The sequence below is a fragment of the Hippocampus bargibanti genome, linkage group LG13 (assembly GCF_051943395.1).
Source record: "Hippocampus bargibanti isolate YZ-2025 linkage group LG13, ASM5194339v1, whole genome shotgun sequence".
NCBI lineage: Eukaryota > Metazoa > Chordata > Actinopteri > Syngnathiformes > Syngnathidae > Hippocampus > Hippocampus bargibanti.
Window position 1 is genome coordinate 19,261,588 of NC_142746.1, and position 72,089 is coordinate 19,333,676.

Here is a 72,089-nt window from a genome sequence, read left to right on the forward strand (position 1 = left end):
GGCATTTCCCCTCTCAGACTTCCGTACATACATTTAGAATATTGTGTAAGGCTGCCAGGAAAACTCGCCAGGCTTGATGGCAGAGAGCATCAAAATGGTGGTCGTTTGCTCCCGTTAACTCATTCACTGCCATTCGCGAATTTATTCGGGAATTGAAAAGCATGACGTGGAGCGCCATTCCCGAATTTTCTTCTGGTTTAGTTTTTTTCTTGCCGATAAAGCACTGGTCAGACCTCTGGCAATGTTTTCCCTCCAACGAAGGGGCATAATTGGCCTTTTGTACAGGCGCCCCTATTTCAAGCTCAGATAACTCCAGACCCATAGGAATTAACTCTATTTTTCTCATGAAACGTTTCTTACGCTGCATTGAATGTTGATGTAGACCTAAAACTCAATCATCTGTGGGTTGTGCAATTTGAGTGAAAATGACCAGAACCCTGGCACTGGAGTGGATGCATTTTTTGCACAAGGTCTGGCAGTGAATGAGTTAAAAAAAATCACTTCCTTCATTGGCAATCAATGAGCCATTTCCTGCCTTGATCATATTTAAGCTTTTGGAGCCAGGCGGATATTAGAAGGCCTGTGTGCAGTTTCTGTTCTTTTTTTTGACTGCGATAAACAGCATTCTGAACCCTCCCTTATTCAAACTGTGCTGCTTTCAACACTATGAGAAGTTGAATTCACAGTATTCTTACAGCATGTTATTTAATTCTTCCCAAAGTCAATCATAAAGCTTTAAAGGACAACCGACAAAATTTTTTTGTTTCCTAACTGACATCAGAAAAACATTTTATAGGATTTAAAATACCCAAAACACGCAGGCTGATATTTTTAGTCAAATGCAAAACACCAATAAAAATGACTTAAAGTGTCCCGAAACTACGTCAAAATAACGCCGGAAATGGCGAGTTTCAGAAGGTCCCGCCCCCTTGTTCGTGACGTCACGCCAGGACGTCTTGCCTTGCTCAAGAACCAAAACAATGGCTTCGGATTCGGAGAAGATGCTTTCTTGCTACTCATCCAGTTATGAATATGATTCAAATAGTTCTGAAGAGGAAAGCATACATGTTTGCAATCGATTAAAGAATTTATTCCGTGCCATTTTGAGGTATCTGGGGGCGGGAAATGTTTCCACAAGCTGATTAATTCCTTACACGGAGCTTTGTCGCCCTCTTCCGCCTCTTTTTGGTGCAACACAGAGTTTTCACACCAAACAAGTACAGCAAAATGCATTGACGTGATGGAAGGACTGCTACAATGTGTCCTTTTTTCGGTCAGGGGCGTTCCTTCAGTGTCGTCACGTACGGATTCGTCACCAACTCAAAGAAAGACTTCCTGAATATTCAGCACGAGTCTTAAAACGTAAAATATAGCTATATGCGGTGGAATCTTTGTAGAATACGCTCAGTAGAAGTCATTTGAAGCCATTTTACAAATTATGGACACAACTTGTACGAAGGCGTCGGTTGTCCTTTAATTCTTCACAAAGTCAATCATAAAGCTTTAAGTGATACTGCATAGGGAGTGTTGACACATATCTGACCCATGTCTGTCCAGTGGAAATGTCATGCGGGATTTTTTTTTTTTTTGTAGTGTGTGTGGTCGATGAGCGGACAATACAGTGTACACAACCATCCAAATCAAGGGGGGGGGGGGGCAGACAAAACTAAAAATTCAAAGTTTGTTTTTCTTCCCTATCTCCAAGGCCATGGATAGTCAACCACAAATATTTAATAAACGCCCCTGCTGCCTTTATCAGGGCTGTTTCTCACAATAGTGTTTCAGACAGTGAGCTTACAGCAGGCCACCAAGGTACAGATAAAGTGCTTTTTTTTTCATAATGCTTTAAATAATTACAAGTGATGGAAACCGCCGTCACGTAAAAGGAAAGGGGTTGACGCATCTAAAGTTGAAAATGAAATGTAAAGGGTGACGTACAATGGATGGCGATCAGTATAAACATGCACTAATCCAAGTAATGTCGGATGGAACGCAAGATGGTTACTCAAGAGTCGGAACAGTTATTACTGTCACTGGATGGAGCTGTTCACATTTTGGAGATGTAAGGTTATTAAAAATAATAATAAACAAGTATAAGACTTTTTTTCCGTTTAAATGTCCTTATACCAAGGGCGGGCGGCGCCGCTCGCAGTGAGTCGTGTCAGCAGCACACTGGGATGTTTTTTTTTTTTTCAGATAGAAAGATGGATTCTGAAAATATAGCAATAAATACATTCTGGTTCTTGTTTTGTCGCTCGCTGTTGGGTTCTATCGAAATATGATTGGAGGTACACAATCATCGCCCCCGGACAGAAAAAAAAAAAGTCCTAGCAGACCATGAGGCGCACGGCCATTTTTTGTTTGCTCCCATATCCTAAACTATCGTCCACCTTGGTTGCCGTTTTACAACAGCATTGTGAAAAAGAAAACGAAAGAATTGGAGTGTGGGGGAGGGGGGCATAGGGCATATAAATAGTCGCCGAGGCAACCGCACATACTCCCTCCTGGGTCTTGATGACAGGTTCTGAAAAATCACGAGATCTCCATTCAGCGCCAAGCTTCCTGCACAAGAAATAGAACAAAGTAAAAACAATGAGAAACGAACTAGTTGGATTCTTTTTTTTTCATCCTCTCAAATGTGAAATCTTGATCAACAACTATTTTGCCTTATGGCACAATGAAATAAGCATAAATTAAAATGCTGTTTTGTCTAACGGGAAAAGCGATATTTTACACAAGGTATGCAAAGTTTGTTCTGCTTTCTTTAAACGGCACTTAACTACAGTGATACCTCGGTTTAGGAACCCCTTGGCTTACGAACTTTTCGGTTTACGAACGTTCAATTTATGAAAATTTTACCTTGGCATACAAACTATTTTTCGGGATACACACAGAGCTGCCACAATGAGTGAGGTGTCGTTTGCGAAAAAGAAAATGGCAGGCGGCTTGTTTTGGTCCACTATTCCCCGCCCCCAGTTGTCGGTTAAAGCCACATGATTGGTCAAGAACGCAGCAGTAAGGGTCGGGGGTTACAGACAGAGAGAGAGTGAGGCTGTTCTCCCCCAAAAAAATGGCAGCCACCTATTTTTTTTGTCCTCTATTCCCCGCCCCTGTCTATGGTTAAAGCCACGTGATTGGTTAAGAACGCAGCAGTGAGGGGGGCAAGGGTGAAACATTAAAGAGACAGGCAGATGACAGAGAGAGTGACAAAATGGAAAGAAAAAAGTGAAATTTGGACTCGTTTCAACTTTGATAGTTCAAAAGCAGAGTCTTGACTGCAAGGTTAAAATATCCCATCAATCAGGCTCCACAAATAACCCGCACAAGCCATCTGTACACTTAATGCAAAAAGCTATTAACCCAGCTAAACAGAACACAAATGATGAGGAACAAGGTAAAAATTATCGTAGAGAAAGCACCTACAAGGAGTCATTCCTCAAGATAGTGAAAGAAGAAGGCTACGTTCCTCATCAAGTGTTTAATGCTGATGAAACCGGTCACTCCATTCCATCAAGCCATCGACATTCACAAAGGTAAATAAAACAACCATTATACAGTACAGTTTATTTCTTTAATTATAATACCATAGTACATTTATTATAAATAAAATATGGTATATTTTATTTATTATAAATAAAATATGGTATATTTTGTGTAGTTTTAAAGCTTAGAAAATTATGTTTTATGGGGACATGAGAACAGATTATTCTCATTTCAATGGTTTCCTATGGGAAATTAATTTTTGGGATACACACTTTTCACCTTACACACTTTGTCTGGGAACCAATTAAGTTCGTAAACCAAGGTATCACTGTATTTGATTTCTTTGTCATAAACTTACAAACACTTGTGCCTACTTAAGTTTTCTGTTTCTTTTATCTTTATAGCACATGTATGTGTTTAAGGGCACGTGTACAGTATGTGCGTATGCGCAGTAACGGATCGATCGCTGGTTGAGCGTAAACTAGGCTTCTGATTAAAAAAAGTAGTTAAGGAGGTTCAGCAACAGGTGGAATATTTGATTTATTTTCCAACATCAGCTGATGAACACAACAATGGCGATTAGTTGTGCTTGTCCTGCTTCAATGTCAACCACAGGCATAAAAAAGACTGGCAGTTAATCAACTCTTGGTTCCGGAATTAATCGCCGATGCAACAAAAATGACTTTAATACACTATAACGTGTGCTAACTACGGCTAGCTTCAAGACACGAACGACTGTCATGTTTTTTCTTGATTTGTTATTGTGCTCTCACAGTTTTACTTCTGCAATATTGCCCTATGTGAAAATGATTGACCATTTAATATACAGTAAAGTCTCGTTATATCGATATCGGATATATCGATAGTGCCGGTTATATCGATACTATTTCTATGCACGCACGGAGAAAATTACATGCAAACATGGTCGGATATATCGATAGTCCCGGTTATATCGATATTTTTTCGGACTCCCTTGAATATCGCTATAACGAGACTTTACTGTACTTATGTTGTGAGTGCAATGTCATTAAAAAAATGAATACCGTATTTTTTCACTATACGGCGCACCTTCAATGAATGACATTTTTTCATATATTGTTCATCCGATTTGCGACCGAGTTCCGTTCCGACCAAACGGTCGTAAGTCAAAATGGTCGTAAGTCGAAATACATTCAAAATGTTCAATAGAGACTGGTAGGCTAAATGACTCGCAAACTCCCCTCCTCTGGTGCCATCACATGGTCGATTGCTGTGTGAGCGTGAGATGCTGGCTGGCTGGCCAAAATTGTCGTACGCGTTGCCGGCCTGCTAGCGCATTGTGGTGCCAGGCGTGGCGTTAAAATGGTAAAAGTAGGGTCTGGAGGTCATGGTCCTAAGTATGGGTGGTCGTAAATCGAGCCGGTCGTAAGTTGGGAGTTACCTGTATAAGGTGCACTGGATTATAAGGTGCATAGTCAGCTTTTGAAAAAAAAAAAAAAACGTTTTTCGGCGCGCCTTATATTGTCGCATAGTCAATAATGCAGAAGTAAACGTCTGTACTGTAGCGCCTTATAATGTGGTATGCCTTATATTTGGAAACCTATGTATGTATATTGTATATTATATTATATATACAGTAAAGTCTCGTTATATCGATATCGGATATATCGATAGTCCCGGTTATATCGATACTATTTCTATGCACGCACAGAGAAAATTACATGCAAACAGGGTCGGATATATCGATAGTCCCGGTTATATCGATATTTTTTCAGACTCCCTTGAATATCGATATAACGAGACTTTACTGTAATTATATTATATTGTATATTATATATATTATATTTGGAAAACATTCATTGAAGGTGCGCCTAATACTCCAGTGCGCCTTATCTATGGGAATAGTTTAGAAATACACCATTCATTGGGGCTGTGCCTTATACACCGGAAAATATGATCGTCATTTATAAAATAAATAATTTTTAAAAAAGTGTCATATCACTTAAATCCCTGCATACTTTATACAAAAATCTGGCACGACTTTATACGCAAAACACCAAAATTTAGCTTGTAGTAGACGTGCACATTCCACCATGATGTCCCTGATCCACTGCCGAAAAGGACACTTTGATCCTCTCCTCTTTCATCTGGAACTGCTTCATGTCACAAAGACGGTACAGCAAGTGCTGAAGAATGAATGACTGTCTCTTTGTGGTGTCATATTATTTGTTATTTAGTTTTTTTTTTTTTACTTCAAGATGGCGCCGCAAGAGGGGCTGCCTTTCTGGCAGCTCCTGTATTTTGTTTTTCTACTTCTTTTTTTCCTTTCCTCACTTTGCTACTATGAAATGTAAATTTCTGCAGTGCGAGACGAATAAAGGTACATCCAATACAATCTAACATGTATGTATTGCATTGTATTTTGGACAGCCGCCCTCATTTCAAGCTCATATAACTCCAGACCCATATCATTTAGGAATTTATGTTTTTTCTGATGAAAAAAAAAAGAGTCTAAGGTTTCTTACGCTGCATTGAATATTTATGTCGTCCTACATCCAATCCAATCCAAATGAGACTTTAGTCAGCGTGTCAACAAACCTATGTGTCGCAGTGCGAAAGTAGCGACGTAATCTCCGGGCTCATGTGTCCAACAGCCTTGGCAGCCTCCAAGATGGCTCTGCGGTACATCCCTTTCTTTTTGCGGTTAAAACGGGACCTGAAGAACTCACGGAACGGTGAAAGTTTGGCAACAGAAAGCTGAGAAGTGGTCGGGGAGCCAAACCATGCCACTTTGGCCTGGGGCCACTGGGCCTCGCACGTAGCGGTTTCTTCTCTTCGGGTTCCACTGATGTTGAGGACGCGTGCCGGCCACCAAGGGAAGCCGTGGATTTTCCCCCAAACAATGTCTCCCACTGCCACAGCGTGACCTTCTTCGGTTACACATTTGGTCATGCTGCGAGTGTGTAGCCGTACGGTGAGCGGGGGCACCGTCTTGCAATTGTCCCGTGAAGGTAATGAGGATGAGGTGACCGAGAGGTCTTCGCCAGGCGCTAAATCGCAAAGCTCCGGCGACGTACCATCGGAGCTGAAGGACTTGGACTCGTCGAGGCTGTCGCTGCTGCAAACCGACAAGCTGGACGAATCTGCTTTTCGTTTACGGAAATTGATGAGGAGCGTTAGGTCATTGTGGCCTCGCTCCGCTTCCTCTCCAGAACTCCCCGACCACAATTCCAAGGAGTTCTTGCCTTCCCCCGAATCCTCAGAGTGGGTGAGGCAAGGACCCGGTGCCCTCGGACTTCGTCTTCTGGCATCTTCCACAAGTTCAGCCTCGTATTCAACCATGCCCCCGTCATGTTCCCTCTGTGGGTGTCTCAGGCGGATATTTGGAGATGGTAAATCCTGACATACGGTTGTGAACGGCCTCGTCAGTTTGAGTTTGGGAATGGATACAGTGAGACCAGACCGTCGAGCGTCTAAAATGTGTCTTTGCTCCTTAGTAGGAGTGGAAGGTAGCTTGCCGTTCTCTCCCAAGCCATTATGAGCGAGCTGCTTAGGACAGAACGGTTTCACTGAACCGTGGACTCTCGAAGGGATCTTCATGACCTCCCCTTTGCCCTGTGGAGTACTGTATGAAATCTTTATGACTGGACTATGGGGAATAACGTCACCTCCAGGGAACTTCTCCCCGTCAGGTTCACTCCTTTTGTCCTTCCTGAGACGTTTGCTGTCAATGCCGGTGCCGTTTTCCCGTCTCTTATTGTCCTTGGCTGCAATGACATCATTTTTCTTTGAGAGCTTATGAGGTGCGTCTCTATCATCTCCATCATTGTCACTATGTAGTGTGTTTTCTTTTCTGGAGTTCTTTGTCATCAAACCGTCTTTGCTGTCCTCGTCACTGTTCAGGGTGTTTTTGCATTTTTCACAAAGTACCTGGCGAGGCCGCAGACGGATGGTACTTATCGTCATGCGGCCAGGTTCTCGTGTCCGTCTCTTCTTCCTTTTTATGGGTCGGGGAGGGGGCTGCGGTACCCATTGGTTGTAGCTGTGGCGTACCCATAAAGGATGGGGGAAGGGGGCTCCTTCAAAATAAGGAGGGTATGGCGTCTGTCCAGCTGGCACCGGCGTGGGAACTGGGCAAAGTGGAGGCGCGGCAGCTATACTGCTTTCAGGCAGAGTATTTTCATCCTTTGGTCTTTGTGATGCCTGGTTGGGAGCTCTGGAATCGTGCTCCTCACCCAGGACCTCTGGTCTTTCACAAGTTGTTTTAGATCCAGGGAAGTCCGCTGGTTTCGTTGCAAAATCTGGCAAACAGAAGAGCCCGGTCCTAAAACAAGGGGAAAACATAAGAATAAAGTCAATTAAGAATTGTGTGATATTTTAGGAGGAAACCTTTTTGAGATTTAGGGAGTAGTTACATTCTCAGATTAAGTTCTATTTATTTTATTTTACCACACGGGATGGACACAGTACAAATTAATACATCAGTGTTTCATCTCAACTTAAAATATGAACATCCAAAATGTAAAAGAGCAGTAATAATAATAATACCCCGTAATACATTTCGTGTAATATATATCATGGTGGCTGAAGACATGATTTTAGAATAAGGAAATTGTTGTATTTTGATCAGAATGTAATCTCTATTTGACAAACAAAGAAATGGTCTTTGCATTTGGCAGTTCAGATGAAATGAACTATTTTGGTGCAGCAGTGTGAGAATGTAATGTCATCTGTGTCGCAAGAAGACAGTATTCCCAAACCTCTTGACTTCAAACATAAATAAAACCACAAATCAATTGGCATGCTGAGGTATACTCTTGATGAGGAGTCAGGAGATTTGTTTATTTATTTTCACATTCCTGGCTACTTTGGGGTAATGCCTCTGGTGAGATTATTCATTAGTGCACATTAAGTGAGCTGGCCATCCCACGGGGAGAGGCAGTCACCACTGAATAAAGGTCTCTTGGTGGCCCCTCTGCCCCCACCTCCCTTCTCCTCATTGATGTGGCACATAGGTACCACAATAATCACCTGTACATTGACTTTACAGCATGCACACAGTGCTCCTGTCTGTGACAGGGAAGAGGCAAAATAGGTCAATCATACAACAAGGACACAGTGTACATGTATATACTGTAGTTCAAAATGATGACACGCCATGTTGTATGCAGTGTTAAAAGAAAAAGAAAATGACATGTAGCATTCTATGTATTTTCAAATGTACAACAGAAAACGTGAAGCAAGTACAGAGCCTGCATAATGTGACCTTAATTTGAGGCCAATGTAAAACGACGGAAGGGTTATGTGAACAGCAATCTACACATACTTTGAGAGCAACTCTGTCCCAATTGATTCTGTTCATCTATTAATAGTGGTCGTCAGTAGCTTTGAAAAGTACACAATGCTTACAAAATACAAAAAAAGGCTGACAAGTGAGACACACACACACACACACACACACACACACACACACACACACACACACACACACACACACACACACACACACACACACACACACACAAGACATTAATACACATTGTGGCTTGCCAACAAGCTATGCCTAAATGGCCTTTTCGTTTGAAGTGTTGTCTATTAACTGACAGAACACTGAATTTATCAAACAGATCCCAAGTTATAACTTGGACACTCAAGTTAAAAACTGTCATCACTGGGGGGGGGATCACCTAAAATCATGATACTGTCCCACCTGCAAATAGAACAAAAATATGTTTTTAATAAACCTGGGCACGATGCCCCATTTCATTTAAGAGTCTCCACTAAGGAAAATAATCCAATGCTGCATATAACGATGTTTTGAGACAAAATATTTACTGACTGCCTTGCACACAATTCGTTATTTTTACTGAATGCGTAAGAGCTGATCTGTACCATTAGCGCTAACAATAAGCTATAGATGAACCCACTGACATTAGCTATTGTTCAAATAAACAATTTCCAATTTCACTAAACGTCGCAATTATCTTGACATCCTTGTAACACAAATGGTGTGAGGACGAGACGAGCTTGTCTAATTTACTGTCAACTATGACGATAATAGAAATATTAGCTACAATGCTAGCGCGTTAGCTCGATAGTAGCTACCATAATCCATATGCTTTTCCTTTTGGGGCCCAGGCGGCTAACAAGCCTATCGTTAGCATCCACGGTCCGTTAGCTAAGTGAAATTAATTTGAACCCAAAATGATCAAAATGAACATAAAATAAATGGCACTCACTTCTTGTTGCAGTCAAGTAATATGCCCGTGTAGCTCCTTTCACGGTAGGTCAGCGTCACCAACAACGTATCGTTAACTATTTGATCGATAGTGACAGGTAGCCGAGAGCCGGCCAGCAGCTCCTCGGCCGCAGCCTCCATGTTTCCCGTGGTGAGGTATCCGGCTCGGCGGTACTCGATCCGGGCCAAGGGAGCCACGGTCGCGTCGGCTAAAGCTCCGTCTCCCCTTCGCTATTGAGGCAGGAGGCTACAGCAGGGCATAAAATGACGCCATCACCCCTACCGAATCAATTACACCAATACTGCCACTGCTGACATCACACTGGCTGTGCAAGCAAGAGAAGCGAAAAGAGCTCAAGACAAGGCCTTCCCTTTCTGTGTCTCACGTTGACTTTACTCGCAGTCAGTATTGGCCACCTTTTTCCTCGCAAATGTCTTAATTTTTTGTCGTCTTGCCGAACACCACGGGATTTTTACACGATGGTTCAAACAATATGTATTCGCATGAATTTGAATAGAAGGTATTACAGCTAACAAAACACACAGTACAACAACATCAGTAATTGCGATGTTTTTCCATTACAGGTAGGCATTAGCTGTAAAAATGTTTTCTTCAGCCTTTTTGCAGGATTTGATTTCAGAAAACAAATGCTAGAAGTGATCTCTGACTGACTGTCTGTTCTGACTGGATAAGAATTAAACATTGTGTTTAACATTGTGGTACATTAGTTTGTTCCTGTTCCAAATAGAACCCTGTTACACAAATCTAGTCACAATGATGATCATCTCATATTTATTATACTACGTTCTTATTTACCGTCAGTATTAAATCATCAAAGCCCTATTAGTTTTATTTGTTGAAAATGTATTCAATAATATTACAACACTCCTAAATGGATTCTTGTCCATTTTGAATAGAGTTGTGCTGCATCATCATCATTTGGATATCGCCCGTATTGATTGCAAAGTCATTTTTTTCACCATGTCCTCCCTGACCTGGCGATTTTCTCATCGTCCATCCAAGAGAATGTCAACAAAAAGCTATATTTGATAATTAAATGAGGTACTTGCTTTTGAAAGTAGGTCAGACTGCCTCCACATCTTCATGTGTGACTGCTGAAATGTGCACAACAGCTGTGCCCCTCAGGTCTGTGTATATTCTTGTCATTTTTATTAACTTTAGCATGGCTGCTATGATGACTTTCCACTTCAGATCTATATTGGCAGATTTGGAGGGCCGAGAAATGTCAGGGACTAATTATAAAAAAAACTAATTATTTTTTTGTCATTGATTCTGATTCACAGCCGCTGTGCTGTGACACCCAAATGTGCCATGTCAGTTCTTCTGCCATGTCAGTTCCTCAGGGGTGCCAGGCAAAGCATCCATCCATTTTCTAATCTGTTTATCCTCACAAAGGTCACCGGTTTGCTGGAGACTATTCTCACTGTTTTCGGGCATTAGGTATACAATACAATACAACACATTGATTTATATAGCATAGCCTGAAGTAGTTGCTATTGCAAGTCACATATCAACGTACAACCATTTGCGCTCCCAATCACACACAAGGACAATTTAGAGCACCCGGAGAAAACCCACATAGCCATGGGGAGAACATCCTATATCCAAATCCAGAGCCAGAATCATACCCTGCACCTCTGCACTGTGTGGTGATGTGCTAAACAGTAAACAAACAACCATTCATGCGCACAATCATATCTAAGGATAGTTTAGAGTCTTCAATTAACCTGCGATTCATGTTTTTAGAATGCAAGAGGAAACCCACAAAGGCACAGAGCGAACATGCAAATTCCACACAGGAAGTCCGTGCTAAAATATTTTATTTCAGAAGTTTAGAAGCAATGTGTATCTAATAAAATTACTATACCATCATATCGTTAGATTAAATTTGGTGACATCATAATCACCGGAGATACTAATGACTAAATGTATTCATGTATGCAGATTGCGAGATTGTTTTGCTTGTAAAAGTTGGCAGCAACAAAGTTTTTTTATATTCACGATCTTCTGCCATTATCATCCTTGTAAGAATACAAATGTTAAGCAATGATGTTTATATCTTTCTTTTCTGCTGTACAGTAGAATGTCTGTCTTCTGTAACCTTGATGTTCAGTTCTGGCCTAATTTCTCAGATGTAGGGCTTTTCTGCCCTCTTGTGGTGCACAGTTGTCTACTGAACCATTTTTTAATGAACTGTCAGAGAATTAATGGATACAAGGTTCCGTGTACATGACTTTTTTTTCCGTGAAGGTGCTCAGACTGGCTTTTCTTCACATTCTTTTGTTTTCAATACCACTTTAAAGGACAACTGACACCATTTTTTTGTTTACTAACTGACATCAGAAAAACGTTTAATAGCATCTAAAATACCCAAAACACGCAGGCTGATATTTTTAGTCAAATGCAAAACACCAATAAAAACGACTTAAAGTGTGTTAAAACTGCAAAAAAATTGAGCTGCGTATTTTCAGAAAATCCCTACTGTCCAGACGTGGCAGTGCCGGACTCTGCTATGATTGGTCCCTGCTCTCAGGGTGAGCAGAGGACTTCTCCCTGCGGCTACACTGATTACTTCTATTGTCCTGCCTGAGTATGAAGTCTACGACTAGCCTGATTGCCTCATTTGCTCTGGTATCACCTCATCAGCATAACGAAGCCTATGTTGCCTAAGAAGCCTGTTGTACAAACGATCAATTGAACCCCACCCTACCATGGTGATTTAGTGAAGGATTTTGCTGTTTTATGAAAATAGCTTCTTTTACTCCCCTTTCAAACCATCTATTTTCTTTCGCTAAGATTTTAACCTCATTGTCGTCAAATGAGTGGTTGACAAACATCTTCCGTTCTGAGAAAATATTGTTTTTTTGTGTGTATTGGACCACGAAGGAAGGAATACATGAATACATGAATACACAGTAACTGCCACAATCGAGCAAAGCACAGTCATGCTGTATAATTGAATGGTCATTAAAATGGTGCTTTATTTAAAAGGATAACGAACATACTTTTCTGTATTGAGATGAGCAGAGTGAAATTGCACATTGTGAAGCAGCATACTCTCCTGTGGAGGGCTGTATTGGTCTTCACACGGTGATTAACCAACGGTACAGCTCTTTGCTTCCGTTTTTGAACCCGCAGGTTATTGATCTTTGTTCATCTGGCTAAAAATATTACAGGGTTGAAACAAGAACGATTCAACTGTGTGCCACGTGACGTCTCCATGGGAACAGAGGTGACACTGGAGAAACAGGCTAGGGGAGCTATTTTAGTGGACAGCCTCTGTCTCATTGAAAGGAGAGCAGATGGTAAGGATCCACGTTTTTTTGCTCAAAGTTAAGGTGCCTTTGATTCACCTGGAGGGGGCCTACAAACTGTTCACTTAGCATAGCACTCGTCAGGTAATGGAGTGTACACTGGAGCCCTTCATGTATAATGTCGGGTGAAGGGAAAATGGCGTGGAACTTACTCAAGTTTTGTTTTTTGTGCCTTTCCACACTTCATATGCATTCAATGAATTTAGTAAAAAACACCAACGTACTTCTGTAGTTGAAGCAGTGGGTGGCAATGAATGAAATTATTCTAAAAGTGCGTTACAGATTATTTTCATTCAGCATTGTGATCATATTGAATAAAATTCAGTTAGTCGGAAAGGTAAAACAATTCTGCGTATCACAATTCTCCATCTGCAAAATCTGTAATTAAATAAGACAGCAGAAACAGTTCTTATCCAGTTACATTTTGTTGACAACATTTGGATGAAAAAGCTGAAAATAGATTTCTTGTTCTATTTGGACGTTGTGCTCGCTTTATGTTTATGCAGTGATTGACAAATTTAAGGAACTACCACATAAAAAAGCCCGTAGAATAACTAAAATATTTTTTAGCAATCTACTGCTCCAAGAACTGAATGGAACCCCCCCCCCATGTTATTTTATTCGCAATGCAATTTAATAACCTCATAATTTAAAGAGATGCATCATTATTTAAAGAGATATTTTAAATATTTCAGCACAGTGTTAGTGACATTCAAATTGTGCTTAATATTCTTGTGTTTTACAACAATGTCAAATCGAAATAATCGCTTTATCATCATGATGGTAGAACTTAGACAGTTTTGCAGTTTTTCTTAGGTGATACAAAACTAGTAAAAAAGAGAACCACTGGACTCTTTCATGCTGATTGTCATACACAAGTGACAGACTGACAATCGCCCGACTTCGACTGCATTCCCTGGACAGGCGTTAAAATGTTTGTACAACTCTGACTTCCGGTTTTTACATTTCAATATAAATCATTTTTTGAAACGTTCTTTCAATACGCGGTCATAATCTGTCCCGTTCTAACGTATAATTTAGACGAAAAACATACATTTTAAATATATGTTATTCGAAATATTTCACAGGTATTGTTTTTATTTTAAGAAAATATATCGGATTTTTTTACTTTTCAACAAACGTAATTAATTAAAAAGACCGTAGATTGTCTTTCACCCTAATAATTATCCATGTTAATATAATAATTGAGCATATTAAATTCCAAAACCTGAAAACATATTTTTTTTTTCAAACTGAATCGAACAACTTCCGTCTTGGGAAGCACGTTCAACTTAACGCTCCTCTCATTCGGAGCTGGAGGGGATCGAGTAAAGTCGGAGTGGTTTCCTCTCAGATTACGGAAGACAACTGAATGCAATTGACAAGACGATCGTGCCCGTGGAACTTGCTTAAAAAAACATTTTCAAGCTACAGTCGCGCCCCTTTCTCTCTAGAAAAGAAAACGACTTAAACTCGCTCTGCCCCTACATCAAATATCAATAACACTAGCTGTGGATGCAATCATGAAAATACCAAAAAAATAAATGAACAAACGATTACGTTTGCGTGAAATATGTACCCGATTACTCATGTTTAGCGTTTCGAGACCCCCACTCTGAGGTGTATTTCTCTTCAAGAGGCGAGGAATGCTATCTGAGCATCAATGTTTCACTGGGGAAAGTGGAAGAAGAGGATGGGAGCCAACAGTTCTTCAAAGAGACCCGTTTTTGATGAAAAGGAAGATGGTAAGTGATGACAAAATGCTAAGAACACTCCATAAGAGTTGTTGCTTATTGTGCTTGTTTGTCAGTATTTATTTCATTTACATCGACTGTCATCGATCTGAAGGTAATTAGCGTTAGCTAAAGAGGTTGTTGCTGCATACACGGGAGTTGTCCAAGTTTCTTTAGAATGACGAGAGGCTGCTCGTGTATTGTTTAGCCTTAAAATAATAAAGCTCTTTTTTCCTCTGTTTCTAACGAAAAGTGGAGCATAAAATCTACTCTCCAAACAATGTAACGTATGCTTGAATGAACCATTTGAAAGAGGAAGTCGTGCAAGACAATAGAGTTAAAGGACAACCGACGCCTTCGGACAAGTTGTGTCCATAATTTGTAAAATCACTTCAAATGACTTATACTGAGCGTATTTTACAAATATTCAACGACATATAGCTATATTTTACATTTTAAGACTCGCACTGAATATTCAGGAAGTCTTGTTTTCGAGTTGATGACGATACCTAACGTGACGTCACGTCTGGAACGCCCCTGACCGAGAAAGCAACACACAATGCATTTTGGGGACTTTGTTTGGTCTGAAAACTTCGTGTTGATGGCGAAATTAAATTTAATTTTTGGGACACTTTAACTCATCTTAATTGGTGTTTAGCATTTGACTAAAAATGCGTATTTATGATGCTATAAAACGTTTTTCTGATGTCAGCTATGAAACAAAAAAATGGTGTCGATTGTCCTTTCAGTGCATAATTAAGGCAAGATTAGTGTCAGGCATTGAAGTAATGTTAATTCATGATGGCTTGTCAGTTCAGAAAAATAAGCCCCTCCGAGGTCCACTTCTGAATGTAAATGATAAAGCACAGAGCTTCAGTATTCTCGGGAGTTAAAGGGACAACTTGGGTAAATGTGGTCATTTTACCAAAGTGACATGGTCATATTGCTTCTCTCGCTTCCATGATTACTAGAAGAAATAACCCATTTGCCAGTCATCATTATTAACGATATGGTAATATCCAAAATATATTTCTTCACATTCCTAATAGTTATGCAAGTGCAAAAATAAGTTTTAAATGTAAAATGATAACGATGTTAAGAATTCTCCCTTTTGACTGGTTTGTATACAATTATGTGCACTCACAAATAATGTGAAATAGAGGACAGCTGCGAAATAGAATAACAGAGATTTTAGGTGTAATTTTTCACAGATGAGACTCGCATTGCTCCCTGTTGTGTTGAAATGATTCTATGTCACACCACACACTGGTACCCGACATCGCGATGCAGCTCATTATCTTGTTACAGAAGGTGTGTCATTGTCATCAAATAAAAGCCATCCTTAGTGTTACCTCTGCAAAATTTTCTTAATCTCATTTTCTAAAAGGCCTGTGATGGAAATGCGACGGTTCATGTTTCATGTTTGAAAAATGCTGAAGTATTTTTGCTGAATTTAAGACACATGAGTGTGAAAAAAGTGTTTAAATTCTCGATTTTCGATGCAATTTCTATTCAACGTAAGAGACCTTCAATGTTTATTGGGTCAAATTAGCTCTCCCAGGCTGAATTTGTGCTTCATGCGTCTAGGGACATTCTTACTGGCCAATTCAGATATGGGTCATGACATCACTGGAATCAGACTTAAATCACAATATGTTATATACATTCCTTGTATGCTATCATTGTATCTGGTCCTTAAAGGACAACTGACATCACTTTTTTGTTTCCTGACATCAGAAAAACGTTTTATAGCATCTAAAATACCCAAAACACGCAGTATGATATTTTTATTCAAATGCAAAACACCAATAAAAATGACTTAAAGTGTCCAAAATCTGCAAAAAAAAAAATTGAGCTGCGAATTGGGCATTTTCAGAAAGTCCCGCCCCCTTGTTCGTGATGTCACCCCAAGACGTCTTGCCTTGCTGGAGAATCAAAACAATGGCTTCAGAGTCGGAGAATATGCTTTCTTGTTACTCATCCACCTATGAATATGATTCAAATAGTTCTGAAGAAGAAAGCATACATGTTTGCAATCGATTAAAGAATTTATTCCGTGTCATTTTGAGGCATCAGGGGGGGAAATGTATCACCCAAAAAGAGGCAGAAAATGGCATCCAAGCTCCTGTGAGGAATTAATCAGCCCGTTTCCACAGGCTGATAAATTCCTTCCATGGAGCTTGGTCGCCCTCTTCTGGCGGCCTTTTTGGTGCAACACGAGGTTTTCAGACCAAACAAGTACAGCAAAATACATTGACGTGATGGAAGGACTGCTACAATTTGTCTTTTTTTCGGTCAGGGGCGTTCCTTCAGTGATGTCACGTACGGACTCGTCACCAACTCAAAAACAAGACTTCCTGAATATTCAGTGTGAGTCTTAAAACGTAAAATATAGCTATATGCTGTGGAATCTTTCTGCTGCTTCACTGACTTCTTGGCTCTGGGTGAAGGTTGACTGCTGTTTCCTCAGACACGCCAGCAATTCGTCGAACTTGATGAATTGCTGCAGTCATATTTTTCGCTGTGATGAGTCTGACATTTTGGCTAATGAGGGTGTTGAAACAGTGATTGGAAAAAACACAACAGTTGAAAAAAACACAGCTGTTTTCTTTTACGTTGATCGAAACAGCACAACTCTGCTCCTAGTGGACAATCCTTGAATTGCACCTCATTAAAATGTGAATTTCGCGTCGTTTGTGCATTTTTTTCCACTTTTAAATTATCCTGCGGGCCTGATCAAACCTTCTTGGGGGGCGGTTCCGGCCCACGGGCCGTATGTTTGATACTACTGATCTAGACGGTCAGAATTTGAGTGTTTTTGAAATTGAAAAAAAAAATAAATAATAATTTTTGATTGCATTCTATTTTAAGAATGCCTTGTACCAAGATAGTATCAAATAAAATATTGGATTTTTTTCATTACATTTTCTAATAAAGTTACCTTCCGTAGCTTTTGTATTGCTCCCTTGAATGGCATATAGTGCATGAAATCTATTATCTATATTATCTATTTATTATCTATCTATTGACTTCCGTGTTGAGTGAATGCTGGCGCATCTGGCTGCCGCTGCTCACCCACAGAAAAAAAACTGATCATGTGACTTGTAATGTGACCTTGAGAGTTTTGAAAGGCGCTTATAAATTAAATCTATTATTATTATTATTAAAATGCATTCGGCATGCTGTTTGCGTGCGTGCGCGTATGTGCGTGTGTTGACCTAATTGTATTATTATTTGTAAGTTTTATTATTCTGCTCGTTCAACCCAACGGCAAATTTCCACTTGTGTGGACAACAAGCTTCCATTCTTGGTTTTGTTCACATGTGCGCGTGCGCGCCTGCCTGAAAGTCTAAGTGCGCGTGACTGCTCTTCCTTCCCGTCAAGGATAAGTGTATGAGGCAATGAAAGCAGATTTTGTTGAGGATAAAGATAGCTGCAGAGAGATGGCTGATTACTTGAACTGAATGCTGAGACACTCACTTGCTTTGATCTCTGTTACAAACGCCCGGTTTCAGTGCTTTTATTGGACTCCACTTCGTAGCTGCCTGCAGCTCCTGGCCTCTTCCAGAGACCACCATAATTGGTCATAGCTATGCAATATGTGAGGAATACTGTCACTATCATGGAGGGGTATTTATAGTATAGTATAGTATAGTATAGTATAGTATAGTATAGTATAGATCAGAGCATAGTCATCAAATCACAGGCTAGTGTTCATCCGAAGAGGACACGAAACAAAATTACGGTTGAGCAGAAGAAGGAGATCATCCAGAAACACGAACGAGGTGTGTGTGTTTGTGTGACTTAGCGTCCCACTACCAGTATGCTAAGTCGACCATTGCTGCGTGTGGCTAAGGGTGTTTCCGTGTTGTCTAAGCAACGATCTCCGGCAATAGAAGAGGTTGAAAAACTTCTGTTGATTTGGATTAATGAAAAGCAGCTAGCAGGGGAGCGTGTGAGTGAGGGTATTATCGCCGAGAAAGCACGGCAACTTCACTCATCAAGAGGCTACCTGGAGGTTCATCATCCATTGATAACTACCATCAAAAAGGTAAATAAAATGACTTTATTGTACAATACAGAGTATTTATTTAATTACAATACAATAGCATATTTATTATACATAAAATAAGTTAGATTTTGTGTAGTTTTAAGCCTTATTTATTAGAAAATTATGTTTTCAGGGGACCTGGGAACGGATTATTCTCATTTTTAATGGTTTCTTATGGGAAATAAATGTTTGGCAGGCAAACTTTTCGCCTTACACACACTTTCAGGGAACCAATTAGGTTTGTAAGATCAGGTATCACTGTATATGTATTTATTTTAAAAGTAATATGAAGAAAGTAAATGAGCATGCGCTTCAGCAGAAAATGCTCTAACAAGGTTTCTGTAAGATCCATCTTTACATGCTGTAATCACATTTGTTTCCTACTCTAACCACATTTTGCTAAACTGGGACTGCAAATTGGATTATTTGAGATGCAGGGATGCAGAAGCACAACAAATATATATATTTTTATTTGATCATGTTGCTTATGAAAAGCTCCAGTTTGAAGTCCTCTTGAGGTCTACTGTCCTCCATCGAAGCTCTCATTATTCGAGAGCTTCCCTCGACCATTTCAACTACACATCTCGAGGAAATCAGTCTTCTTAGCTCCCTATTGCACGTTTAAACAATTTCAATGCGAATCATTTGTGTTCCAGAAGCATCTTCATTCTTTGTACTTTATACAGAAATTGAAAGTCAATGTTAGATGCTGAAAGTCTTTGTTTCATGAGGTAACGCCACAAGAACATTTTTAATAAACCCATTGAGAAGTGTGGCATGTTAAGATTTTGTTCCCCCCACCCACTTCCCAATTAAAATTCTGTCTCGCATAGGAAGCACCTAAGAAACAGAGCGGGATCTGCCTATCAATGAAGGCCGTGACTAATGTGAAATATGCCACGCCATAATATCCTTCATCATCATCCAAAGCATGTCCAGCTAAGTATTCCCGGAATTCAGGATCCATTGAACGTTAAAGATCAGTGGAAGGTCACAGTACTCATTTTTGGGGCACTTTAATAGCATCTTTAAAGGATAACCGACCCCATTTTTTGGTTTCCTAACTGATGTCAGAAAAACGTTTCATAGCATTTAAATACCCAAAACACGCAGGCTTTTTTAGTCAAATGCAAAACACCAATAAAAATGAGTTAAAGTGTCCCAAAACTATTTCATAATGATCTCGGTCGGGGATGGCGAGTTTCAGAAGGTCCCGCCCCCTTGTTCGTGACGTCACGGCAGGAAGTGGAAAGCATAAATGTTTGCAATCGATTAAAGAAGTCCTTTCGGATAAATTCGAGCCGTCTGGACTCCAATGTAGAAAATATATCGATCATACAATAGAGAACACTGTAGTAATTAAGCAATACAGTAAAGTCTCGTTATATCGATATTCAAGGGAGTCCGAAAAAATATCGATATAACCGGGACTATCGATATATCCGACCCTGTTTGCATGTAATTTTCTCCGTGCGTGCATAGAAATAGTATCGATATAACCGGGACTATCGATATATCCGATATCGATATAACGAGACTTTACTGTACTTGTAATTTCATCATTTATTAAGAACATGTACAGAATGATATAATGAAACACATGTACAATATAGCATGTTAAACTACATAAATGAACACGTTTGGAAAAAAGATGGTGGACGATTATTTTGTATTGTGTAAGGGAAAATACGATAGTTTGTAAGGGCATGAACCGTTGAGGTTGATTGACAATGACAAAAACCCTGGCAGTGGAGTGGACACATTTTTGCACGTCTGGCAGTGAAAGAGTTAAAATATACTTTTGATTACATTCCATTGGACTTTATCGATGCAGTTTTATTTTATTTTTTTCATTTCAGTCATACAAGTATAATAGCAAACTCACAATGTACTATGCTTTAACAATTCAGAGCTAATATAAGCACTCCTGGCATATTGGCACATCAGAGACACAACAGTTGAGCAATGATTTATTCGACTGTTCCTTTCAACTGAAGTGGCTTATAGCAGGAAATGTGCGTGCTTTGGTGCAGCCGAGACAGAATCCCCCCCCTTTCCAGATAATGAAATGCTTTCAAACGTCAGAGCGACAGCGACAAATCCATTCAACACAAAAGGATGTGGATAGTAAGCCTTGGGTGTTACATGTCAATTTTTGGTCTTGTTAAACCTAGTTACTGTTGCACAACGTGACTTCTACTATCCTTTTATTATTGTTGCCTTACACTTTTCCTCATTGTTTTTGGAATTATTATTACTAATTCAACATCTATTGTTTTGAAAAAATATTGTATTTTCCGGTGTATAAGGCACACCCAAAAAGCCTCCATTTTCTTCAAAAGATGACCTTGCGACTTAGCATACTGGTACTGTCAGGCTAAGTCACAGAAACGTACACCTCGTTCGTGTTTCTCGATGATATCCTTCTTCTGCTCGACTGTAATTTTCTTTTGTGTCCTCTTCGGCTGAACACTAGCCCGTGGTGGGGTCTTTTTCGGTCTCAAAAAAGCAAAAGTATCCACTCAGAGAAAGAGGGTAAGTAGAAGTAGTCCGACAGCCATGGTGGCGCTGTTCGGCCGTGTGATTTAGTGTTCTTCCGCCGAAAACAAGTCCGTTGTGGCGCTCCGTGTGTTTCCCGAAAACATAATACAGTATATACATCTAAAAGGTTTTCAAAATATAAGGCACAGCACTTTATAAGGGACTACAGGAGAGGCTTCTATAGGGGGAAATGGAGTCGGTGGCTGCTGACAGAAGTTGCGAGACCTGTTGTGGCTCAATATTACTTCACATATAAGGCGCAGGGTCATATTTTGAAGAAACTCAAGGCTTTATACACCAGAAAATATAGTAATCACGTCCAAAGTGTTATATGCGTACATGGATGTCATCCTCGATGAAAGCATTGAAACTATATAACTGCATGGATGAAATCCTCTATCATGGTTTGAGATGTAGTTGTTTTCAAGTACATACACTCCAAACATTTCAATATATCAGATATGAAATAGCATGGGCTTCTTGCCAATAGCAGCTACTGCAGGAGCCAATCTCCCACTGCGGAAGACAGCGTAGCCCACTCAGCATATCACCCTCGTGTGTCAGCAGCTTTCTAATCCAACAAGGGAAGATGTTGTTTTGCATTGCCTTTGATGGATGGAAATCCTGGTAACGCATGCTGCATGCTGTTGAGTCTCAAGTGTCTTTTCTAAATCGTTAAGTGAAACCTTGGGAAGCAGTTTCTCCAAATTCCGGTTGTTATGATGAGCAAGCGGTTTATTCATTCTCAATAAATGTTGGGAAACATTGCACAAACGGAGCGCCCTAATCAAGTCATGTGACCTTTATTTACTATATAGCTCTTAATGATCAGCCGTCTCATTGCGATCCAACACATGATTAAATTACCTCGTGGTCCTTTTTATCATTGCTACCAATCAGCGATCTGCGGGTGACCTTTCAGGATTAATCATATGCGGTCAAAGGCCATATTGTACTTGCATTATTGTTTTTTTTTTTATCTGTCAATTATTTTTCTGACATCAGTTCTGCATTTTAGGGGCTATGGGCCACTATTTCGTTAGAACTTATAAATGTGCGTAAGACCCCCCCAAAAAACTACAAAGTTCTGTTGAAATTCAGTGACCAAACTTACAGCAGGAAAGATGTCCAACGGATCACTTGAAGGACAACCAACACCATTTTTTGGTTTCCTAACTGATGTCAGAAAAACGTTTTATAGCATCTAAAATACCCAAAACACACAGGCTAATATTTTTTTTGTCAAATGCCAAACACCAATAAAAATTACATAAAGTGTCCCAAAACTGCCACAAAATGAGCTAGGAATTGGGCCGATTCAGAAAGTCCCGCCCCCTTGTTCGTGATGTCACTATTGGTCACACACTGCCTTGCTCCAGAATCAAAACAATGGCTTCAGAGTGTTCAGATTCGCAGAATATGCTTTCTTGTTACTCATCTAGTTATGAATATGATTGAAATAGTTTGAAGAGGAAAGTATAAATGTTTGCAATCGATTAAAGAAGTCCTTCCGTATCAATTTGACCCGTCTGGACTCCAATGTAGCGCCCAGAAAATATCCGCTGGAAATTTGTGTCAAATTACACCTTTATGCGTGTTATCGCAATTGGCTGCGACACACAACGATTCACCATTGCGTTATTTATGTAGTTTTACTTCTAATTTTGCCATCAACACGGATCAACACGATGTTTTCAGACCAAACAAAGTACCCAAAATGCATTGTGTGTCGCTTTCTCGGTCACGGGCGTTCCCTCCGTGACGTCACTTAGGGGATCGTCATCAACTCGAAAACGATTCCTGAATATACATTGCGAGTCTTAAAATGTAAAATATAGCTATATGCGGTGGAATCTTTGTAAAATGCGCTCAGTAGAAGTCATTTGAAGTGATTTTACACATTATGGACACAACTTGTCCCGAGATGTCGGTTGTTCTTTCATACGACAGACTAGAACAAGGACTTTGACATTGTTGCAAATACAGTATATATTATTCATTGTTCTGTATTGTGAGAAATTGTATCGTGATTCTTGTTCTTTTTATTTTGCAGTGAACTTTGACCACTTTCAGATATTGCGGGCTATCGGGAAGGGCAGCTTTGGAAAGGTAATGTATCCTCAAGCTTTTTTTGTATTGTATCGTGCATCCTTCATCTACTACAGTTGTTTGTTGTGTACCGCCGTTGGCGAACTCAATCTTGATCTCTGCCAAGGAGTGAGAACATTTCTGATTCCAGTCGACTTCCATTTACATTAAGCCTAAAGCTTACAAGATATATTCTTTTCTGACTTTGAAAGACTAATGAATAAAAGTCACTTAGAGGAAAGTCGATTTGCTTTTCAGTCCATGCCAGCAACCCTACTGGGAGTTTTGACCCATATCAACGTTTAATTACAGAGCAGTAGAATACTGTCTGGTTGTGTTGAATAAAACAAATTGGTTGTCACGTGTGCTTGAGAGCAGCATTGAGAAAATGAATGACAGAAGTTCACTGAAGTGATACCTCGGCTTACGAACACATTAGCTTACGAACTTTTCGCTTTACGAACATTAAATTTGTGAGAATATAATGTTGGCATACGAACTAGTTTTCGGGAAAGATAGCCACAGTGGCTGGCGGACTAGTTTTCGGCGGAAGAACACCAAACCACACGGTCGAACAGCGCCACTGTGGCTGGCGGATTAGTTTTCCACACCCACTTTCTTTCAGTGCAGACGTGGTTTGTTATCAAGTGGAGTACTTTTGCTTTTTTTTGGGACCGAAAAAGACCCCACCACAGGCTAGTGTTAAGCCAAAGAGGACACAAAAGAAAATTGAGGTTGAGCAGAAGAAGCAACGGTCTCAGGCAATAAAAGGGGTTGAAAAACTTCTGTCGATTTGGATTAACGAAAAGCAGCTAGCAGGGGACAGTGTGTGAGGGTATTATCGCAGAGAAAGCATGGCAACTTCACTCGGATATCATCAAGAGGCAACTACATCAACAACCATCACAAAGGTAAATAAAACGTCTTTATTATATAGTACAGTTTATTTCTTTAATTACAATACAATAGCACATTTCTTATACGTAAAATAATGTATATTTTGTGTAGTTTTAAGGCTTATTTAGTAGAAAATTATGTTTTATGGGCACCAGGAAACGGATTATTCTCATTTTTAATGGTTTATTATGGGAAATGTTTGGCAGACGAACGTTTCGCCTTACACACACTTTCTGGGAACCAATTAAGTTCGTAAGCTGAGGTATCACTGTACTGTGCATTGTGTTGGTTACACTTCATATTGGTGCTGAAGAGGACATTTTGGATTAATGTCAAAGCAACATATTTGTTGAGAAAAAATGTGAGTATAAAGAAGTAAAACCGAGTGAGATGTAATGCTGTGTTTGTCAACGCAATTGGGCTCAAGAGATTAGAGTCATTTATCTTCATTTTCATTCCCAAATATGATAGCAAATACTTCAGCTTAGCGTTTTTCAAATGCATTCCGTTTTGCTCTCCCTTAACACAGCGCTCCCTCCATTCTATCCACAAATATGTCTCTGTGTTGTGGAAAGTCATTCCCAATGCTGAATACATTACCATGCAAAATTATGTTAATGTGATGTATTCCTTTGTTCCTCCGTGCTGCTGTCACTTGTCCTTCTGACGCGGAAGCGAATATGATGAATGCGGACCAAGTTAGTGACCCGAGAGGCTCTCTTCCAAACATCAATAAACGATGATATATGATTTGTGTTGCATGGCTTTCCTGTTGTGTCGTTAAAAGAAAATGACTTCTTCTCTCCCTTACATTCAAAAATCAATAGGTTTGGTTGAGTGAAGACTCTGAAGATCCATTGGTATGAACAGAAGGTTGAATGGATATTAGTGATTGATCAAGCGTGCGCCCAAAGTCGACAGATATCACAAAATCCGAGTCACCCTAAATTGGACGTAAAGAATAAGAATAGTGTTTTTTTTCCCTTTTAATCAATATGACATGGCACCATTAACTGCGCGATACAATGCTATGTGTGCCTTTCAGGGGTGGGGTCTGGTGAGTGATGTGAGGAGCTTTAGTCAACTTGCCCCGAGTAAATTAGTTAATTTTGCAGGTCTACTCCTCCTTCAAAGCTTTAATTCACAATTGTGCGAGTGGTCTCATTTGGTTGTGTGACTGTTTACCACATTCGGTATACCTACCCTATTGCTAACCAAAAGACCCCCACCAAACATCTTTACATTATGGAACACAAGAATGGTTAGCTACAGTGTGCATTTGTGGTGTAGCAGTTTAAGGTAAGTAAAAGTTGAACATAAATTAATCCCATGTAATAACTGCGATATAAAGCGGCCAATGTGTATACACATGTGGTTTTCTATCTAGCTAGTTAGCTCGCTAGCTAGCTAGTTAGCTCGCTAGCTATCTAGCTACACTCTCTATCTAGCTACAGTATCTATTTATCTAGCTACAGTATCTATGTCTATCTGTCTATCTATCCATCTCTCCATCTACCCATCTATCCACCCATCTCTATTTTTGTATGTACTCAACTTGTAGGCCGAGTACAAATATTTCAATTGATTGATTTGTGTTATGTTTTGTTCGAGCTGAGAGATACTCCGTCCACTTACAAAGCCATGCGCAAGCGTTGCCGACATTATATTCTCCCCCGCTCTTTTGGGCTTTTTTTTTTTTTAGTGCAACCCTTTCTTCCATTCTCTTTATTGTCACGATTCATCTTAACACCCACTTTCCAAAAGCCTCTGTAGGCTATACAGCTCCCAGAAGCTTGCTTTAATTTGATAGTTTTTTGGGGGGAAAAAAATATGCAATTTGTCCTTCGGCTTCTGTTATATTTTATGACCCCAGCGTTTGAGATTGTTAAAGAATTCAACCTTCTATGACCTTACCTTAACCTTATATGATATGCATTGCATAGTGTTACCTTTTAATTTGGCTCATCCAAACGCTTTGTCAAATTAGAGCTGGACATTCAAGGACGTCCAGTTATACCTTGGCTTACGAACTTAATTGGTTCCCAGACAGAGTGTGAAAAGCAAAAAAGTGTGTATCCCAAAAATTAATTTCCCATAGGAAACAATTAAAATGAGAATAATCTGTCCCCGGATGCTCATAAAACATAATTTTCTACTTTCTAATTTTCTAAGCCTTAAAACTACACAAAATATACCATACTTTATAATAACTGTGTTATCGTTACCTCATAGGCCTGGTTATGCTGATGAGTTGATACCAGAGGAAATGGGGCAATCAGGCCAGTCGTAGACCATAATCAGTCAGGACAATAGACGTAATCAGTGTAGCCTCAGGAAATGGTCCTCTGCTCCTCCCAACCTTAGAGCAGGGACCTATCACACCAGAGGTCTGGCACGGCCACCTCTGGACAGTAGGGATATATAAGAGCTACCAGCAAAATTTTAGTTCGCTGACGAAGCCTCTTAGATGAGAAGCGAAACGTCCGACACCGTCAAAGAAGTACAGATGACGGCTGAAGAAACCTTTTCAACGAAAGACATTAAGAAGTTGACCTGTTCTGACAGAGTCAACAAGCAGTGCAGTATTAATAGTTTAAAATCTCTTATCTTTTCATTTGGGAAGGAAATACTGGTAGCTTGTTGTGATTGGCATTGTATCCACAGGAGGGTAGAATGCATGGCAGCTCATTGATCACAACCCTTCCACAGGGCCCGATGGCCTTGCGATGCCACCGAAAAGATAATTGCCTGCCCTGACCATCTTCTACCTTTTCCCCAGATGTGTCAGCTCTCTCAATTCTTGGTTGCTAGGAGATGCAGGAGACAGCTCTCTCGCCTCCACAGGTCTCATTAAGACCTGCAAATGGAGAGCTCACGGGGAGTAAAGTCTCAGAGACGTGACAGTCGTTGACACCGACATGACTCTAATGACAACTCCTTGATGCCAAGAGTCAGATGAAAAGATAAACACAGTGCGGCGGACAACAGAGAGGACTGTGGACGGATCAAGACAAGGACGCTGAGATGTAGTACAGGAGCTCAGCTGGGTGGATACATCCAACCCCTGAACCCCACGTACACACTCGCTCTGCAGTAGTAATAAGTGCTCATTAGGACACAGCGTGAAATAGATGTATCATGAGTGGGAGTGGAGGAGAGAGGAGAAGGATGAGAAAAGGAAAAAGAGAGAGAGAGGCTGCATCACTTTGTCATATCGGAAGACACCAGCTCCTTTTGAAAGGTCAGAAGATGATTAAGGCTTTGTTAGTTTTTTTCTCCTCCTCTCTAGGGCTCTCAGCAATTCTTTGCCAGTCCATGGTTTTAATAATTATAATTAGTAACATATATTATTTTTATGTGTAAAAAAAATGCAACCTTGTGAATAGTAGTGATGGTTTGTCGCACTGACATCCCTTTATTGGGTGATAACAGGTTTTTACTTTAGGGCGAATTTTTTTTCTTCTGAGTCTATGCCAGTAATTTTCACTGTGGTTTGCGTACCACTGATGAAACGCAAGTCTAACTATTGGTAAATAATATACAGTGATACCTCGGTTTACGAACCCCTTGGCTTACGAACCTTTCGGTTCACGAACGTTAAATTCATGAAAGTTTTACCTTGGCATACAAACTATTTTTCGGGATAGACACGGAGCGCCACAAGGAGTGATGTGTCGTTCATGAACGAGCCCCAAGAAAAAGGCGGTCAAGTTTTTTTTCCTCAATTCCCCGCCCCCAGTCTTCGGTTAAAGCTACGTGATTGGTCAAGAATGCAGCCGTGAAGGGGAGGGGGTGTTAAACATTAGAGACAGGCAGGCGACAGAGAGAGAGTGAGGAAATGGATAGAAAACAGTGAAATTTGGACTCGTTTCAACTTTGATAGTTCAAAAGCAGAGTGTAGACTGCAAGGTTAAAATATCCCATCAATCACGCTCCACAAACAACCCGCACAAGCCATCTGTACACTTGATACAAAATGCTATCAACCCAGCTAAACAGAACACAATTGATGAGGAACAAGGTAAAATTATCGCAGAGAGGAAAGCACCTAAATCATTCCTCAAGATCGTGAAAGAAGGTTACGTTCCTTATCAAGTGTTTAATGCTAATGAAACCGGCCACTCTATTCCATCAAGCCATCAACGACCATCACAAAGGTAAATAAAACGGCTTTATTATATAGTACAGTGTATTTCCTTAATTATAATACCAGAGCACATTTATTATACATGAAATAAGGTATATTTTGTTTCGTTTTAAGGCTTAGAAAATTAAAAAATAGAAAATTATGTTTTATGGGGACCTGGGAACGGATTATTTGTCACTTTGTCAATTTGAGTTTCTTCACAGGTTTTTTTTAGAAGAGATAACCAATAAATTTGTTAAGCACCTTTTGTAAATCATAAACAAATGTACATAATAAGCTTTCTGTTTTTTTCTTTCTTTGGGGGGTAGTTTTTTTTTTTTTTTTTTTTTGCTGCGCTTATTCTTTCATTCTGTCACTGACGCAATCCTATTAGATGCTCCTTATATATTCCCTTCTGCTTAACCGAGTTACTTCAAAGTACCATTTCGCATACATTAGAGGTGGGCAAATTAGTTTCAATTGCTTTGAAAGCAGTTTTCTGCTATTTGTCTTTACCCCAAAGGGTTATTCAATCTAGAGTTATTCATTGTAAAATGCAAAGTACTGCTTAGAAGGCAACTACACATCCTGATTAATTATCCTCGCTTTTATCTAACTCCTTTTAAATGGTTAAAAACAAAATGTATTTTGTTTTTGTTTTACATGGACATCATTATTTTATACATGCTGTATGTTGTCTGCATGTGTGTGTGCATGTGGCTTATGCAAAAACCGTCAACTGTGTGAAAGCAAAACTCATGAACAGCTATTTTCCAATACATTTGTGAATGGCAGTGAATGAATTAAATACACAAATACTAAAACAACCAAAACATAAAAGAAACAATTTATTTTTCTTAATAGGTTGAAGCTAATTTATTTCTCACTTATTGATATATTTGCTAAGATCAAACTTCTTGCTTTGTTTTGTTAATACTCATTAAGCATTTTGGACAACCTGTGACTATAAAAAAACAGCCAGCTGATACTCTATTAGTGATATGCTGGTGGTTTATTTGTGCCGATTAAATCATGACTGTCCTAATTATTGTTAAAAAATGATTTAGTCATGCTTCAGTGATAAAAAATATTATTTGTGATCAATGAAGCTTGTGTGATGTCAAACCGATTATATTTGAGCTTCAAGGATACTAATGAGAACGACATCACTCTCCCATCCAGAGAGAAATCGATTTGTTTTTTTGTGTGTGTGTGTGCACCTGCCACTCCATTCCATCAAGCCATCAACAACCATCACAAAGGTAAATAAAACGACTTTATTATACTGTACAGTTTATTTCTTTAATTATAATACCATATCACATTTATTATACATAAAATAAGGTATAATGTGTGTAGTTTTAAGGCTTATTTAGTTGAAAATTATGTTTTATGGGGACCTGGGAACAGATTATACTCATTTTAATGGTTTCCTATGGGAAATTAATGTTTGGAATACACACTTTTTGCCGTACACACACTTTGTGGGAACCAATTCAGTTCGTAAGCCAAGTTATCACTGTATATGATGATACTGTGCTTTTAAATTGATAACTTACCATTTTTTTCTATTTTTCTCTTCATTCTCTCATCACTTCCTTCTGTCACTTGCACTCCAGGTATGCATCGTGCAAAAGAGGGACACGGAGAAGATGTACGCCATGAAATACATGAACAAACAACAATGTATCGAAAGAGATGAGGTCCGAAACGTCTTTAGAGAGCTTGAGATCCTACAGGAAATTGAACATGTTTTTTTAGTCAATCTCTGGTGACTATCTATATTTTTTTACTCTTTCAATGTGGAATGCAATGCTTGTTCCCTTTGTCTGCATGTACAGTGTGTCCAGCCATAAGTAACTCAAGGGATGCATGTTTGCTTGAGACTTATAGGACAACCGACGTCTCCTGACAAGTTGTGTCCATAATTTGTAAAATGGCTTCAAATGACTTCTACTGAGCGTATTTTAATAAGATTCCACCGCATATAGCGATATTTTACGTTTTAAGACTTGCGCTGAATATTCAGGAAGTCTTGTTTTTGAGTTGGTGACGAGTCCTCACCCTACGTCACTGAAGGAATGCCCCTGACCGAAAAAAGGGCACATTGTAGCAGTCCTTCCATCACGTCAATGCATTTTGCTGTACTTTGGTCTGAAAACGTCATGTAGGACCAAAGGGAGGCAGAGGAGGGCGACAGAGCTCCATGTAAGTAATTAATCAGCCTGTGGAAACGGGCTGATTGGTTCCTTACACGGCTTTGTCGCCATTTTCTGCCTTTTTTGGGTGCAACATTTCCCACCCCTGATGCCTCAAAATCGATTGCAAACATGTATGCTTTCCTCTTCAGAACTATTTGAATCATTTTCATAACTGGATGAGTAACAAGAAAGCATTTTCTCCGAATCTGAAGCCATTGTTTTGATTGTCGAGCAAGGCAAGACGTCTTGGCGTGACGTCACGAACAAGGGGGCGGGACCTTCTGAAACTGGCCATTTCCAATTTCATTTTGAAGTCGTTTTTGGACACTTTAAGTCATTTGTATTGGTGTTTTTCATTTGACTAAAAATATCAGCATGCGTGTTTTGGGTCTTTTAGATGCTATAAAACGTTTTTCTGATGTCAGTTAGGAAACAAAAAAATGGTGTCGGTTGTCCTTTCAAAGCGATACCCTTCAGTCTTTGTGAATATAATGCATCTCGTATTCTAAACACTTTATTTGGCACTGAGAGGTAGAAAGCTTTTGCAAAGCTGATCCGACATCACAGGTAGTAACTTGGATAATTTACACATGATATTTTGGACTCGGGACGCACACTTACATATTTGTTAATACAGTAAAGTCTCGTTATATCGATATCGGTTATATCGATAGTACTGCTTATTACGATACTATTTCTATGAACGCAAGGAGAAAATTTACATGCCGCAGGATCCGATCGATAGTCCGGTTATCGATAGTCCGGTTATATCGATATTTTTTCCGACTCCCGAGAATATCGATATAACGAGACTTTACTGTAATTATGCTTTGAATTGACCTCGGTTCTCCCTCGAGTTGGAAATAGTTAGTGAGCGGCAGCTGCTTTCATTATTCAACGCTCATCTCCGGGTGGGACACGTTATCTAAATGTAATTGGGGACCTGGCATGCCATTCATGGCATATTGCACAAAGCACTTAACTCTCCTGTAATTGGTAGCATGATATTGCGTGCATCCATCTTTTCCACACCCGCAGTAAGAATATATTGTCCCTTACACATCATGCGTGATGTCCTCATAATATGCAGTTAGGGACAAAATTTCGTCTAATTGTGTACCCATTCAGAAACCTCACTCCGGCTGTTATTTCAGTTTCAAGTCCACTTTTTATTTCTTTGTTTTTAAAGAAGTTGAAGTGGGAAATGGGTTGACATTTAGTGTTCAAATATAACACTTAGTTCTTCTCTAAACCTATCAGCAACGGTGGTTCCTGACTCCTTATCTGGAGTTATCCGGACCCCACAAAACCACTGAAACAGTAATGTGTGTGTGTGTGTGTGTGTGTGTGTGTGTGTGTGTGTGTGTGTGTGTGTGTGTGTGTGTGTGTGTGTGTGTGTGTGTGTATGCTTTGTAAATTTCACAGTTTTAATACAATCCTTTATTAAGATGCTCGGTGTTTAATGTTTAGTTTGTATCGCATTGAATCTGCTCTATTAAATTCTGCCTGACACCTTATCAGCTGCACAGGTAATGAGACAGGACTAATGACGCATCTACTTCATCTTGCCACCGTCTTCTTGATTTTATCAGGGCTAGAAATGCAATGAATTCACCAAGTGCGGCTATGAAAACCCAACAGATCTGACAGATTCCACGTTTATGAGCTTACCCCCTTCGTGTTGCGATTTCCGTTGCTTAGCAATTGGGAAGGCCAGTTCAGTAATTGTTAATGGATGTGCGACAGAGCCGCCGGGGAATTGGGAATCTCTTTCTTCTCACTAGCAAACATGTGAGAAACACCAGCTTTGATATCGTTTTTTAGAAGTGCTTTTCTTGAGACCATGCCAGGAGGGAGCCTCATACACATCTGTAGCCACTATGAAGGCAGGAACACACCATGCAGCTGTCACGGTAAATAATTTCTCCAGTCGTGGAGAGAGCAAATAGGAGAGTTGTTGAAACCAGTGTGAGGGTAGTATTTCGGTCATAATATATATTCAGACTCGAAAGAATTTGTCAATAGGATTTTCCTCCGTATTTAACCCACACAGAGAGAGTTACTTCTGACTTTCAAGGAGATATCCAGATTTGTTGGGGGTATTACCAGTATCTGCAGCTGCAAAGCAAATTACGGTAATTAAAAGCCTACCTGGTGGATCCCTTCAGTATTGCTGCCTGAAGCAGAGCTGATGTTGACTTTACAACGTACCGTAATTGCTACATACAGTTCCTCACTGCATAACGATGTAGGACTCGAGGTAACGTATAACTTGGGGGTGTGCCTTATATTGGGAAAACTTGTTTTATATTTCTATACTGTATTATGTGAGTAAAACATTTGTCATTCATTGAAGCTGCACCTTATACTCCAGTGCGCCTTATATATATGGAAAACGTTTGAAAATAAACCATTCATTGGGGGTGCGCCTTATACTCCGGAAAATTCTGTCATACCACCTTTATTCATTGATGAAAAAACCTTCTGCTTACTTTTCATTGATATCCCATATTAAATTTGTTTATATTTAGTTTATTCACTCGTGTGATTGATGGATTGGTCCATTTAGTAGCAAGAGAACATGACGTAACACATTTGAAATCCCCATTGTCTCACCACTGAGCTTGTGTTTTAATTTGATGTGCGTGGTTTTGTAATCCTGATTAACAAAGGTGCAAATTGTGGGACAAAAGCAGCTTCCAGTTGAATCAAATCAATAAAAAAAAAGGGGGGGGGGGCGCATTGTCACTTGAAGCAACACTTTTCTTTTTTTATATATATTCCAAAAAGAAGAAGGTTACATTCCTCATCAAGATTTTAATGCTGATGAAACTGGCCACTCCATTCCATCAAGCCATCAACAACCATCACAAAGGTAAATAAAAGAACTTTATTATACAGTACAGTTTATTTCTTTGATTATAATACCATAGCACATTTATTATACAAAAAATAATGTATATTTTGTGTAGTTTTAAAGCTTAGAAAATGAAGTATGAAAATAAATAATGAAGTAGAAAATTATGTTTTATGGGGACCTGGGAATGGATTATTCTCATTTTAATGGTTTCCTATGGGAAATTAATTTTTGGGATACACACTTTTCACCTTACACACTCTGTCTGGGAGCCAATGAAGTTCGTAAGCCAAGGTATCACTGAATATAAAAATATGTAATGTGGCTTTTGAAACAAATCCAGTTTAAGCTTTTCACAAGTGCTGCATGAATCATTGTCCTGTCATTGCAAAGTGAGCGTATTTTGCCTTTTGTGTCTACAGCTTCTTTTCAAATCTAGCTGTGACTTAATGTGGCATCCTTCTCCCTTTTCAATCCAAAACCCTACGCCAGGTACTCATTCCAAGATGAGGAGGATATGTTTATGGTGGTGGATCTTCTACTTGGAGGAGACCTTCGTTACCACTTGCAACAGAGTGTCGCATTTAGTGAAGATGCTGTTAAACTTTACCTCTGTGAGATGACACTTGCACTAGACTACCTGCAAAGCCAGCACATCATCCATAGGTAGGACATTTACCTCTTTTCAATTTCACGTACCGGTACTTGTACTGGCCTTTTCTATGCCACATTTGGTGCACATAATGTCTTTTTTTTTGGATTGAATAATAACCTGTCAAACTGCATTTTAACGAATGGCTTCAGAGAGTTCAGATTCAGAGATGATGCTTTCTTGTTACTCATCCAGTTATGAATATGAATCAAATAGTTCAGAAGATGAAAGCATAAATGTTTGCAATCGATTGAAGAAGTCCTTCCGTATCAATTCGAGCCATCTGGACTCCAATGTAGCGCCCAGAAAATGCATAAGATGGCGCACAAGCTCCATTGGAAATGGGCTGATTTGTCTGCTGGGAATTTGTGTAAACTTACACGTTCTTTATGCGTGGTACCGCAATTGGCTGAGACACACAACGATTCACCATTGTGTTATTTATGTACTTTTCTTTCGAATTTCGCGATCAAAGCAGTGTTTTCAGGCGAAAAAAAGTACCCAAAATGCATTGTGTGTCACTTTCTTGGTCACGGGCGTTCCCTCCGTGACGTCACTTCAGGCATCGTCATCAACTGGAAAACAAGACTTCCTGAATATTCAGCGCGAGTCTTAAAACGTAAAATGTAGCTATTAGCAGTGGAATCTTTTGTAGAATGCGCTCAGTCGAAGTCATTTGAAGTGATTTTACAAATCATGGACGCAACTTGTGTGTCGGTTCTCCTTTAACTGTTCACTATATTTCATTGAAAGGGTTCATACGTGTTATATTAAGGTTTAACAATTAATCATCTGCTGCCATGTTCAGCATTCAGTCTGGAGCCTTTGTTCAGATGTGCTGAGCACACCATTAATTGTAAGCTAGTGAACGAGGTCGTTCCCTGCGGACCCAGTTTGAGAACCACGGGAGGCAAGAACAGTGTGTTAACTCAATTGGCTTACGGTCCACTGTCTTAAATGTGGGCTGTGCGTGCATGTACAGAAGAGTGCACTTGTTTTTATCTGTAAGGAAATAATTCATGTCACATTATCTCTGATGTAAAATAAAAGCGAATTCCATATCCATGTATATGTACCAATGAGTTGTTTCCTTTTGCTAGTTGATTGTCGCCTCCTTTAAAGGACAACTGACGCTTCCGGACAACTTGTGTCCATAATTTGTAAAATCACTTGAAATGACTTCTACTGAGCTTATTTTACAAAGATTCCACGGCATATAGCTGTGTTTTACATTTTAAGACTCGCGCTGAATATTCCGGAAGTCTTGTTTTTGAGTTGATGACGATGCCTGACGTGACGTCACTGAAGGAACGCCCCTCACCGAGAAAGCGACAGACAATGCATTTTGCGTACTTTGTTTGGTCTGAAAACTGTGTGTTGATGACGAAATTAGAAGGAAAACATAAATAACGCGATGGTGAATCGTGTGTGTTGCACCAAGACTAGTATTTGATACTAGTTGACACAAATTTCCACCAGACAAATCAGCCCATTTCCAACGGAGGTTGGGCGCCATCTTGTGCATTTTCTGGGCGCTACATTGGTGTCCTGACGGCTCAAATTGATCCGGAAGGACTTCTTTCATTGCAAACATTTATGCTTTCCTCTTCAGAACTATTTGAATCATATTCATAACTGGATGAGTAACCAGAAAACATCTTCTCCGAATCTGAACTCTCTGAAGCCATTGTTTTGATTCTGGAGCAAGGCAGTGTGTGACCAATACTATCATCATGAACAAGGGGGCGGGACTTTCTGAATCTGTCCAGTTTTCTAGCTCATTTTGTGGCAGTTTTGCAACACTTTAAGTCATTTTTACTGGTGTTTTGCATTTGACTAAAAATATCAACCTGCGTGTTTTGGGTATTTTAGATGCTATAAAACGTTTTTCTGATGTCAAAGTCAGCTTTACCGTCAAATATGCTAATATGCATGACATACAGCACAGATTAAATTACTGTCCTCTCTGACCCAGCATGCAAGGCACTTATAATGACTTTAACAAACATAATAAATATGAAAACGCCAATTTGCCGTCAGTCAAATTTGTCAGTTCGGAAACAAAAAAATGGTGTTGGTTGTCCTTTAAGGATACTGCAAACTGAGCGATAGTGACAGTACATGACAAGTCTTTTACTTTATTTCATTCCTTCCAATGGCATCTGCTTTCCTGTTTTGTTATGTTTTTTGAGTCACAGTCTACTCTCACAGCCATAATCCAAACCACCGTCACCCCTAGCGCCTCAGTTTTGTTCCACTCGGCAAGTTTTTGACAGGAGAATGCCATACAATTATTTTGTTGCTTTAGCTGAAGGAAGAAAGTCTCTGGTCTCCTAGCAACAGTCAACTTCTTCTGCTGCTGCTGCTGCTATGCCCAAGGAGGCAAATTTTGTTCTTTTACTCAGGGAGGAAAAAGGATGAGTCGCTCTGCACCAAACAAACCTAGCTTATTTAATATCCTTGTCAAGGGTAATTATGGTCAACAAAGAAGGAATTCCATCACTTGCCACAAAACACCTTAAGTGTTAGGGAAATCTGGTTCATTAAGTTAAAGTAGTAATTGCATGAATGTTGCTTTTCTTTAGAAGTTCTCCTATGAATATGCATATATGCCCTCGACAGCCTCCTACACCACAATCAACCCCCATTTGTATTTACAGTAAAGTCTCGTTATATCGATATCGGATATATCGATAGTCCCGGTTATATCGATACTATTTCTATGCACGCACAGAGAAAATTACATGCAAACAGGGTCGGATATATCGATAGTCCCGGTTATATTGATATTTTTTCGGACTCCCTTGAATATCGAGATAACGAGACTTTACTGTATTTACCTTATTTATTTATTGTCAGAGCTATTTGGTCGGACACTGTGAACAAAGGCTCGAACACAGGAAGATTGTCTTTTACTGCTGGCAGGGGACATAGCCGTTCATGACCGACGGCCAACTTCTACAGCCTTCTCCCAAGCTATTTATTGAGATCATATGCAAATTTAAGTCATACAGTAGTAAAACATCGTCTTCTTGATTGGAATATCACACTCCTGGACATCCCAAGCTCCAACAACTATAAAACAACAGAACAGAGATTTTTTTTTTGCTGGTAGTTTTGGCCCTATATATATATATATATATATATATATATATATATATATATATATATATATATATCCCTATTGTCCAGACATGGCGGTGCCAGACTCTGCTATGATTGGTCCCTGCTCTCAGGTTAGGGGGAGCAGAGGACTACTCCCTGCGGCTACACTGATTACGTGTTTTGTCCTGACTGATTACTCCTCTTGTCCTGCCTGACTATGGGGTATACGACTGGCTTGATTGCACCATTTGCTCTGGTATCACCTCATCAGCATAACTAAGCCTATGTTGCCTCAGAAGTCGGTTGTAGGAACCTCACCATGGCGATTTTTTTGGGTTTTGCTGTTTTATGAAAATACAGTAAATACAGTAAAGTCTCGTTATATCGATATTCAAGGAAGTCCGAAAAAATATCGATATAACCGGGACTATCGATATATCAGACCCTGTTTGCATGTAATTTTCTCAGTGCGTGCATAGAAATAGTATCGATATAACCGGGACTATCGATATATCCGATATCGATATAACGAGACTTTACTGTAGCTTATTTTACTCCCCTTCCAAACCATGTATTTTCTTTTACAAAAATGTTAACCTCATTGTCGTCAAATGAGTGGTTGCTAGCTTTTAGGTGCATATGTACTGCAGATTGAGGCCCATGAGTATAACTACCAGCAAAAAAAAATGTAGTTCGCTGACGAAGCCTCTTGGATAAGAAGCGAAACCTTCAAAAAAGTACAGATGACGGCTGATGAAACCTTCTTTTATTCTGTCTATTCTCTATCTTTTTTTTTTTTTTTGAGGGGGGAGACAATTTTAGAATTCGGTTCTTAAAATAATCACCCCATCCATGATTATTTTATGACCTGCAGTGTGTAGTGTAATTCATATCGCATCCCACTCTGTGTTGATCATGTGGCGGGCTTGGGTGCTAAAATATGTACCGTGGCATGGTTGACTAATATTGAGCATATGCTACCAAACCTGTGCGAGACACCAGAGGTGTTCTGGTGCATTCTGGGAGAAGTTGAATTAAGAATACGTACTTCCTGCCTGTTAACGTTTGATAGTCATGGTCATCCACAATACGTGTTGCAACATGTTGTTCACACTGACTGTACGTAAGCCTTGAATCACCTCCCACTGGTTTTTCACATACACAACAAATAATTTGTTCTTCCCGTACAAATGGAATCTCAGTGATACCTATTCATCAGACCAATAGTAGGATTGATCACACGCTGTGCAGTACTGTATTACTATATAGAATCCTCCTGTATTCATTTCATGGCATTGGCCCTGTGTATTGAATTAAGTTATGATGTTGTGTTTTTCTCCTTTAGAGACGTCAAACCAGACAACATTCTGTTGGATGAGCAAGGTAAGGTTTTATAATGAGAGTTGGCTTGGTTGCCTAATTCTAATAATTAGAAAAACTCTTCCTTTGTGGCCTCAATACATTACATGAGAGATGTGTCGTTCATAAAGTCATTCACTGCCATTCCTGAATTTATTCGGGAATTTAAACAATGACGTAGAGCGCCATTCCCAAATTTGTTCGAGTTTTGGTTTTTCTTGCTGGAGTGCCAATAAAGCACAGGCTCGACCTCTAACATTGTTTTTCCCTTTCACAACGGGGGCAACAGTTCCATTTTTTCCATGTTAGCGCTTTATTCCAGCTTCAACTGTTGTTAAAGCGCTATATAAACGTACCAATGTACGTATTGCATTTTATTATGGAAAGCTCATATAACACCAGACCCATATAATTTAGTTTAACTTTTTTTCTGCAGAAAAAATATCCTGTGACTGTAAAGTGTCCTTGAGAGTTTTGAAAGGTGCTTATAAATGAAATGTATTATTATTATTATTATTATTATTATTATTATTATTATTATACAGTATTGGGTTTTAGGATGACATAAACATTTATTATTATTATTATTATTATTATTATTATTATTATTATTATTATTGTTATACAGTATAGGGTTTTAGGACCATATAAACATTTATTATTATTATTATTATACAGTATTGGGTCTTAGGATGACATAAACATTTATTATTATTATTATTATTATTATTATTATTATTATTATTATTATTATACAGTATTGGGTCTTAGGATGACATAAACATTTATTATTATTATTATTATTATTATTATTATTAAAGTAGTCCCAAAACTCAATACTGTATTATGTAGGCCCTGGAATTTTGAGTGAAAATGACAAAAACCCTGGCACTGGACATAATTTGCAGTGAATGAGTTAAATGATGAATATTTTGTCATTTTTGCTAATCAAAATAATTCACGACGCACCGGATAAATCAATAACGGATCAATAACGATTATTTGTTTCCTCCCAGGCCATGCTCATTTGACAGACTTCAACATCGCGACAATAATAAAGGATGGAGAACGAGCAACAGCCTTAGCTGGAACCAAGCCATACATGGGTAACATTGCAGCTGTATTATGTAATTTGCGAGTGTCTTGTGAAACATTAACCACAGCAGGATTTTAGCCTTTGGATCTCCTCACTTTTGATACTTCATTTTTTCAAATATACTTTTATAATTAGACATTTATGTACTTTTCATTTTATAAGACCACTGAATGTGGGCTCTTTTTCTGTTATAATAGCATGATTATGCATCACACAAAAGCTCTGTAAACATATGGTTTGCTGTTAAAGTGCTAAAAAGCCCCAACCTTCAGGTGAAGGGTCATTGTACTCCAAGTAAATGCATAAATAATGTTTATCTGGAATCTCGGATGAGCGACATTAGCAAAAGATGCCGGATTTGGATGTCTGTTCATTTCCTCATCGCTTCATGTGAAATCTGAGCTATCTCTACACTGCAACTGTGTTCCTTCTCAGCTCCAGAGATCTTTCAATCCTTTATGAATGGAGGAATGGGCTACGCATTTGAAGTAGACTGGTGGTCATTAGGTGTTACAGTCTTCGAAGTTCTGCGGGGATGGGTAAGGCGATAGAATCAAATTCTGAACTTGTCCTCTTACAACTTGTCGTTACAATCAGTGACACTTAAAAGGACTCCCGGCACGACCATTCGGTGTCGGGTATGCTGTTGTATTCAATTGTATGCATTGTGTGCAGTGCATGTGTTTGTTTAACCTTGGCGGACTTTTGATCTGTGACGCATCGTCATCAACTCGAAAACAAGACTTCCTGAATATTCCGCGCGAGTCTTAAAACGTAAAATATAGCTATATGCCGTTGAATATTTGTAAAATACGCTCAGTAGAAGTCATTTGAAGTGATTTTACAAATTATGGACACAACTTATCCGGAGGCGTCGGTTGTCCTTTAAGCTGTGATAAAGCGCTTACATGGAAAAGGGGGAAATGATGCCCCCTTGTGGAAAAAAAACATTGCCAAAAACCATGGCCGGCGCTTTGCCGGTACCCCAGCATGAAAAAACACAATCCGAACAATTACGTGAATGGCACTCTACGTCATATTTTCAATTCCCGAATACATTTGTGAATGAATTAAGAAGCTTGACATGGTTGACATATCTTTGTATACATTACAAAAATAATTTCCCCCAATGATGTCTTCTTTTATGTTTCTTTGATATTTCCTTCATTCCATGGTAACATCCACCCAGAGACCCTATGACATCCATGCCAGTAACTCACTGGAGTCTCTTATCCAGCTCTTCAGCACAGTTAGTGTCCAGTACAGTCCAGCCTGGCCCAAAAACCTTGTTTCTCTCTTGAGAAAGGTAAGTAGTAATTTTATTTCGGGTTTCCAAAGTCGTCACGTCGAACTTACGAACGTTAAATTTATAAACATTTTACCTTGGCATACAAACTTTTTTCATACACAGAGCTGCCTCAATGAGTGATGTGTCGTTCGCGAACGAGCCCGTTCTAACAACAAAATGGCAGCCGACTGTTTTTGTCCTCACCCCCAGTCTTCGGTTAAAGCTACGTGATTGGTCAAGAACGCAGCACTGAGGGGAGGTGGTTTAAACATTTAAGAGACAGGCAGACGACAATGAGAGTTTCAACCTTTCAAAGGCAGAATGTAGACTGCAAGGTTAAAATATTCCATCAATCAGGCCCACAAACAACCCGCACAAGCCATCTGTACACTTGATGCAAAAAGCTATCAACCCAGCTAAACAGAACACAATTGCTGAGGAACTACATAAAATAATCGCAGAGAAAGCACCTACAAGGGATCATTCCTCAAGATTATGAAAGATGAAGGCCAGGTTCCTCATCAAGTGTTTAATGCTGATGAAACCGGCCACCAACGACCATCACAAAGGTAAATAAAACGACTTTATTATATAGTACAGTTTATTTCTTTAATTATAATACCATAGCACATTAATTATACATAAAATAAGGTCTATTTTGTGTAGTTTTAAGGCTTAGAAAGTAGAAAATTATGTTTCAGGGGGACCTGGGAACGGATTATTCTCATTTTAATGGTTTCCTATGGGAAAGAAATTTTTGGGATACAGACTTTTCACCTTACACACTCTGTCTGGGAACCAATTAAGTTTCCTAAGCCAAGGTATCACTGTATATGACATTAAGCTTTATAAAATCAAAACATAATGAAATCAGAATCAATTCAAAAGATAGCTGAAAGGAAGAGCAAAGCAGATAAAAAGGTCATATCAGAGGTCATGTTGTGGTCGATGGGAAATGGGTTGGCTACAGCTGCAGGGGAACATGAATGGACACCATGAGGACTAAGGAAAGGCAACAGAAGGTTAAGAATCTGACAAGGAAGAACAGAAACGCTGTTTATTCATTTATTTTTCATTTTTTTGCACTTAAAGGCATACAAACCAACCCTTTCACCTGATTATCTCAATTTGATGAGTCTGTTCGATGCTTACTGAATCAAGACTATTTTCCCTGAAAGCAACAGCAGTTATTTTAGTATGCGGGTTTTCTGTCATTGTAAGACAAGAGCTGGATATTGTATGGCACAACTACTGTGCACATGCACTGTGCCTGTGTGAATGTTCCGGGTGGAGTGCGGGTCTTTTCCACTCTGCTGCTAATCGATTACTCTGTCTGGTCTCCAGTGAGACAGATCTATCTAACCCTGCAGGAGGAAACTGCTGAAATCAACAAGGGGCGAAAAAAAAGTACTGGGGTGATATTATTGTGACAGTCAATTATTTATGTACAGTAAAGTCTCGTTATATCGATATCGGATATATCGATAGTCCCGGTTATATCGATACTATTTCTATGCACGCACGGAGAAAATTACATGCAAACAGGGTCGGATATATCGATAGTCCCGGTTATATCAATATTTTTTCGGACTCCCTTGAATATCGATATAATGAGACTTTACTGTATTTATTTTTTTGCTGCCAATAGTTTCCATTAAAGTGAAAGGACGTCGGCTATTTTTTTTCCTCTCTTAAAGATGTCCACAGTAGCAGAAGTACAATTTCAGGTCCAATAAAACGAATGACTGATTGGATGAACACTGCCCCCTGTTGGTTCATGCATTCACATGGGTTCAAACGTCACCTCCAATCAATTTATTCCAGGCGCAGTGGAGGATTTTGCCGTCTATTTTCAGCAGGGAAGTCAGAAAGGTGAAGTTAAGGTTTTCAAAAATGAGCAAGTTCCTCTTTGTGAATGGCTATAGCGCTAATGGCAGTGTGGAATCAGCTCATTCGGGAAAGAATATTCTCAAGTGCAGTATAGACTATACTGTACTTGTTGTGTTTAGCCTATACCAAATTCAGCGCCGCGATAACTGATGTGAAAAGTCATGATTTTAAGACTTGTATGTGTGTGTGTTTCCACCAGCTACTTACAGTGAACCCAGAGCATCGTTTCTCCAGCCTGTCTGACATGCAAACTTCACCCTACCTCGCTGACATCAACTGGGATGCCATTTACGAAAAAAAGATGGACGCCGGATTTGTTCCGAATGTTAGTCTCCAACTACCCAATTTCATCAGAGAAAAAAAAAAGAGTTATTTGCTAAATTATATGGTTGTGGAGTTATGTGAGTTTGAAATGAGGGCGGGTGTCCAAAATACAATGCAGTACATACATATTGGTTTATATAGCGCTTTAACAACAGCTGAAGCTGGAGCAAAGCGCTAACATGGAATGAAGTCAAATTTTGACTGGCGCCAGAGGCCATCGCCAGCGCTTTATCAGCACCCCCGGAAAGAAAACCAAAACCCGAACAAATTCAGGAGTGAACCTCCACATCATGCTTTTCAATTCACGAATAAAATGAGTTAATTTATTATATTATATTGTATTATATTATAGTATAAACTATACTATAAGTATAGTATAGTATAGTATAGTATAGTATAGTATAGTATAGTATGGTATAGTATAGTATAGTATAGTATACAATGCTAATATTATATTATATTATATTATATATTAATTATGTATTATTATATATTATATTATATTCTTGTTGGTTTGCAGACATGAATTGTTTGGTTTTGAATTCTGTTTTTTTGGATTGTTCCTCCTGTCGTGCAGAAAGGTCGCCTTCACTGTGATCCCACCTTTGAGTTGGAGGAGATGATTTTGGAATCACGTCCCCTTCATAAGAAGAAGAAAAGACTGGCAAAGAATAGGTCCAGGGACAGCAGCAAAGATTCACAGTCTGTGAGTATTTTGTCTGAATACAATTTATTCCTGATCCAAAAAGGTGATATTTTTTTAAAAATACAATATTATTACTCCAATGCTGCACAGTGTTTGTGTTGGGGTAATTAAATAAACCCATTAGTTTGACTGGTGCAGGGTTTGATTCCAGCTCAAGCCTTCCGGTGTGAAGTTTGCATGTTCTTCCACCCAATATCCGTAATATTGACTCTCTTCCCACTTTCAAATCCCACTTGTTTAAAATTGCATTCACAGTTTAGTTTAATTAGCTCTTTTATTTATTTATTTATTTGTTTGTTTGTTTGTTTGTTTGTTTGTCTATTTATTTATCTTTGTTTCATGTTTGTTTATCTTTATCTATGGTTTTATTGCTCTGGTGTTCACTGTTATTTTAATTGTAAAGTGTCCTTGGGTGATTTGAAAGGCGTTGGTAAATTAAATGTATTATTATTATTATTATTATTATTATTATTATTATTATTATTATTATTAGTCTTATTAGTCTTATTATTATTATGATTGTTAGTGTTAGTGTAATTATTATTATTCTCGTTATTCTTGTTATTATTGCTATTGTTCTTGTTATTATGATGATGATGATGATGATGATGATTATTATTGTTGTTATTATTTTTATTGTTATTGTTTTCGTTATTGTTGTCGTCGTCTTGATTATTGTCATTATTATTATTATTATTATTATTATTATTATTATTATTGTAATTCTTGTTATTGTTATTATTATTGTTATCGTTGTTATTATCATTATTATTATTATTATTTGTATTCTTATTATTATTGTCATTATTGTTATTATTATCGCCAGGCTACATGGTTTTCCTAGAAAATTTGTTTTTTACCATTAGAGTCAATCCTTCAAAAAAATAAAAAATTGGTGAATTTGCAGTGAAAAAAAATATGTATATTGTTTATTGAATTCATGGTCCTTCCCTTGGCTTTACGTATCACCATCCTGACCAAACATAACATTTGCAATAATCAGCAAATTTAAAATGATGGAATCAATACAATGTCAACCCATTCTTTATTTCTCTTTGCAGTTTATATCTTTGCAGTTTACAAAGATAACCTGTTTCAAAACAAATTTCCACTCTGTATATTGGCGCAACATTCTTGTTGTTACCCATCAAAGTATCACGGACTAAATGATATTAACGTCGGTCCAGTTATGTACTGTTTGTGTTTATACTGTCTAATATCCGCAGCAGGGCAAGCAAAAATACAAACATTCTGAGTGTGTATGGGTGAACCCCGTGTGTTGTCATGCTCGGTTATTCCCAAGGTGATTAAATTATGGAGCCTTTCGAGCTGCTGTCATAGCCTCCAGAGCTTATACAAATGTGCGCGTCTATTTTTGTGATGGGCAAAACATCAAATTTGATGAAGACAATTCATGACGTGTTGTTGGGGATGGGGTCGGGGGGTGGGGGGTGCAAAAGGGGGCGCGAGCTGAAAACAAAACTGATCTCAGAGGTTACAGCGTCATTTTTTGATGCAAATTGGCATTGACGTTGGTTTATGCCACTAATGAGGACGATGGTGTTGATATGTGAGATGATAAAAATCGATGCACTTGAAGTCAGACTTTTTTTCTTGTTTCTTTTCTCTTTTTTTTGCAGGAGAATGACTATCTACAGGAGTGCCTTGAAGCAGTGCAGCAAGAATTCATGATTTTCAACCGTGAGAAGTAAGGCAAAGATATATGCGCAGCTAATTGAGGCTAGCTTGGTTCAAATGACAGAATTATGATTCTTAACTGCATAATTTGGATAATCAAACCGCAAAGTATTAAAGGATTACTGTATGTGCATCATACTTTGGTATACAGTGATACCTCGGGTTACGAACGCTTTAGCTAACAAACTTTTCGCTTTACGAACATTAAATTCGCGAGAATATAATCTTGGCATACAAACTATTTTTCGGGAAACACACGGAGCGCCACAATGAGTGATGTGTCGTTCGCGAACGAGCCGGTTCTTGGAGCTCCTAAAAAGGAGCTGAAAATGGCAGCCGGCTTTTTTTTTTTTTTACTTTATTCCCCACCCCCAGTCTCCGGTTAAAGCCGCACATGATTGGTCAAGATCCGTGGTAGAGGAGGGAGGGGACACATGCAGCAGTGAGCAGGGGGTTACAGAATCGAAAGGGAGACGACAGAGCTTGAAACAAAAAAACAAAAGTGAAAAGGTGAGAACATGGATAGAAAACAGTGAAATTTGGACTCGTTTCAACTTTATTGATAGCTCAAAGGGAGAGTGTAGACTGCAAGGTTAAAATATCCCACCAATCAGGCTCCACAAATAACCCGCACAAGCCATATGTATAATTTGAAGAGAACATACGAGCAAGGGAACCAGCTATTAATAAAGTTTCCAGTGTGTCTGTTGCAATATCACAACTTCTAAGATGTACAACCCAGAGCTCCTTGAGACACTTTATGCAAAAAGATATCCATTCCATCAAGCCATCAACGACCATCACAAAGGTAAATAAAACGACTTTATTATATAGTACAGTTTATTTCTTTGATTACAATACCATAGCACATTTATTATACATAAAATAAGGTATATTGTGTGTTTTATGGGGACCTGGGAACGGATTATTCTCATTTTAATGGGTTCCTATGGGAAATTAATGTTTGGAATACACACTTTTCGCCTTAAACACACTTTCTGAGAACCAATTAAGTTTGTAAGCCAAGGTATCACTGTATTATTACAGTTCCATTAAGTCTCGGTTGTCTCAACCCTTTTTTTTTGCTTACTTAGTTTATTAATCACCCAGTTCGAACTTTGCAGCAGTAGCGAACGCCTCATTGATCAAAAATGGCTCATTTTGCTCTAATTTTGGGATTATTGATGAGTTCTATTTATAACGTGGTGTATAATATCACAGCAGAACTGCTCTCATTAAACTTTCAACATTATGTCATGCATTTTACAGAATCTATTACTTTCTGGGACCTAAAAATTACACTCTGCGTCAAATATTAATGCAACTTCATTATTTTAAAGGACAACCGACGCCTCCAGACAAGTTGTGTCCATAATTTGTAAAATCACTTCAAATGACTTCTACTGAGCGTATTTTACAAAGATTCTTTCTTTGACTTGGTGACGAATCCGTACGTGACGACACTTAAGGAATGCCCCTGACCGAAAAAAGGACACAGTGTAGCAGTCCTTCCATCACGTCAATGCATTTTGCTGTACTTGTTTGGTCTGAAAACTCTGTGTTGCACCAAAAAGAGGCGGAAGAGGGCGACAAAGCTCCGTGTAAGGAATTAATCGGCTTGTGGAAACATTTCCCGCCCCCAGATACCTCAAAATGGCACGGAATAAATTCTTTAATCGATTGCAAACATGTATGCTTTCCTCTTCAGAACTATTTGAATCATCTGAGTAACAAGAAAGCATCTTCTGAATCTGAAGCCATTGTTTTGATTCTCGAGCAAGGCAAGACGTCCTGGCGTGACTTCACGAACAAGGGGGCGGGACCTTCTGAAACTCACCATTTCCAGGGTCATTTTGAAGTAGTTTTGGGATAGTTTTTTTGACAACGATACTAGTGCAGCGTGTTCTACCGGAAACAAATTCCTTGTGTGTTCTACATACTTGGCAATAAAGATGATTCTGATTCTGATTCTGATTTAAGTCGTTTTTACTGCTGTTTTGCATTTGACTAAAAATATCAGCCTGCGTGTTTTGAGTATTTTAGATGCTATAAAACGTTTTTCTGATGTCAGTTAGGAAACAAAAAAAATGGTGTCAGTTGTCATTTAACTGTGTGTATTACACCCCCCCCCCCACATCCCCTGCTCTCAGGTTGAAAAAGCGTCAAGAAGAGGGTCGCAGCGACACTGGGGGGGATAACGCCAGCGGGGACGGCGATGCGGAGACCGGCGGCACTGAAGACGATGCGGTCGAGCCTGAACCGGAACAAGAACCCGAGCCCGAGTCCTCTTCCAAACTGAGCATGTGTGGCTCGGTGTGCTCCTCCCCTGGAAGCTGCTAGTTCCACATCAGGTCTCTCAGTGCCATGCTCATAGATACAGTGTATTCTTTCCTCTCTCCTTTGCAGTAGCCAGGAGGTGAGGAAACACGCAGCAGAAGGGTGGGGGGGGGTGGTGGAGGCAAACACACTGCAGGACCCAATTAATTTTATTCTGTAGCTCCCTTCCCCGGTAAGGCAAGAATGAAGCAGATTCTTCTTATCCGTCCTTCACAACGCTCCAACTTCTATGCAAACGTTGCACTTCTTTCACAGCATGACAGAAGGTATCACACACTATAGGAGGTGAAGCAAAATGCTCGGTAAAGATGACGCCATCCACGGCAATAGCCGTTCCTGGTATTTCGGTGGCTTTGGTGGTTTTCAGTTGGAGATGCTTTCCCTCGCCGCCTCTTCAAAATGAGCCTTGGATGACTGAATTATTCAACTTGCGCAGGCAGTTTTACAGTTTTACCTTGTCTCTGCTTCACTCCTCCCGACAGCTTCTCTTATGTCACGAATGCCCTAATTCAGAGCAATTGTTTTTTTTTTTTCAAGATGTCCTGGTGTGCTTCTAGTCTATTACCACATGTATGTAAAATCATTCGCATTTATGCAACAGTGACCATCTTAATATTATTTGCAGTATTCACATTGAAAGGACAACCGACGTCACTTTTTTGTTTCTTAACTGACATCAGAAAAACGTTTTATAGCATCTAAAATACCCAAAACACGCAGTATGATATTTTTTTTAGTCAAATGCAAAACACCAATAAAAATGACTTAAAGTGTCCAAAATCTGCAAAAAAATTGTGCTGCGAATTGGGCATCTTGAGAAAGTCCCGCCCCCAGTTCGTGACGTCACGCCAAGACGTCTTGCATTACTAGTGAATCGAAACAATGGCTTCAGATTCCGAGAATATGCTTTCTTGTTACACATCCAGTTATGAATATGATTCAAATTGTTCTGAAGAGCAAAGCATACATGTTTGCAATCGATTAAAGAATTTATTTGTGCCATTTTGAGGCAACATTGGGGGAAAATCTCTCACCCAAAAAAAAGAGGCACAAAATGGCGACCTCCAGTGGCCACCTCTGTTTCCACAGGCTGATAAATTCCTTATATGGCACTTGGACGCCCTCTTCTGGCCTTCTGGCGTCTTTTGGGTGCAACACGAGGTACAGCAAAATACATTGACGTGATGGAAGGACCGCTACAATGCGTCTTTTTTACGGTCAGGGGCGTTCCTTTAGTGACGTCACGTACGGACCAAGTCACCAAATGAAAAACAACACTTCCTGAATATTCGGCGTGAGTCTTAAAATGTAAAATATAGCTATATGCGGTGGAATCTTTGCAAAATACACTCAGTAGAAGTCATTTGAAGCCATTTTACAAATTATGGACACAACTTGTCCGGAGACGTCGGTTGTCCTTTAAAGGACACCATTCTTTTGTTTCCTAACTCTGTATCTCTCCCACAGAAAAAAAACGTATTCTGTGACTAGTTATCTAGCTATTTAGCTGGATACCTAGCTAGCTATCTATTTTCTGTCTATTTTCTATCTAGATGGCTATCCATTAGCTATCTAGCTGGCTAGGTATCTGGCCGTCTAGCTGTTAGCTAGCTGGCTAGCTTTCTATCTATTTGAGTTATTCCGGGTTGAGTGAACGCTGGTGCGTGTGGCTGCCGCTGCTCACCCACAGGAAAACTGATCCTGTGACTGTAATGTGACCTTGAGAGTTTTGAAAGTCGCTTACAAATTACATTTATTATTATTATTATTATTATTATTATTATTATTATTATTATTATAAAACGGTCTCTTTTTGTTCGGCAAATGCTCTGAAAGTAGCCGATGGAGCTCGCGTATCTGCGGTTCTCATCCTGAGAATTTGAACTGACATTTCAAATAGTTTTCACCATCAAGTCCAGTAATTGCCATTACCCTCATTTTAAACACGTGGGGACTTGTAGCATTGATCCACCTTCTATTCCACCCGTCATTAAAAGAAAAACATGTAAATAGCGTAAATAGTAAGAAAATAAACATCACCGCAGTTTTATGTGGGACTGAAAACTCGACATATTAAAACTCGACTAAAGAAAGAAGCTTTTTGGGTGGGGGTCAATCCTTCGTATGGCTTCATTCTGCTCTTGGCTCCAAGTGTGCAGGCGCATCTTGTAGGCAACATAGGCCAAAGCTTTTCTACCATTTGCATAACCATTTTTAAGAAAGTATGTGAATGTATGTGTATCTCTTCTTTCTGTATGACATGGATTGAATAGTTCACTGTATAGTCATAATGCCAATATGTAGAAACGCTCAGAATTCAGGTACCGGTAAGAAGGCAATTTAGTGACATGTAAAAGATCTGAATTGGTCTGGTAACTGGTTAGCTTAGCTAAGGCAAAAAAAAAAGAGCTAAACGCTTGCAGTCAGCTTGCAAGTGCTCCTACTTTTGTTTTGATATCATCTACAGGCACTCGTTTCTAAAGGTTGATGTAATCGATGAAAATTGGCTCATAATTTAAGCATATTTAATATTTTTAACAACGGGTTGGCACAAGAAGAAAGCTTTTCTTCTCGTCGCTGTGCTAAGCTAAGCTAGGTTAATCAACTTTCAAAAACAGGATATCTTTCAGTGGCACTTCAATGATCGAACACAATTCATGTTTGGATTCCGTTAAGTAATCCTGCCGAGCAACCGTGAAAATAATGTCGCAGCAGTGATACATCAGCTTACGAACTTAATTGGTTCTCAGAAAGTGTAAGGCGAAAAGTGTGTCTTCCAAACATTAATTTCCCATAAGAAATAATTAAAAATGAGAATAGTCCATTCCCAGGTCCCCATAAAACATGATTTTCTACTAAATTAGCCTTAAAACTACACAAATATACCTTATTTTATGTATAATAAACATGCTATTGGATTGTAATTAAAGAAATAAGTCATTTTATTTACTTTTGTGATGGTCGTTGATGTAGTTGCCTCTTAAAGATATGCGAGTGAAGTTGCCGTGCTTTCTCGGCGATAATACCCTCACTCACTGTCCCCTGCTAGCTGCTTTTCGTAAATGTTTTCCACCCTCCTCTATTACCTGAGACCATTGCTTAGACAACACAGAAACACCCATAGCCAAACGTAGCAATAGTCGACTTAGCATACTGGGACGCTAAGTCACACAAACGCACACCTTGTTCGTGTTCTTCAATGATCTCCTTCTTCTCCTCGATCGTAATTTTCTTTTGTGTCCTCTTCGGCTTAACACTAGCCTGCGGTGGGGTCTTTTTCGGTCCCATAAAAATACTGCACTCAATAGCAAACCGTGTCTGCACTCAAAGGGGATGTGGAAAACTAGTCCGCCAGTCACTGTGTCGCTGTTCGACCGTGTGGTTTGGTGTTCAGCCGCCGAAAAGTAGTCCGCCAGCCATCGTGGCGCTGTGTGGTTTGATTCGTCCGCCGAAAGCTAGTTTGTATGCCAAGATTATATTCTTGCGAATGTAATGTTCGTAAGGCAAAAACTTTGTTAGCTAAAACGTTCATAAGCCGAGGTATCACTGTATAAAGCGAAACAAAAGTTCGGTTACAAATGCAACCAGTATCAGTCAGTAAGCAACGTCGCGATACTTTGTCACATAGCTAAAAAAGGTACGTTTACGAGCTACCACTTTTTCATTCATGACCTAGAAGTGTTTCTCATGCAAATTTTCACTGTCATTATTATATTTCAGGGTTATGAATGGATACAATGAAGTAATTGACCGTGTAGTATTAGGATACATTCTCACTTAGCCCAAATTAGCGTGATTGCTAATTGCTGTAGTATTTAGTTATTTTATGGCCTTGAAGTTTTTGAAAATGAATAAATACAATATTTCCTGTAAAACCTTAGCAACATTTCAAGGACCCCCTTGACTTAATTTCATAAGAACAATAACATGCACTTAATTCTTTAATGCTAGCTAAACCGAATTCTTAGAATATGCTGCTGTTTGACCCAATATTCTTCATTTTGATCCTGGTTCGCCTATTATTTGTAATTAATTACATAAAAATCAATAAACGAACGAATGAATGGAAAGGTGTAACCGTGGGGTGGGCGAATACATAGGTTTCAACGTAAATTTGTCCCTTTAAAATAATAAGCAAGTGTTTCCCCGTTGGCTTAATTAGACTGTATTCTCAATATTGAACCGGGACTATATCCGATCATATCACTGTAATAAGCAAGTGTTTCCCCGTTGGCTTAATTAGACTGTATTCTCAATATTGAAACATAGCATCATTCATGTCTGTCACATACTCGGTTATTTTTATTACGTATTATTAAGAATATATTGTAATTATTATGTTTTGCATGTTCAGTGTGGTTAAAAACCTGATTTTGCCAAAGCCTGGAGCTTGAGCTTTAATGGCAGATTTGTGCATGCACAAGCTATTGATGATAGCATACCTCGATGCTCGCACCATTGTTGATTCCAAGTGCAACTTGCCTGCGTGTCTCTTTTTGGACGTTTATCTGTTCTGAGGCGTCTAAACCTGGTGTTCTATAGATGGGATGGTGTTATTGTATGCTCTTAATTACATTATACGATCCTGTATGGTTGTCACTATATTTTAAAAGTGGACATAGCGACAGTGTTTATTATGGGAGCGGTCCCTCCTGGACTCCCTGTGCTGTAGATCACATGTCATGATGGTGACTACAGTTTGACAGTACAGTGATACCTCGGTTTACGAACCCCTTGGCTTACAAACTTTTCGGTTTATGAACATTACACAAAATTTTACCTTGGCATATGAACTATTTTTTTGGGATACACAAGGAGCTGCCACAATGATTGATGTGTCATTCGCGAACGAGCCCATTCTCCTAACAAGAAAATGGTGGCCGACTGTTTTGTCCTCTATTCCCCGCCCCCAGTCTTTGGTTAAAGCCACGTGATTGGTCAAGAACGCAGCAGTGAGGTGGGGGTTAAACATTAAAGAGACAGGCAGACGACAGAGAGAGAGTGAGAAAGCACACGAAAGGGAGACGACAGAGCTTGAAACAAAAAAACAAAAGGGAAATGGTGAGAAAATGGATAGAAAACAGTGAAATTTGGACTCGTTTCAACTTTGATAAGCAGACTGTAGACTGGAAGGTTAAAATATCCCATCAATCAGGCTCCACAAATAACCTGCACAAGCCATCTGTACACTTGATGCAAAAAGCTATCAATCCAGCGAAACAGAACACAATTGATGAGGAACTAGATAAAATTATCACAGAGAAAGCACCTACAAGGGATCATTCCTCAAGATGGTGAAAGAAGGCTACGTAAATAAAATGACTTTATTATACTGTACAGTTTATTTCTTTAATTATAATACCATAGCACATTTATTATACATAAAATAATGTATATTTTGTGTAGTTTTAAGGCTTAGAAAATTAGAAAGTAGAACATTATGTTTTATGGGGATCTGGGAACGGATTATTCTCATTTTAATGGTTTCCTATGGGAATTAAATTTTTGGGATAGACACTTTTCGCCTGACACACTCTGTCTGGGAACCAATTAAGTTCGTAAGCCAAGGTATCACTGTATATTGTATTTTGGACACCCGCCCTCATTTCAAGCTCACGTAACTCCAGACCCCTCTAATTTAGGAATTAACTCTTTTTTTTAAATGGTTTCTAACACTGAATTGAATGTTTCTGTAGTCCTAAAACAATATTCAGTGGGTCCTGGAATTCAAGTGACAATGACAAAAACCCTGGCACCGAAGTGGACACATTTTTGCACGTCTGGCAGTGAATGAGTAAAACCGCATATTATTATTTGTATGTTTTCAATACTGTACAGTATTGATCCATCCATCCTTCCGTTATCTGCACCTCTTATCTTCACGAGAGTAGCTGAGCCTATCCCGGCTGTCTTTTCCATCGATGGAAAAAAAAAAAAAAGCTGTCAACCCCTGCAGCCTCAAGTACTACACGCCAAACGATACCGTTAGTTTTGCCGCTCGTGCCTACTCCACATGAGAGGTGTCTTGTCTAAGCTAACCAATATAATTGCACTTCAATGTAAGTGATGGCGATAAGGGTGACAAACTCATCTGATTGGACGTGCCATCAAAATGCTTTCCAATCTAGTGTTCAATGAATTGATATTCTCGCTTCGATATTCAAATATCAAGGCTCGTACACTTTATGGGTGAATAGTTTGAAAGGTTCTTTTCACCTCCTGCACATAAAGTTGCATATCCTGAAAACAGTCCCCACGCTTTCAAAATAAAATGCATCACAAGCTTGTGTGCATTATGCTGTTTGCCAATTGTTTGTAAATGGAGAATTTTCACAATGAGGTATAGCTTTCAATGCTAATCTGTTTTGTTTTAACAATAGCAGTAATCATTCCAAAATGGACATTGCTTGCTTATCCTCCTGACGTGTTCCTTTCAAGTGTTAATGTTTGGATGCTCTTAGGTGTTTTCAAAGCCTACTGTGTTCGTATTTGACCAGCAAAGCATGTCAAGCCGTGGTCCAGCCTCACTCCACTCAAGGTATGCAAAACTGTACATGTTCTAACTCTGTTTGATTACGATTTGGTAGTTGCTGCCCTGTTTTCATTAAATTAAGACAATGCAATTTGATTCTCTTTTCTTCCATTTAATTTCATGTGCAACAGGGTTTTTATGAGAGAAATGATGGAAAAGACTTGTACTGTATTTACTGAAACGGCTTTTGTGTTCATAACATGCTGCTTTAACTGCTTTCATAAAGAAATAAAACTCCTTCCCAGAAGGCGCCGGTTGGATATTTTCTTCTCCTGGAGGTACAAATGAGTCAAGAATGTTTGCGCTGATTGAATAAGTGGCATGTTCAGTTGGTAAGGCATTTAGACGCACCCTGCTTTACACAAGAATGACATTTATGAATGAGCTTAGCAGTGCATAACAATGCATTTATAATAGCCTAATCACTGCTTCTGTCACGATTTGCAAGGTGGTAGTGGACTCCGAAAATGCAGGCAGGAGGGATAAACAGTATGTATTTGACAAATTGTATTAAATAAAGTCAGCTGGAACAAAATCTCAAACAACAAAGTCATAAGAACAGAAAAGGTCCAAAGTAGCAAACAAAACCATGAGTAAAACATGAATCATGACAGGCTGAAACAAACAATGACACAACACTGAATGGCCGTGCTGGGAGTTCTTTTAACTGCGAGCCTCACCTGTACAGCTGCAGGCAGGGCCCTACAGTGCCCCCTGTTGGTCGCAAACCGAAATGTGACAGCTTCCTGTTGTATATGGAATTTGCAATGCGCATCAAGATTGTCAGAAAGTATATACAGTAATACATCGTTTTACAAACGCTTTAGCTCACGAACTTTTAGCCTTACGAACATTAAATTTGCGAGAACATAATCTTGGCATATGAACTAGTTTTCGGCAGACGAACCTTAACCATATAGCGCCACGGTGGCTGGCGGACTAGTTTTCCACACCCCCTTTGAGTGCAGACGTGGTTTGCTATCGAACGGAGTACTTTTGCTGTTATGGGACTGAAAAAGACCCCACCACAGGCTAGTGTTAAGACGAAGAGGACACAAAAAAAAATTACCGTCGAGCAGAAGAAGGAGATCATTGAAAAACACGAACGAGGTGTGCGTTTGTGTGACTTATCTTCCCAGTACCAGTACGCTAAGTCGACCATGGCTACGTGTGGCTAAGGGTGTTTCTGTGTTGTCTAAGCAACGGTCTCAGGCAATAGAAGAGGATGGAAAACTTCTGTTGATTTGGATTAACGAAAAGCAGCTAGCAGGGGAGCGTGTGAGTGACAGTATTATCGCCGAGAAAGCACAGCATCTACTCGGATATCATCAAGAGGCAACTACATCAACGACCATCACAAAGGTAAATAAAACGACTCGAGTCTATAGTACAGTTTATTTCTTTAATTACAATAAAATTGCACATTTATTATGCACAAAATAAGTTATATTGTGTGTCGTTTTAAGGCTTATTTAGTAGAAAATTGTTTTATGGGAACCAGGGAACGGATTATTCTCATTTTTAATGGTTTCTTATGAGAAATTAATGTTTAGAAGACACACTTTTTGCCTTACAAACACTTTCTGTGAACCAATTAAGTTCGTAAGCTGAGGTATCGCTGTCTATGATTAGATGAGTGCTTTGCAACCTTGATTTTGCACCGATTTTACTTCATTGAACCCTTCACGCAAATATAAGAAGGATAAATCCATATGATAGTCTTATCATGCCATATATGGCAACAGGTGGATTTTCACATTTTTTTTTGTACCGTCTGAAACTGAATGGAAGAGTATTTTAATGTCCTCCTCGTCAGTACATCACCAATATATCGCTGATGACTTATGAATGAATAAAAATCAGCAATTATAATGGCAATGCTGTCAACATACTGGCTGTGTTTGTAAAAGCTAATTTTTAGCCTTTGTTAGCTGTTGGAGAAAAGTCTCCTTGTGTACTACGTTAGCATTTGGGGGTGAGGCCTACTCTGTCCATAAAACCTTATGATTCAATGTAGTCTTCTGATACTGTGAATGTTATTATGTATTGTACGACAACAGGAAAAGGAAGTATTTTTCCTCCATGGATATCTGTTTTAGGACTTATTGATTGGCGGGTCTTCGAGGATGTCCACAGGTGTTCCCGTCTTATCAAACTGGGGGTGCCACTTTGGATCTCCAATGGCATCTAGGAGACCCGTCATCTCAACCTCCAACTTGTCAAGAGTGTCTTCTACTTTCTGCAAAATACAGAAGGTATGTTTTTTTTTTTTTGTCCTGAGAGACTAAAAAATACATTAATAAGCCGTGATATGAAAAATGGAATCATCAATGATAAATTATGCAATTCTTTGATTCATATGAATTATAGAGATGCCCAAAGTAGTTGGTAAGGGAAGGTCAGATGAAGTTTAAGAGTTCTTGATGAGTTTTTGAGCCTTAGAACAGCGGCAATAAATGACTTGAGAATTGGAAAATGGATATTGTGGCAACAAACACTAGCTAGCTTTCTATCTATTTGAGTTACTTCCGGGTTGAGTGAACGCTGGCGCGTGTGGCTGCCACTGCTCACCCGCAGAAAAAAATATCCTGTGACTGTAAAGTGTCCTTGAGAGTTTTGAAAGGCGCTTATAAATAAAATGGATTATTATTACTACTGTATTTATTAGCTAGCGAGCTAGCTTTCTATCTATTTGAGTTACATCCGGGTTGAGTGAACGCTGGTGCGTGTGGCTGCCGCTGCTCACCCGCAGAAAAAATATCCAGTGACTGTAAAGTGTCCTTGAGAGTTTTGAAAGGCGCTTATAAATGAAATGTATTATTATTATTATTATTAAGTGAAAAGAAACATACAGGCTACTGAGGCAATGCAGAAAGGGCTGACCCTCAAAGTTGATAAAAACAAAGAACAACTATAGGTTGAAAGTGAGTTTTTGAGACAGATTTTGCAAAAAAAACCATAAATCAATCACCTTTTCCACTATATCCAAACGGTTATGAAGACTTGTGTGTTCTTGACATGCACTCAAAGGCATGGATCGAGACGATCGCTCGGTATCCACTTCTGAAAATGCAATTGACAGGCATTGAGTGACGTTTTAAGACTTGCGTTGAATATTCCGGAAGTCTTGTTTTCGAGTTGGTGACGAGTCCGTACGTGACGTCACTGAAGGAACGCCCCTGACCGAGAAAGCGACACACAATGCATTTTGGGTACTTTGTTTGGTCTGAAAACTACGTGTTGATGGCGAAATTAGAAGGAAAACACATAAATAATGCGATGGTGAATCGTTGTGTGTTGCACCAAGACTACTACAGTAAAGTCTCGTTATATCGATATTCAAGAGAGTCCGAAAAAATATCGATATAACCGGGACTATCGATATATCCGACCCTGTTTGCATGTAATTTTCTCCGTGCGTGCATAGAAATAGTATCGATATAACCGGGACTATCGATATATCCGATATCGATATAACGAGACTTTACTGTATTTGATACTAGTTGACACAAATTCCCAGTAGACAAATCAGCCCATTTCCAACGGAGCTTGGGCGCCATCTTGTGCATTTTCTGGGACGCTACATTGGAGTCCAGACGGTTCGAATTGATACGGAAGGACTTCTTTAATCGATTGCAACGTTTGTCGGACGTTTCGCTTCTTATCCAAGAAACATTGTCAGCAAACTATGGATAAGAAGCGAAACGTCCGACACCTTCAGAAACCTTTTCATCGATGGACCACTCCTGTACGACTGAGAGCTTACACAGTCATTTTGAAGTAGTTTTTGGACATTTTAACTCATTTTTATTGGTGTTTTGCATTTGACTAAAAATATCAGCCTGTGTGTTTTGGGTATTTTAGATGCTATAAAGTATTTTGCTGATGTCAGTTAGGAAACAAAAAAAATGGTGTCGGTTGTCCTTTAAAGCAGTCGCCATGTTGTTCTTGGCCAGTGATGTTGATTTACATGAAATCTTCTTTCTGTCGAGTGAAGTAGCATAAACACCACATGCTTGCCTCATTCTTGTGTTATGATATCATATCAATCCACGCTCAAAACACATCAAGTACTTTCCCGTTATGCCTTTCTGAAGCTATGATCCAAAGATATCAACACAAAAGATTCAACACAGACTTTCTTTTTCCACTTACAGTAAATTAGATTCAAAGAAAGTAAAGCTGCGATCAATTGCAACCAGATGTGCCTCAAGACGTTCTGACTCATATTTAAACGCATTCTTGTTGCGGTTCAGCTTCATTCTCTACATACGACTCTCTGTCAAAATGACTTTTAGTCACCGCTATCTGACAAATGTAGGTATTTATAAATAAACCCCATCCATACCGCCCTACCCACGGCCCAACTGCCAACCTTGCCACCTCCCCTCTACTAAACTGCTTTTCTTACCTGCCACAGTGTAGCCAATGAAGAGGATGATCAGTCCGAATGTTGGGGTGTAGGGGTAGCTCATGGTGTGTTTTCAAAGGGTGGTAGGGGAGGGGGTTGAACAATTAGTTTCTGGTGGAAGACTTTCTTGTTCCGACTTTGCTGCCTCGATAGTGTTTCCTCTGGAGTGGTTGCGCCCCGTTTTCCTCACGAAAACATGGATTGCAGAATGGATCGCTCGGTATGTGGGAAGGGGTGGGAAGTTTTTATTAGGGAGGGGATTGGCATCAACGTCTAACTAAACACGAATCGATTTTTTTTTATAATCGAAAATACATTTTATATATATATATATATATATATATAGGGACAGTAATTTCATCTGTGCTGTATGTCATGCATATTAGCATATTTGACAATAAAACTGATTTTGACTTTGACTAAATAAGCCTTAAAACTACACACAACATACCTTATTCTATGTATAATAAATGTGCTATTGTATTGTAATGAAAGAAATACACTGCATTGTATCATAGTCACTTTATTTACATTTGTGATGGTCATTTATGGCTTGATGGAATGACGTTGGAGGTTGAAGGTCAAAGAGAATTGCTGTTTGGAAAGAGAGCCGCATTACATGAGGATTGTAATTAAAGAAATAAACTGTGCTGTAAAATAAAGTTTTATTTACCTTTTTGATGGTCGTTGATGGCTTATGGAAGGAGAGTCACCTTCCATAAGGACTGTTGGTAACTTAACCTCTGGTGCTGTTCGGTCGTGTGCTTCCGCCGAAGATCACTCCGCCAGCCGTGGTGGGTGTGTATTATGAAAATAGTGCTTATTATAAGGTTTAATTTTCATAAATTTGACGTTTGTAAGACAAAAAGTTTGTAAGATAAGGTGTTTGTAAATTGAGGTCTATATATATATATATATATATATATATATATATATATATATATATATATATATATATATATATATCTTATATATATATATATATATATATATATATATATATATATATATATATATATATATATATATATACAGAATCAGAATACCTTTATTCGTCCCGCAATGGGGAAATTTGCAGTCCACAGCAGCAATTGAAGAGGGATATATATATATATATATATATATATATATATATATATATATATATATATATATATATATATATATATACAGTAAAGTCTCGTTATATCGATATCGGATATATCGATAGTCCCAGTTATATTGATATTTTTTCGGACTCCCTTGAATATCGATATAACGAGACTTTACTGTATATATATATATATATATATATTCTGACTCGGCTTTCTTCCGCCTGACTCACACACATGTACACATGCACACGTGCAAGCCCACGCAACCTGGTTGTAGTAAGCATGGTTATCTTCTTTAAGCCAGACTGTCTTGTCTGCCCTCTAAAGCAGATCTGCTGGTTAAGTTACACAACTGTGGGTGGAAAAATGGGAGAGAAAACAAGGTAGACTGTGATGTAAACGTCACTCGGTGACTGAGAGCTTGGGACAATGGGACACTGAAAGTTAAAGGAGCACCTACGCCTCCGGACAAATTGCGTCCATAATTTGTAAAATCAAAAAAAAAACAAAAAAAAAAAACTGGACACCTGTAAATATGGGTTGTTGCAATATATCTAAATGCATTTCTTGATTCTGCACTATGTACAGTCTTGTTTATAGAACGGTTTTTGCACATCTACATTTGCACAGTATACAGTTGACATTTTTATTTTGTTATGCTTAGAATATCTTGTTTTCTATCCTTTCACTCCCACCCCAACCCCATCCCTCTTCAATTGCTGCTGTGGACTGCAAATTTCCCCATTGCGGGACGAATAAAGGTATTCTGATTCTGATTCTGATTCTGATTTCAAATGACGTATTTTACAAAGATTCCACGGCATATAGCTATATTTTACGTTTTAAGACTCGCGCTGAATATTCAGGAAGTCATGTTTTCGAGTTGATGACGATGCCTGACGTGACGTCACTTCAGGAACGCCCCTGACCGAGAAAGTGATCACACAATGCATTTTGGGTACTTTGTTTGGTCTGAAAACTTCGTGTTGATCCTTGTTGATGGCGAAATTAGAAGGAAAACACATCAATAATGTGATGGTGAATCGTTGTGTGTTGCACCAAGACTGCTATTTGATACTAGTTGACACAAATTCCCAGCAGACAAATCAGCCCATTTCCAACGGAGCTTGGGCGCCATCTTGTGCGTTTTCTGAGAGCTACATTGGAGTCCAGACGGTTCGAATTGATACGGAAGGACTTCTTTAATCGATTGCAAACATTTATGCTTTCCTCTTCAGAACTATTTGAATCATATTCATAACTGGATGAGTAACAATAAAGCATCTTCTCCGAATCAGAAGCCATTGTTTTGATTCTAGAGCAAGGCAAGACGTACTGACGTGACGTCACGAACAAGGGGGCGGGACCTTCTGAAACTCGGAATCTCCAAGGTCATTTTTGAAGGAAACAAAAAAATGGTGTCGGTTGTCCTTTAAGGTAAATATGATGTGTCACCTTCTTTTTCACTTCTGTTTTATCTGCCATCATGACAAAATGTCACACGGAAGGGAATGACGCAGTGTTACAGTTCAAGGTTCGGACTTGTTTGGTAGGCCAAGATTAAGAAAAGGATTACCTGTAAGTGTAGGTCATACTAGAGGTTGGTTCAAGTTAATTTAAGGGTTTAAGGAAGGATAACGAAACGCTGCATGTGTACTGTGAAAGTGCCCATCTGCTTTCTGGACACCGAGCTCATTGTGTATTTTGCTTGCATCTCTGTAGGACTTGCCATGTTATGGTCACGACCAAAATATCTTCTTTTTCTTTCGGCTTTTCCCTTCACGGGCCGCCACAGCGAATCAGTGTCCTCCATCTAACCCGGTTTTGTGCATCCTCTTGTCTTACACCAGCTACCTTCATGTCCTCTTTGACAACATTCATAAACCTCCTCTTAGGTCTTCCTTTTGGTCTCCTGCCTGGCAATTCGAAGCTCAGCATCGTTCTCACGATATAGTCACTCTGTCTTCTCTGGACATGTCCAAACCATCTCAGTCTGGCCTCTCTGACTTTCTCTCCAAAGCCTCTAATATGAGTTATGCCTCTCATATACTCATTCCTGATCCTATCCAACCTGGTCACTCCCAAAGAAAACCTCAACATCTTCATCTCTGCTACCTCCAGCTCTTGTAAAATTGGATAGATAGCAATTTTAATTGACCATGTTTTCGATCAGTATTGACTAAATGTATCAATCCATGACCAGACTGGGGATCATTCATTCACTCGTTTAAATATAAGCCCTGTCACATGTTGCAGCAACGTTTGGGAGCCAGGAGTTCAAGCCACTGATCACTGATGTCCCCTGCGGACAGTCCTGATCGCATAAGTTGTATTGCACACTAGCAACCAACACGGGGTGTCCCCCGCCTAGTGCCCGAAGATGGCTAGGATAGGCTCCAGCACTTCTCGCGACCCTAGTGAGGATTAAGCGGTATGGATAGTGAATTGATGGATGGAAAAAAAACAAATCAAAACCACCATTAACATAGAAATAGAAAGAAAATGAGGTTCCAATGGGGAAACAAAGTTATTGCTGACTGTGGATGTCTGGATACAGAAGCCAGTAATAATTTTGTAGGGTGATTCTGCTGGAGAACGTTTGTCAATTGCTGTCGCATTGAGATCTTTGAAAATGACTACTTAAAGGAAATTCCGAGGTTACTGCAAAGCTGGAATCCAAAGATGCAATGGCAAGTAATGTGTTCCTTCAAGGATAAACGTTATCAGAGCTACGGCCCCAGATCTTATTATAGCCAATGGCTGCGAGAACCGAAATTTGGAAGCATGGACCTGAAGTTGTCCAAAGAGCATCTTGCACACCTTAATTCTTGGCTCCCCCCCCCAAAAAAAAGAAGGTCCAGTCTTTTCATTTCTGATTCACCCTCATTCACAGTTGCCTCCCCTGTGGGGTTGAGCCCCTGGATCACTGCTCCTTAGATAAATCCTAAATCTGCATCTATCCCCTTAGACCGTCTGATTTGGTCAACGTCATAGAAAGGGAAACGTAATCCCGGTCTGGGCCACGAATAGAATGCTGGGAGGGGCCAAGTAACTGCAGAGATGCTCACAAGTCACCATGCATGTGTCCCCGAGATAATCCCTTCTTAAACAGCTTCCGACCTGGGTAGGAGTTTGGGAACTTTGCCTTAGACCGTGGAGAACAGTCCTGGGAAGCATCCCCACACCTCATCATCTACGGAGGATTGACACATAACTGCAGAACTGTTTGGATTTTAAGAGGACTCTGCTTCAAACCAAGATGAACTTTGCTGCCCAGTTAATTTATTCAAGCTACTTGAGTGAGCGACTCGAACGATTGTTTTCACCGAAGCCTGCACTTCAAGGCATCGAAGACAATGACCCCTTTTGGCACAGGTGGGAAACGTGTAGTGACCCAGACCGGCTAGAACTATCCTCTGCCCAAGATCAATCCAGTAGTTATTCACTGTGTTTGTGACCCCCCAGAAAAGAAATAAATGACACAAAACAACAACCTCCAGCTCAAAACAAAGACGGACAAGGGTAGGACTTTGGACAAGACTCGGAACCAGAAAGATTGTCCCTACTGCCGGCATGAAACGCAGTAATTTATGACATACGTCTGAATTCTGCGGCCCTCTGCCAAGCTATTTATTGAGAGTACATGCAAATTAAAGTGATACATTAGTAAAACATAGTTTTCTTGATTATAATACCACGCCCCTGGAACATTTTCAGCTCCAACTGCTGTAAGCAATCACACATTGTCTTTTCCATGAGCTGATAAATTTGGAACCTGGCTAATGAGCTCTTCCTGTGCAGGATGTTCAAGTCGTAAATAACTTTGGTGATAAAGGAGTATCCCAAGTACTAAATTCTGTACAAGGCCAGATCTCCTAGATGAAGCTGACAGTTTAACTTGCTGTGTCTTGACCTGATTGACCCCAGCTTGTCTATGTTTGAATTGTGTATTCAGTATCACATGTTGGCTAAGCATATAACAGCATGTAACTTTTAAATATGATAACTTCATATTCTGTCTAATCTCTATCATAAGTCAATTTGTGGTTCTGAAAACATTTTGTGACATTTTACAGTGTAAAATGTGACCATTGATTCATGACAAGAACTACTGTATTAAAAAAATAGTAATTAAAAAAAACAAGCTGAAAATTCATTTGTCACCCCAATTCGTCAAAGTTGTTCCATTTTAACTTTTGAGCGGGACATCACGAGACATGCAAAGAAAAAACAATCCCATGCAGGCTCAAGAGCACACTGGTGTAAACAGAAATGCATCCTTGGACTTTTTGGTCAATGTGTTATTTACAAGTACACCGAGTGGCTGAATAATGGACTGGCTCGCCTCTGATAAATGGTGCAGAGGGCAAAAATGGAGCCAGATGACAGAGTAATAGAAGCTTCAATAGATGCAGGCTTTGACTCAAATGCAGTCAGGCTATTTAGAAAACCCACGTGCTCCCTAATATAAGCTCCAGTAATGAAACACAGCAAAAGCACACCAAAGCTCAAGTGTATATTAAACAAATTCATCATATTTCATGACAACCCTCCTTTACTGTAGTGGGGAGCTAATTATCAGTGCACAAGCTCCATTGCGCCATCTTGCCGTTGCGCCGTTGACCAAATATAATTTTCTTTCGCATGTAGGTGACGGGGTTAAACTCCAAAGGCTATAAACCTATTATTGTGTTTAGACTGTGTGAAAGGCCTCCAAATTAACAAGGTGGTGGTAATAGCAGTCCCTCCTGTTTAATGTTTTGTTCAAAAAAGTTTTTCTTCGACTTTCGTCAGTTTAGATGAAATGAAACTGTTTAAAGGACAACCGACACCATTTTTTTGTTTTTGTTTCCTGACACCAGAAAAACGTTTTGTAGCATCTAAAATACCCAAAACACACAGGCTGATATTTTTAGTCAAATGCAAAACACCAATAAAAATGAGTTAAAGTGTCCCAAAAGTACTTCAAAATGACCTTGGAGGTACAGATTTTCAGAAGGTCCCGTCCCCTTGTTCGTGATGTCACGCCAGGACGTCTTTGCCTTGCTCTAGATTCAAACCGATGGCTTCAGATTTGGAGAAAATGCTTTCTTGTTACTCATCCAGTTATGAATATGATTGAAGTAGTTCTGAAGAGGAAAGCATAAATATTTGCAATCGATTAAAGAAGTCATTTCGGGATCATTTTGAGGAGTCTGGACTGCAATGTAGAGTCCCAGAAAATGCACAAGATGGAGCCCAAGCTCCGTTGGAAATAGGCTGATTTGTCTGCTGGGAATTTGTGTCAACTAGTATCAAATAGTAGTCTTGGTGCAACACACAACGATTCACCATCGCATTATTTATGTGTTTTCCTTCTAATTTCGCCATCAACACATAGTTTTCAGACCAAACAAAGTACCCAAAATGCATTGTGTGTCGCTTTCTCGGTCAGGGGCGTTCCTTCAGTGACGTCACGTCAGGCATTGTCATAATTCAGCGCGAGTCTTAAAACGTGTCGTAAAATCTAGCTATATGTTGTGGACTCTTTGTAAAATACGCTCAGTAGAAGTCATTTGAAGTGATTTTACAATTTAGGGACACAACTTGTCCGGAGGCGTCGGTTGTTCTTTAAAGGGCCATTCTGTTATATATGTACTCAATTTATCAAGTTGCTATAAATCCACATTTCCTGCCTTTTGGCCCTTTATTGCCGCCTAAATAGTTTGTGTGAGCCACGAAAAGCAAAAGTTAGCTTCGAGATGCAGTATGACACCGTGAATAGAAATTGTATATGTCAGGAATTCGCTCATATGCGTTTCAATTGGGTACCTTTTACACTTTGAACGTTCACATTCTAAAGCTGCCACTGTGAGTTACATTCTGACATTCACCTTCAAATATTTCATCGGCTGTGGTTTTATGTCTCGAGTTTTATATGGCTCGTCAAGTCACTGATGTCCTCGGTTCATGAAAATAGACTTGAGTATTGTCTTGAACTCATTCACTGCCAGACGATGTGCAAAAATGTGTCCACTCCAATGCCAGGGTTTTTGTCATTTTCAATCAAATTGCATGGTATATTGAGTTTTAGAACTACATAAACATTCAATTCAGCGTAACAAACGGTAGACTCTCTTCTTTTATCAGCAAAAAAAAAATGTTAATTCCTAAATTATATGAGTTTGGAGTTATCTGAGCTTTAAATGGGGGCGGATGTACAAAATACAATACAATATAACGTTGTAACGTGTAGTGTTTTATAGCTGAAGCTGTAACAAGGCGCTAACATGTACAAAAGGCAAATGCTGTCCCCTCATGGAAGGGAACATTTTTGCCAGAGGTCAGACTAGTGCTTTATCAGCACCCTCCGCCGTAAGAAAAAACAAAACCCAAATAAATTCAGGAATGAGTTAAAAATCCAGTCAAATCAACTGTTCCAGCAAATCAAGTACAGGTAACATCCGATTTACGACCGAGTTCCGTTCCGACCAAACGGTCGTAAGTCAAAAAGGTCATAAGTCAAAATCCATTCCAAATGTTGAATAGAAACTCAGAGGCTAAATGACTCGCAAAGTCCCCTTCTTAAAATGTTAAAAATAGGGTCTGGAGTTCATGGTCGTAAGTCGACCTGGTCGTAAGTCGGATGTTACCTGTACAAACAAAAGGACTCCTCGTACTTAAACCTAACATGTTCTGAAATGTTGACAGGAAAATGTACACGTAAATAAACATATGCTTTTGTCTTCTAGAGAGGAGCTGCGACTTGGTCCCGCAGAACCATATGACCCTCACAAAAGATCACTGCTCAGTAACGGTGCCGTGGGCCGCAGACCGACCCTCATTGAACCAGAGAGGTTGAAAGACTTTGGTGAGGAAGAACTCCTCAACGGGGACGTGAAGGTCCATGAGACCAAAGTGGTATTCGAACCACCCGTGATCAAGCTAAAGGAGCCACCAAAAACCAGACGAGTCAGCGAATTCAGGATCATCCCCAGACCGGTCCCTCCGTTCCTGCGTTTTGAGGACATCAGCGCCGCCGCCTTTACTATCCAATCAGGGATACAGAAGACACCCTGCACAGTAATCATCACAATAACGAAACTTTGAAACCTTGAGATCATATTTCATACCTGTACTGCAACATTTTAACTACAGAGTGTAAAGTGAATTTCAGCGGCCAGCTTGATCATTAAATCTTCTTTTGGATTCATAAAATACTACAACCTGTCTTGTTTCTCAGTACTCCAGGCTGTCCAAACAGTATGGTATGGAGATTTATCTGAAGAAGGAGCACCTGCAATACACTGGCTCAGTGAAGGAGAGAGGAGTGTTATATATGCTATCGTCGCTAACGCAGGTAAGACGGAGAATCACCACTTCCTGTCTTTAAGGTCTTGTTCGTCCGACGTGAGAGCCATATTGCTCATGACAGCTCAACTCAAACGCTATGGATAAGCGTCCCTTGGGGTTAGTCAAATAATGAAGGGAACCTCAGTGTGATGTAAAATGCATTTTGTACCATTTAATATCAGAGCGATGTGTAAAAACGACCCTTATCGGCAGTAATTTGGTAGCTTACACCCTAACTACTCTAGCCATTGCCAGATCTCATCTCATCTATGGTCATAATTTGGTGTTGAACAAGATCCCGAATACAAGCTGCCGAACTGAGCTTTCTCCCTCGGTGACTGGGCTCTCCCCTAAAGATTAGGTGAGAAGTTTGGTCATCCGAGAGAGGCTCAGAGTCAAACTACTTCTCCTCCACAATGAGAAGAGCCAGATAAGATGGCTCGGGCATCTGATTAGGATGCCTCTTGGACGCCTCCCTGGTGAGGTGTTCTAGGCATGCCCCACTGGCAGAAGACCCTGGAGATGATCCAGGATACGCTGGAGAGACTATGTCACCCAGCTGGCCTGGGAACGCCTGTGGATCCACCAGGAAGTGCTGGAAGAAGTGGCTGGTGAGAGGGAAGTCTAGGTTTCCCCATTGCTGCTGACCCCACCACCCGACCTCGGATAAGCGGTAGATAATGGACTGATGGATAGATATGGTCTCATTGTGGTCGTTTCTGCCTCACGATTCTGTTGTTTGTACTATATGTTCTCCCTATACTTGCGGAGAGTTTCTCCTTGTACTTCAGCTTCATGTCACATTCCGAAAAAACAAATGTTCTCAATTTGTCATGGGGTTGAATGGTTGCTTATCGAAATGTGCATTGACATTAGGTGACCAAACCATTAGCTTGATCGCTAAAAGGCTATTTCCCAGTTCATAGAGGAGATTATTTGAAGAGTAGCGTTTAGAAAAACAGGTGGATAGAGAGAATAAAAACAAGCCCATGACATCAACACATTGTCTAAATAAAATTGTTTCACAAACAAGATCGACTGTTCTGAGATGTTATTAATCAATCAATATATGTTTTCAGGAACAACAGAGGAAAGGAGTAATTGTTGCCACTGACTGTAATTTCTCCATGGCTGTGGCCCACCATGCAGTGGAGATGAAGATCCCCGTGTTTGCCATCATGCCGTCATGTTGTTCCTCGCCTCGTCTCAGGATCTACAGAGACTATGGCGCCATGGTCATCTCCTATGGAAGTACCGGTCACGATTCCCAGAACCACGCTCGCCATCTGGCCAGAGAAAATGGATACCTCTACCTGGAAGAGTGAGCAATTTATATAATTTCAACCTACACTGTTATGAATGTAATATAATAAGACCAAATGTCCAACTTTATTCATTGTTTTTCCCCCGAATATTTACTCATTTTGAATTTGATGCCTACAACACATTCCAAAATAGCTGAAGAGTTGTAGGTGTAATTCTTCCCCATCCTTATTTGATGGACAACTTTATTTGCTCTGCAATCCAGGATTTTGCTCTTCTTAATGCGACACACATTTTGACACGGGTCTGGACTGCTGGCAGGCTCATTTAAAACTCATACACTGTACTGTGCAGAATGTGGCTTGGCTCTCTGTTACTGAAATAAGCACCTTGAAAAAGACTGGAAAAAAACTCTGACTGTAAAAAAAACTTTGACATAATGATAATGCTTTTTAATGAATTTTGAGTTACTGTTTTGAAAAAGCCACTTAAATACACTTTTTTTGTTTTGTTCAGAGATGAAAGCGCGACCTATCTCGCAGGACTGGGCACAGTGGGCATGGAGATTTATGAACAAGTACCCAAGCTTGACGCGGTGGTCGTTCCTGCAGCTGGACAATACGGTCTACTGGCCGGCACGGCGGCAGCCATCAAGCATCTCAACTCACACGTTCTAGTCATAGTAAGTGGATGCACTTAAACGGAGACTCCATAAATGTGTGTGAAAATGTAAAATGTGATGATTGATTTCCAACTTTGATTTGGGACCTATGTGCAAAAATGTGTCCACTCCAGTGCCAGGGCTTTTGTCATTTTCACTCGAATAGCAAGAGTCACAGAATATTGAGTTTTTGGACTACATAAATATTAAATGCAACGTAAAAAAAACCTTAGACTCTCTTCTTTCGTCAAAAAATAAATAAATAAATGAAGTTAATTCCTAAGTTATAAGGGTCTGGAGTTATATGAGCTTGAAATGAGGGCGGCTATCCAAAATACAATGCAATCCATACATACTCTATTGGTTTATATATAGACATTCAATTCCGCATAAAAAACAGACTCTCTTCATTTATCTAAAAGAATTATTAATTCCTAGACTAATTAATTGGGTCTGGACTTATCTGAACTTGAAATTGGGGCGGCTGTACAGGGGAAAACCCTGGGAGGGAAAAACATTCACAGAGGTCTGACCAGCGCTTTATCGCCAAAATTCAGTTTAAAAGCGTGAGTTCAAAACAGGGGTTACATTGGCCTCATTGTTTCAAAGCGATGCCGTCGCTCGCCTCCTACATTTCCCCGATGTGTGCCTCTTATTTTTCACCTCGAATATTTAATGCCGTCTTCTGGCTTTACCTTAACATGATCACGGGTTTGGGGGGGTTGGTGGAGTTGCCCATGCATGGATACTTTTACTAATTTGCAGGGATCAAAGAATTTACGATGCACAAATACAGTAAATCTTTGTGCAACAGATTCTAAAGTACATTGCTCAGTGTGTCTGTGTGTGGGCTGTGTATGTAAGGGCGGCCTGAAAGAATATTTTTGGATTGATGTTTATCTTATGTTTGTGTGGTCCCCCTCCACCTCCCAAAAAAAAAAAAATACTGCAGCGCACATCATAATTCTCTCTTCAAACAGGGAATAGAACCTGAAGGTTTCCCTTTGCTGCTGCAATCTCTCAAGACAGATGGTCCCATCAAAGACATTCATTGCAACCCGAGTACCAAGTTATACGGAGGTAAACATGCCATACTTAAAGGACAACTGACACCATTTTTTTGTTTCCTAACTGACATCAGAAAAACGTTTTATAGCATCTAAAATACACAAAACACGCAGGCTGATATTTTTAGTCAAATGCAAAACACAGATAAAAATGAGTTAAAGTGTCCCAAAACTACTCAGACTACTCTGAAACTCGGACATGCCGAGTTTCAGAAGGTGTCCCCCCCCCCCCACCCACCCTTGTTCGTGACATCACACCAGGACATCTTGCCTTGCTCTAGAATCAAAATAATGGCTTCAGATTCGGAGAAGATGCTTTCTTGTTACTCATCCAGTTACGAATATGATTCAAATAGTTCTGAAGAGGAAAGCATAAATGTTTGCAATCGATTAAAGAAGTTCTTCCGGATCAATTCGAGCCGTTCGGACTCCAATGTAGCGTCCCAGAAAATGCACAAGATGGCGCCCAAACTCCGTTGGAAATGGACTGATTTGTCTGCTGGGAATTTGTGTCAACTAGTATCAAATAGCAGTCTAGGTGCAACACACAACGATTCACCATCGCGTTATTTGTTTTTTCCTTCTAATTCCGCCATCAACACGGATCAACACGATGTTTTCAGACCAAACAAAGTACCCAAAATGCATTTCTCGGTAAGGGGCCTTCCTTCAGTGACGTCACGTCAGGCATCGTCATCAACTCGAAAACAAGACGTCCTGAATATTCACCGCGAGTCTTGAAATGTAAAATATAGCTATATGCCGTGGAATCTTTGTAAAATACGCTCAGTAGAAGTCATTTGAAGTGATTTTACAAATTATGGATCCAACTTGTCCGAAGACGTCGGTTGTCCTTTAAAACACTTGAAGTCATGAATTAAATTTTGGAGTTGAACGGTTAGCAAGGTCGGCTAACAGTTCATGTTTCCTGTTTGTATGTTGGTGCTCTTGTAACGCAGCATATGTTACTCTGATATTTGTTGTCAGATCTCATGGGGTGCGCACTCGGTATCAACACCTTCCAGCTGGCCAAGAAACTAGTGGATAAAGTCATCTCTGTCAGGTAATCCACATTCAACCCAAAGGTTGAAGCTTTGTCGAATGTTTTAGGAGAAGATACGCTAACATACGGTGCCTGAGTTTTATTGACATCGTTCACACGAGTCACACAAAATGTCACTACTATAAAAGATGTCATGCAGACTCATAAAGCGGCTGCAGTGGAGAGAAAACTGTATTCAAAGTAGGACGAATTTAACGGGAGTAATCCCACAGCTGATAAATTCAATAAGCAAAAATACGACAATGGAAGCCATCTTTATTCTTTTGACATCCAGCGGTTCTTTACAAGTACAAGAGCAGCTTTGTTTGAGGGGAAAAAAGGCCACCTTTTGTCTTTTGTCCGCGTTGTAAAGCATGCATTAATTGATTTATTTGCCTCTACGTTTATTTATTTGCTATCTAATTGCTATCTTATTAGCTATCTAGCTGGCTAGCTATCTAGCTGGTTAGCTATCTATCTATTAGCGACATAGCTATCTAGCTAATGATAATAATAACTTAACTGGTGACTGTAAAGTGACCTTGAGAGTTTTGAAAGGCGCTTAGAAATCAAATGTATTATTATTATTTAACTTCTAAGCGTCTTTCAAAACTCTCAATGACACTTTACAGCTAGCTAGCTAGCTATTAGCTTGGTAGCTATCTATTTGACTTACTGTACTTCTAGTTTGAATGAATATTG

General features: G+C 39.5%; 3 protein-coding genes and 1 long non-coding RNA gene across 6 annotated transcripts in view; 2 read left to right on the forward strand and 2 right to left on the reverse strand.

Moving 5' to 3' along the window:
* Positions 1-2,094: 2,094 nt before the first annotated feature.
* pwwp2b (PWWP domain containing 2B) lies at positions 2,095-10,288 on the reverse strand. The gene is made up of 3 exons (XM_089012571.1): positions 9,702-10,288; positions 6,061-7,786; positions 2,095-2,562 (listed from the first exon to the last, which is right to left on the reverse strand). Exons 1-2 carry the CDS (start codon positions 9,839-9,841, stop codon positions 6,061-6,063), a joined length of 1,866 nt encoding a protein of 621 aa, XP_088868697.1. The 5' UTR covers positions 9,842-10,288; the 3' UTR covers positions 2,095-2,562.
* Positions 10,289-14,368: 4,080 nt separating this feature from the next.
* stk32c (serine/threonine kinase 32C) lies at positions 14,369-55,054 on the forward strand. Of its 3 annotated transcripts, XM_089011719.1 has the most exons (13): positions 14,369-14,781; positions 23,415-23,470; positions 30,092-30,243; positions 34,023-34,196; positions 38,633-38,670; positions 39,663-39,752; positions 40,178-40,281; positions 40,932-41,048; positions 43,120-43,245; positions 43,822-43,950; positions 45,591-45,658; positions 47,799-47,999; positions 54,447-55,054. In XM_089011719.1, the coding sequence occupies exons 1-12, from the start codon at positions 14,700-14,702 to the stop codon at positions 47,986-47,988; spliced, it is 1,326 nt and encodes a 441-aa protein (XP_088867845.1). In that variant the 5' UTR covers positions 14,369-14,699; the 3' UTR covers positions 47,989-47,999; positions 54,447-55,054. The 3 variants fall into 3 exon arrangements, with proteins under 3 accessions (XP_088867845.1, XP_088867846.1, XP_088867847.1); XM_089011720.1 differs by lacking the exon at positions 47,799-47,999; XM_089011721.1 differs by lacking the exon at positions 14,369-14,781 and having other exon boundaries at positions 23,418-23,470; positions 30,092-30,175; positions 47,799-47,909; positions 54,446-55,054.
* Positions 55,055-55,898: 844 nt separating this feature from the next.
* Positions 55,899-59,099, reverse strand: LOC148889641 (uncharacterized). Its single transcript, XR_016116862.1, has 3 exons — positions 58,929-59,099; positions 57,489-57,580; positions 55,899-56,756 (listed from the first exon to the last, which is right to left on the reverse strand). It is a non-coding gene; the product is annotated as an uncharacterized LOC148889641 (long non-coding RNA).
* Positions 59,100-63,179: 4,080 nt separating this feature from the next.
* Positions 63,180-72,089, forward strand: part of LOC148889642 (uncharacterized) — a 14,602-nt gene continuing 5,692 nt past the window's right edge. Inside the window, exons 1-7 of the mRNA XM_089011718.1 lie at positions 63,180-63,397; positions 66,754-67,084; positions 67,245-67,361; positions 68,434-68,675; positions 69,134-69,299; positions 70,259-70,358; positions 71,333-71,408. Coding sequence (XP_088867844.1) covers positions 63,282-63,397; positions 66,754-67,084; positions 67,245-67,361; positions 68,434-68,675; positions 69,134-69,299; positions 70,259-70,358; positions 71,333-71,408 — 1,148 coding nt within the window. The 5' untranslated portion in view covers positions 63,180-63,281. The remainder of the gene's footprint in view (positions 63,398-66,753; positions 67,085-67,244; positions 67,362-68,433; positions 68,676-69,133; positions 69,300-70,258; positions 70,359-71,332; positions 71,409-72,089) is intronic.

Coding starts and splice junctions, on each gene's coding strand:
- pwwp2b (XM_089012571.1), bottom strand. CDS start 9,841: ATGGAGGCTGCGGCCGAGGAGCTGCTGGCCGGCTCTCGGCTACCTGTC. Junction 7,787..9,701: donor TTACTTGACTGCAACAAGAA/GTGAGTGCCATT, acceptor CCCTTGTTTTAG/GACCGGGCTCTTCTGTTTGC.
- stk32c (XM_089011719.1), top strand. CDS start 14,700: ATGTTTCACTGGGGAAAGTGGAAGAAGAGGATGGGAGCCAACAGTTCT. Junction 23,471..30,091: donor GGAAGGGCAGCTTTGGAAAG/GTAATGTATCCT, acceptor CTTGCACTCCAG/GTATGCATCGTGCAAAAGAG. Junction 45,659..47,798: donor ATGATTTTCAACCGTGAGAA/GTAAGGCAAAGA, acceptor CCCTGCTCTCAG/GTTGAAAAAGCGTCAAGAAG.